This window comes from Opisthocomus hoazin, chromosome 1 (assembly GCF_030867145.1).
Source record: "Opisthocomus hoazin isolate bOpiHoa1 chromosome 1, bOpiHoa1.hap1, whole genome shotgun sequence".
In the NCBI taxonomy this organism is placed as follows: domain Eukaryota; kingdom Metazoa; phylum Chordata; class Aves; order Opisthocomiformes; family Opisthocomidae; genus Opisthocomus; species Opisthocomus hoazin.
Window position 1 is genome coordinate 101670497 of NC_134414.1, and position 68277 is coordinate 101738773.

Below are 68277 nucleotides of genomic sequence, written 5' to 3' on the forward strand. Positions count from 1 at the left end.
ATCATGCCTTCGTTTTTCTTTTCAGTGACCAACAAGATCGTTGTGTAGCCTGCCTGCGTAAAGGACAGCTATGTATTAACCTATTATATGTGCAGCTACCTTTTGACATGCAATTTATTAACTTGCATCACGTTAGGTTCTCAGGGCCTGGGTTATCCGTGCTTGCATTTCTCCAAAGCCAAATACCCCAAGGCAGCACGTAAGTACGTGACGGCCACCAGCAGCTGGTGGGAGGCAGGGGCTGCCCAGTTTGGTATCCAAAGTGCGTCTCTGCTGGCTGAGGACACAGGACCTCTGGAAGAGCTGCCGTCATTTGGAGCAGCAGCTGGAGGCCGGACGAGGTGCCCTCAGGTGTCAGAAAGGCACAAAGCTACTGTGCTGCGGCTCCCGAGCTGCTCCCTAGGTGGGTAAATATCACGCGCTCTTTGAATGTCTTTGCAGAACGAGTGAAACATGTGCATTAGATATGAGTTAATCCCGCGTATTTGAGACACATAACTGAGATATTAAAGTTAGAAACCCCAGCAATTTAGGTATCCTCCTATACAGAGAGTGAGGGAGAAGGACACGTCCACAGGACTCCTCCAGTCCTGTGCGGGCTGAATTACCAGGCGAGGAGCCCCTCTCTCCCCGCTCACCAGCCAGCCAAGAACTGTGGCTTGGCAGCCCTGTGGACAGAAGCACCTCAAATGAGTTGGCAAAAACTTGGGCCTTAATATATTGGTCTAAATTAAACAGAAAGCCTCCTCCTGTTTACAGTAGATACCAAACTGTATCTCAGTTCTGTACCATCTGAGGCCAGTTTTGCCTTTCATTCTTGGATGCTTTTTTTTCTGAGGCAACTCCACAGGTCCGAAGGGAATTTATCCCCCCTTGAGCCAGAAGGCAAAACTTCAGTGTCCCTCAAAGGTTTCGGAATTTGCTTCAATGAGTAGATTGGTGTATTTATACAAGCTGAGAATTAAAAACGATCCTCAGTTCTTATACTAGAAGTGAGTTTTGTATGATTTAGCCAAATAATTTGCAAAGACACATCCTGGTTTCAGCTGGGACAGAGTTAATCTTCCTCTCAGTAGCTGCTGTATTTTGGATTTAGTACCAGAAGAATGTTGATAACGTTAAGGTTCTTAGTTGTTGCTGGGAAATCAAGGGCCTCTTTCCAGTCTCTCACATTCAGCTGATAAGGAGGTGTGCAGGAGCTGGGAGGGAGCAGAGCCAGGCAGCCAGCCCAAGCTGGCCCGTGGAAATGTTCCATACCATGGATGCCATGCTCAATTTAGGAATGGGGTTGGCTGGGGGGAGAAAGCCATTGGCTTTTCAGTTTTCCCGGAGTTTGAATTTTTCTGGGAGTTTGGCCTTTTGGGGGAATTCCGTGAAATTTGCAAAAATCTGAGGGGTCTGTGTTCTCTGCCCAGGGACTGGCTGTGGATTGGGCAATGGGTGGTGAGAAAAATTGTATTCCATATAGTTTATTTTGCATACTCATAATAATTATCATTACTATTATTAGTAGTATTAGTAGTATTTCCTTTGTTGCCTTATTAAACTGTATTATCTCAACCCAGGAGTTTTCCCTTTTGTCCATGTCTCCTCCCCATCCCGCTGTGGGGGAAGGGGAGGGTGAGTGAGCAACTGCCTAGTGCCCAGTTGCCAGCTGCCAGGTTAAACTACGACAACACATCCCATCCTTTCGTAAACAACGAGTGGGATTTCCAATTGGTTTCTCAGGAAATCGTGTAAGTATCTGCTATACATGTTATACAAAACGCATTCTCCTGTATTAATCTGTCCAAATTAATTTTCTGTATGCTGGACTGCCGGAGATAATGAAGTGCCCCCTGGCTGACATCGTCTCTTTGACATGCGCTCTGAAAGCTTTGTAAGAAAGTAAGTAAATAAATAAAGAAAACAATAGCAACATTTCAGTGCCTCCTCTGGGATGCCACAGGGTATGTCTGAACACAGGGTTAAAGAGGTAGTCCACATCTGACCCAAGGCAGCAACGTTTAAGAGTCATAACCATTCGAGAGCTGCTTTGAGGGTTCCGATACGTTTCTTCGGGGATGGATTCTCTATAGAGCATGCAAAGGATTAGCTGAGGATATTTGCTTTTATGGTATTTGTGCTCCTTTATAACTTGTAAGTAATACTGAAAGTTAAGCCTATACAAAGAGCACATCATGCTTTTGACACGTTTTTCACATGTATGCCAGTATTCATAGACTTTTTTGTGAAACACAGGTCCCTTCCCAAGGCTGAATTTGTTCTTCAGTTACATTACCTCTCTTGCACTGACACACAGCAGATGGATGAAATTAAACCAGTGATTTTTGTCTTTACTTTCTTCCAGTTTGTTTTCTTTTTTATGTTTACACCACACAGTATTTGGTACAAGGTCTGTTTCTTCCCATGTTCAGTTACAACCACATACCACCTGCCCTTGACTCTTATGTGCAGCTATAAAACATGTTGCTGCCCATGCATGTTCTCATAAACAAGGTACTGCAAAAGAGAGATGTTCATGATTGGGACACTCCAAACCTACCTACAGCATAACAAACTAATTCTTCAGTATCAGACAGTTGGCCATCTATATGTTAGGAAGAACTATTATCAAATGTGGTTTGATTTTTTTGGTGTTTGTTTTTCTGGGGGGTTAGGGAAGGTTTTTCACTTTTTTGGAGTTTGCCTGGTTTTTTTATCCTTCTCTCCTTTCTTCTTTACAGAGCTTTCTTTACTGAGAAAAGCTGAAGATACCTCACTGGCTTCAGTATGAAATGAAAAATGTTGCATTACTAAGTAATACTCACCATCACAACCAAGTCAAAAGGGGCTTCCACAAAAGAAAAGCCTCAAACAGTAAATGTGACATGACAATATTTATTGATTCTAATTAAGGTTAAAAAAAGGTCACAGCTGTCAGATAAAAATATCTGCAGAGCCTATTGAAAAGGGAACTTAAGAAGGAAACCAAGGGAGACAGTCACCACAGAGGCACTTGAGAAAATGCTACAGTTATAAAAGGCACAAATTTATCACACACACAGCATATATATTCCTGCAACGTGAAGTCACTCTTTTTTTCCAAAACACAGAGGCAGGCACCACTGAACACTGATCTGTACATGGCCACAGGAGACACGCTAGAAGCAGCAGTCTATGACAACGCCTAAACGATTTGACTGTAGAGATACTTTGAAAGACTGCTTTGGCCACCCCGTTTTTATGTCTACTGAAGAACAGATTATAAGATCAAGGTGATCTTGCAGTGGTGGAGAGGGGAGAGGGAATGGTAGTCCATTTAAACACAGGTCAGGTGTATTTGTGAGCATTTGTAACCTGCGATTTAATGCAGTGGCAGATCTATTGTCATTCAACCCTGGCTCCCTTCTGCATCCAAATGCTTTTGGAGGACGTACAATTCCTTCTTCCTCAAAAATATTTCTTTCATGTCTCAAAAAAAAGAAAAAAAGGAATCTTAAAATTTCTGCACTTCTGTAAAGTCTACCTCAGTGAAACAATAGTCCCATTGAGGACACAGGAAGATTATTTTAAGAGAAGTCCCTAGCTTCTCCTCCAGGCCTTGGGTTCCAGTAATGGACCATGCTCAGACACATAGTTAATTATGATTCATGTCTTTGTTGTATTGACAGCAGATGTGCTATTTGGAATCAAGATCTGGACTGAGAAAAAAATGCACTAGTTAAAGACAAGGGGCTGCCTCAGATTGCACACTTACTTGTTATTGTCAAGTAGTTTATACAATTAGCTTTTAAGTACTTTGGTTAACACAGATTTTCATGCCGTGACCCAGCATCCTTTGTGATATACAGTTGCTACCAGAACAGTGTACAAGAAAGTGAACCTCTTTTTTTTTTTTTTCATACTCTTAAGAGCCTTACAAAATATGCATGGTAACACAAATCGAGTCATAAAAGACAAATACAATTATTTCCATGATTGTTCCTATTATACATTTTATGAAGCTGGTAAACTGCTGGAACTTTCATGATACCAGATTTCTCATCAAACGTGTTAATAAATTAAGAATACAGCACGACTGGTTACCCGTTAAGCCAGACTTCATTCCTCTCTTTGAAGGGTTGGCACAAAGGAACTCTTAAAATGTAAGCCAGAGCTAACAGTTCCCTCTAGCCATGGGGAGCAACTTGGGTCTCTACCTACACTTGTCAATTTTCCCGTCACACTGGCATCCACATACACAAAGTGCCACATATTCCTTTTATGTGGAAGATGTCAAGAAAACGGCAGCAAATCCTTCTTTTTAATCCCATAGTGGTGATAAACTCCTCAGCATAATCATAGCAAGACACGGCTGTAAAGACAAAGAGAGCATTCCTAATGCCTTGGCAGTCTGGGAGGAAGAAGACAGAGACTTTTGAGTGCTAATACAGATGTTGCAATTCAGATCTCCCAGCTCCATCAGATCTGGCTAGAAATCTCAGGGCATCCAAATTTAATTTGAGACCTTAAGTCGCAACTACTTTCAGTTGTGGCAGAATAACCTGAGAAATGCTTTGCGTGGGGTATTTTTTCTATTTTTGTTTCACTTTAAAACTAAGAATAAGAAAGGTTTATAACTACATATTTTTTTTTTAAATGACAAGTGTCACAAAAAGCTTTGGTTATGATTCCGTTCAGTTCTAACTATACCTAACTTCTGTTTTTCCTTGGATTTTCTGCTCCTGTGGCACACAACATTTTCTTGCTAGACTCGGTAAACCTCTGCCAGATTCAGGAGCAAAGAAGAGAGAGATACATTTTGGATGTGAATAAAACCAATTTATTCTCATTAGTCTCATGGATCTGCTCCTCTTTAGAGACCTGCAGAGTATTTCTACAACAGAAGCAGGACTTGAATTCCAAACAGTTTTGGCAGAGAACTCATCTGCAAATGCAGTAGTTCTTTCTATGTTAAGTATGTATTCGCCGTCTAGCACTTACAAATACCGGGCCAAGACTTCAAAAATGTCTTCCCAAATTTAGGTTCCTATGTTTATTTCCTGCTTGAGAATTGTTTGAGTCACTACAGCTCTGAAGTTACACAGTTCCCATTCATCTTCTGGCTCCTAATTCATTTAGTAAATAAATCACACAGAGAGTAAACCACATAGAAGCACTCCGTGGCAGGCAAATGTCCCAGCCAATTAGCGCTCTATGTGATAGAATGGGAAAGGCCATATGTGCACTGCTGCACTGTTCTTCTGACTTAAAGATCCTTATGTCTGAAAAGTTCCCCTATGCATTTTAAAAGGCTGTTATGAGGATATTCATTTGTGATAAAATCCAAGCTGCCGCTACAAGATTTTTAACTGGCACATGAAGTTAAAAAGAATGAAACCTAAGGGCCAGAAACTGATGCACTGTTCACAAATACTACAGCTTCATAGGTAGTTCAGTGAATTTCCACGGGACTATTTGGAGAATGAAGTACTACTCTGCACAAGCAATATCAGATGCTAGCCCAAAAAGACTGCCTGAAACTGGTGATACAGTTCCTCCACCGTCTGCTCACACTAGTTGCTGATATATTATTACACTTCCCACCATGGCTTTTTACTGCAATTTTTTTACATATAAATCGGCACTGGTTGAAGGGAGAAGTGCAAACAGGCTCAGAAAAATTCCAGACATCTCAAACTTCATGTGCACCAAACCCTGTTCTCAGTTATACCTGTCTCTTCCTGTTTTGTGTTGTGCAGATGTAAAACAGCAGAAATACCCAGAACAAGGTACCATCAGGTTGACACGTAGGCACCTAAGGTTTTGTGGGATTTTTGTTTCTTTTTTCTTCTTTTTTTCCTTTCTTTTTTTCACACTGTTTAAAAGGTACCAAGCTAGGGAGGGCAGAAGCCCTTGCATGTGACCATCCTATCCATGGTTCTCTTTGATCTCTCTATCATTTAGATCCTTGATTAGTTACCAGAAGTGCACAGCCAGTACAACACAGCACAGCAGGCAGACGTGGAAGTGCTAATCCCATCAATACAGCTGTTAGAAGAGACTGAGGCTCCAAATCAGCTAAGCTGTGTTCAGCATGATGCAAGTGCTGGGGGGCAGTTAAGCTGGGTTTGTTGGTTGGTTTTTTTGTTTGCCCTTTTTTTTTGGTTGGGGTTTTTTTTTTCCCTAATTCTAACACTACATTTCCAAGCCCACTGCGCTACCAGGCAAGAGACAGCCTCAAGATGTTCAGAGTATAAATTTAAAGTACATGAAAGAAAGCAAGGAGATAAGAAAAAAAATACATAAAAGGTTTTTATGGACGGCTTTGCAACTTCCTGGGGCAAGCAGAGATTAATTCATGCTCTTGCTACCTTGCAGCAACTCAGGGAGCTAAAAGAGGCAGAGAGATGTCAGACAGGGTGAAAAAAGGTTCGAAAGGCTGCGTCTGTGCATTAGCACAAGGTTCCCGGTTCACACTGGGGTCCACCAGCCTGGTCTGCCATACTGCTGTGCACATCAGCTATAGTCTGGGCCCTGCCAGTTTTCTGGGCAGAGGAGATGTGACCCGGCACAGGGACGGACTTGACTGGGACACACAAGCTCTGCCATTCCAGGTAGTGGGAACACAGCTAGGGAGGCTGAAATTCAGCCACACCGCCAAAGGCAGTAAAAACATTGTCCGTGAACTCACTGTAGGACAAATATGCCACTGGAAATGCCAGCAACCTATGGCCACACTTGCATAGCTTGGAAGGATAAATTTAGCCTGACTTGCCCCTTAAGTGCTGAGTAGGCTCTGGACATATGGGTGAAAAATAAAAACACTAAAAAGATCCTTACCAGAAATTTCCATTCACTAGTTAATTATTCTTTAACCTATGGATTTCTTTTCTCAGTCTACCACACAGGAAGGCACACGCAAATCTCTTTGTTTACAACTAGAGATGGAAGTGCCTGTGAAGACTTAGAGTTCAGGGTCTGGTTCAGATGTAAGTGTAAAAACAACTGGAAATCTCAGCAGAACAGGCTTTACAGAGGTATTTTGTTACTTCTGTTCTGAAATCTGGATAAAAACCTCCAGGTGATAGCACTTGGCAGAGTATTCTAGAAATTCAACAACCAAAAAGTTACTGCCAGAAGTAAGTTCGGATTCAAGGGATTCTTTTTCAATTTGGATCCCCTTCCTTTATCCCTCCCCTCCAACCTCTTCTCTCTACTGTTTTCTGCTCTTCTCCAGACCTGATCTGATTTTGGAGACAGGGAAGTATATGCCAAAAAAACCTCACGAAGAAAACTGCTCAAGTGTGAGGGTTTGCATTGGCACCTTTTTCAGTTTTGAACTAGAAGTCCCTTTTTGTAGGCAAATAACCCAGCCACAGCCACAGAGGTGAAGAACATGGAAAATCCGATCAGCTTTAGCAGTCCTGGCACAGATGGCAAGTTTCTCTCCCAGAAGGTTGTAGTGATGGGCAAAGCTGGAACATCCTGTGGGGAGAGCATCCATTATCAACATAACATCTCCACTGCAAGAGGCAGGATGAAAAATCGAGAGATTCTTGCGGCGGAAACAGAAGTGGGTTGAAGCAATTCATGTTATCAAGAAGTAGTGTATTAAAATTTTTTGCTCAGTTAAAGGGAAGCAGAGGCACATGGAAAGGATTCACAGCAGGGTTAAAAAGTGCAGTTCTCTCTGATCCTGCATTATAGAGTTGCCAGATAGGTGCCCCCTCTGAGTTTCTATCATGTTCCTGTTTAGGGAAGGGCAGTTTTGGTGAGTAAGGGGAAGTTTACTGTGGCTCTGATTAAAGTGAACTTAAATAAAAACAGCCAACAAAATTTTATCTCATCAGCAAAACCACAGGAAAAAAATAATCCATTTAATCTACAGAAAGACTTACAATTGATTCAGGTTCTGGCTTCCAAATTTCACTGTCTGGGATTTTCCTCATAGCAAACAGTATCTGAAAATAAATAACATTCTCTAGTAAGTACCATTCATTCTTTATAAGTGAAAAAGAGCTGGCTTCGATTTTTGTTTTAAAATGGCATTATAAAGATAACAATTGAGCATATAAATCTCTGTGTATTCAGATTTTAAAAGAAAATTCAACATTTGTAAAATCCATTTTTGGAGAGACCTGATACTTAAGAAGACACTCCTCCTAGTGGAAATTAGAAACAGTAACAGACGCTTTGTTAGTCCATGAGAGCTATTGGAACTCCACGAGTCCCATGGGAACAGGGTAATATGAATATGATTGAGAGTTAAACGTACACTAATGGCATAGTGAGGCATGCATAAACCAGCTACTGCATGGGCAAGCTATATACCCATGAGTAGCTTGCTTTGCTAATTTTACCATGATGTAGGAAGAGGAACAGAATCCTGTGAGTGATGAGAGACTACCACTTTCAGCCAGAGAAAAGCAAGATTAAAAAGAAAACCTTCACAATGGAAAAGTAACCATTCAAAGTACCAAAGATACCAGAGATCAGTAGGATGGCAAAGATTATCTGAAATGACAGTCATGAAAGACAGTATGATTAACTTCTACAGTAAAACAAAATGGAGGTAGTGATATTAATGTTTTTCCTATTCCAGGCACTTGTAGATTTAACAAGATTAGCTGTCTTTTATGACGAGCTTTTATTCTAGTCAAGATTCACAGACCCCATCAACTTTTCAATACAGGAGAGTGAGAAACACCCTTGCACTGTATTTTAAACATATTTTCCTTTCATAACTAAACGAGGAAAGGAAAACAACAAAATTTTTACCAAACTCACTTGCCTACGACTCTGCTGAGGCCTAGGAGGTCTGCTCTAATGCCCTTACATTAGGGAGGGCAGGAAGCACAACCTCTGGAGGTTTTCAGGAACAGGTTTGGTATAGCCTTCACATATGGGACAGCTGATCCCTGTCTTTTGGGTTGGTGGTATGGGCTAGATGAACTCTCCAGATCCCTTCCAGGCCCATTTCTCTTCTACGACTGTTGTTTTTAGCCACAAGGTTCCCTTCAGATCATAAAACAAAGATGAAATTTGTTTGCTGCTCCATAAACGGTAATATTCATGAAAATATTTGAGGAATTGGCATTTTCTCAAAAGCAAAATATTTAAGTCCTTGTTTGATGACTGTATGTAAGGCTGCCTCACTGATCTATCCGTGTGACAATGGTATTGTTGGAAACAGTTGGGGAAGGGACTGGCTTGGTCTGCAGAGCTGCAGAACTGAGCTGTTCCTCATGAGACTAGCAGTCATGATTTCTCAGTATGATGAATAGTAAAGTGCCCATTTGGAGGGAAAAGTGACTAGGTGAGAGTTTGGGATTTCTCTTCAACAAGAAACGATTTCATTTCTGGAAACAGAGAAGAGTTTGACGAAGTTGTCAGAGCCTTTCCCAAGCATTCCAAATCTAAGTGCAAAACCTTCATCCTTTTTGCAGTCTATCCCCTTCTCAGGGATTTGCACCAAGATTTCAAAATGCCTGAAGCTGTCAACGCTCAGTTCCCATTTCATCGCCAACCAAAACACCCTTCATTTTCCATAGGATATTTGACAGTGCTCCCTGTTTTGGTCTTGTGTCTGTACCTCTCTGGCTGCTCTTTCTCCAGCCTGCACAGCCCCCTCCATGTATCCGCTCCACTCTGTGGCTGTCTCTGTGCCAGCGAAATAGATCCTGCCAACGGGCTGCCGAATAATCCTGGAGGGGGACAGCAGTAAGTCACATCAGCCGTATCAGGAAGGATAACTGAAATCCTTGGGTTAATATTAGAATTAAAGTGCTTTAAATAACAGCGAGCACTTAAAAGGTAGTAACTTTGTGAGTTGAGCTGGAGGGAGAGCCTGCATTGCATTTCATTTTACAGTCAACACACCACTGTTCATATTTTCTAAATTATTTACACTGCTCGTAGGTGTTAAGGACAATTAGTTAGAGATGAGACTTCTTCTATGTCACTATTTTAGCCATGTAGTTAGATTATTAGTGTCATAAATACCAATGCTAGGCATTACTGGCACAGTGTAGCATTCTGAAGTACATCCCCATGATACCTAAAAGTAGCAAGTGAATTAAAAAAAAAAAAGATATTTTACTGTATTTTTCCCAGAATTTGCAATAATTATCACTAAAATTACTTCAAATACTATGGCCCCCATAAACACTTCATTACAACTGCTTTATTCCTCTCAGATATTTTTAGATTGTGAAAACTTATACTTCAAAAGCAGGGCTATGCTACTATATTAAAAACTATGTATCCGAATCCAATCACCGCTCTGACTAGTAAGCCTTTTCCTTTTTGGTAAATCTTCCTTTCATGCAAAAACTTATGTCAGAGAGGACTGTATACAATGGCACACTAATTACTATATTAAGCCTTGAGTGCTAAAAGGAAAGGAACAGTCCAAAGAAATAACTTTTTACTGTTAAAGTTGGCAAGCATTAACTCTTTGCCAGTATTTATAAAACACCAGCTAAAGATGCATCGGAAATAGTAACACCGATCTCATATACCCAAAGCCAGTTTTGTAAACAGATTGCGAAAGCTTCCCCACTCCCTTCCAAGAACCTACTCAGCTGTATTCACCAAATAACAAAAGTGAATAAAACCCCCTAATGATACTGTACTCATCCATCACAAAGCCCAACTGAGACAAGTGGAAGGTTCCAATATCTGTTCAAAATATTCCCCAGTGGTCTTAAAGGTATAAAGCAAAGAGTGACAGAGGATTTATGACCATTTCTGAGGATATTTATTAACTTGGTCTTATCTTACTACTCCAAAGCCCACTATAAATAGACACTGTACCTTCCATACTGAGTCATTATGCCCGGTGGGAAGTAGGCTGTGTAGCAGCCCCCAGAATACTGCTCTTCACACCAGTTCTTCTCTTCATAATGCACTGCCTGTAAAACACAGATTAATTCACTCAAGGAAAGGACAAAGTCCTGAGGAAGCTAATAAAAGAACTGAGGAGACAGCAGAGAAGAATAGCTTATGATTTGTTGCATGTCAATATCTGACAAGATGAGCACATTTAAAAAGTCTCTTAATGCAGCACGGATCCAACACAATAAACCTTAATTTTAGACACTGCTAGCTATTTTTAAAAAACCACCTAATCTGGCCACTGTAGAACATAATCCTCTTAATCTGTCAATGTAAATTTATGCTTTGAGCCATGTAAAGCAAAATTAACCTCTGGTGTACACAATGTACATATTACAATAGCTGTAATATGTACATTGGATACAAATACATACTGTTAAAAATGCAAAGTATGGCACTTGCACGGTTCTGTATACAATATCGTTCTGTTTAAAATTATGTAATCCCAAGCTTGGTGTCTATAACATTTAATTTGCATAAAATTGCCCTTAAAGGATAAACGGTGTTGATCACAAGCTAAGTGCGAGATCACACAAATCCTATCATTTACCATTACCGGGAAGAGAAGGCAAGGGAAAGGCAAAAAGCCCCAAGCACATGCAGCAACAGATCTTAGCAACTAGTAAGAGAGCAGAAACATCAAGCTCAACATAGACTGAGAGGGAAACGCAAGCCTGTCACATGTGAAAACAGCTGAGATGTATGGTGGTAAGCACTGTGAATGCCCCCATGAAGCTGGACAAGAACATATCTCCCTTTTAACTCTTTCATAAGCTCATTCTTCTCCTCACTGTCAAACACAACCCAAGACTTGCCACAACCTTTTCTCCATTCCTCTACAGATGGCAGCAAGTGCTCCCGTAATGGGAACCTTTTCCAAATTGCTACACAGCGCTGCAGCAGAGCACTGCTGCATTCCGGTTTCATTCTGCCCTTCTCCAGCTCACAAAGTCTCACAAGAGATGCCATGGTTTACATTTTGTGCTTACATGTAAAGCTTCCTCTGATCCCAGAACCTTTGCATAGAGCTCACACAGCCTCGTCTTCCTGCAAGAGAAAAGCAACAGAAGACTTCTGTTTAAGGAAAGAGAAAACAAACCACCTCTCATCTATCCTGCTTTCAAGAGAACAAGTGTTAATATCTCCTTCAACTTGAGGTTCCAGCTCTTGGGGATCTATCCTAATTGCTAAGCCTCTGGATCACTAGAAATAACTCACTCCAGCTCCTGTGATGCGTAAGTGCTGGTATTACCAGCAGTTATGCAAGCTGTTCCCTTAGGACACCTCTAGCAGCCCACATTCATATATTATCCAAAGGTTCTCTGGACTGTCAGAAAAAGACAGTAGTAAGGCATTGCACCTTTTTGTCTTGGCATACAGTCTGACTTATGGATTGTTCCTACAAAGACACAGGTACTGATAGCCTGAGGCTCTCAGGGAATCAGCACTTTATTTCTGTATCTACAAAATCTCCTCCTGTTTTAGTTTATGAGTATATAAATCCATGAATACACTTCATTCTGTAGGAAACCCCGAAGTGCAATTAAGTTTGTTCCTACAAGCTTTTGGGTATTACTCTTTACCGTTAGCCGCACTGCACCAATTCCCAAACACAAGAAGATCAAGATGAAATAATGGTTAACAATTATGAAAACCAAACACAACACTGGAAAGACGTTTACTTCTGGAATAAAATCCTGTGCTCCACAGAATGCTGTGCTGGGCACAGAAACACAGCAGTCCCAGCTCTCTAATTGCATGGGCGACACTTGCAGATATATCAGCATAAGGAAGCCACATCTATACTGCTGTATGAAGCAACGCAGCCATACCCACAAGCAGCTGAACTCAAGGAATGCTATAGAAAGGGAATGAAGAGAGAAAAAAAAGAAAACAGGAAGACCTGAAAGGCCCTGAAGAAGGTGTCCTCCTGCGCAGGTTGGGGTTTACTACAGCTCAGGGAGAGCTGTGGCCCTGGGGCCATCTTGCTGCTGGCAGGGGGGAACGAAGAAGCCCCGTCCCTGTGCCCTGGGCCTGAGGACAAGGGTCAGCCTGCTTCAGAAACAGGAATGCATGGTGGTGCAGTGACTGGCCAGGAGGGCTCAGAGAGCTGCAGGATCTATACATGAATAAAGCCATTTAACAGCAGTCCAGCAAAGCCTCTGCTGAGGTCTGCCCGCTGCCCCTCACAAATGCCCACCGGCTCCTGCTTGCAGGGCACGTCAGTAACATCACGGGGCTGCATGGGAAAGCGAGTACCACCTTGGGACCCATCTGCTTCTGCCCCTCCCAGCGCCACGACAGGGGTGAGAAGCACCCCTCTAGATCTGCCCGTGCCCTGCCCTTTTTCCATGCGTGACTTGCAGACCCTCCCAGGAGCCTGGAAATGGCATACCAGGGGCTGGTAGGGATCCGCATGTACAGCCAGCTGCAGGGCTCCAAGAAGGTGCAAGTTCACTGCTGTTTGCTAACTACATTGCAAATACAGATAAAGTTAAAGATAGCCATGCAAAACAAAATATTAAGCTCCAGGTCAAGGGCATCCTCAGATTCTTAAGAAATTTCGACCTTGGAAGGAATTATCCATCAATAATAAGGTATTATTTGACTCAAAAAAAATGCCACAGAAAAGTAGTTTTCTAAAGGATTGAATTGTACCAACAGTAATCTATCACCAAGGACATTCCCTCTAATAAGAGCAATCCTTGCAGATGCGCTGGTCTTTCTCCAACATCTGCACTTTTTGTCCTACAACAGTTTAAATAAATACTTATTCATGAATTTACGGTTAATGCTAGCACGGAACATATGGAATATGCAGTGAGTAAAATCCTTTTTTCTTGGCTTTGGACTTGGCTGTGAAATTGCCACCAGCACTAAGTAAGAGGAATGTTATGCCTGCAACTACCTAGGCAGGGTCTTGCTGAGAGTTGCACCATGCCCAGTGTGGAAGAAGTGCACATGCAGAGACTCAGCTCTTATCCCTGATCTCTTATTCCACGGCAGTGTGTGATGCCATCACCTTTGCTGCAAAGCTGTGAAAGGTAGGGTACAACCTCACCACTGTAATTACTCATTGGCACCTGGCCTGGGAAGACCAGCTGGAAGGCAGCAGTGAGCTTTACTCCCTTCATTCTGGCTTAGGCTGTAAAACGGTTTCCATCCCCTCCCACAGCTGCTGTTCTCAGACATGATTTAGGATAGCTGCCATGGACTCTACATCCTGCTCTTCTCCATCCTCTGCAGCATGCCACAAGAAGCCTCTCCTCCGAAGTGATCCCTCCCTGCAAACACAAACTGTTTGTGCCCTGAGTGTACACTGGGAGAAGGTCCGGGTTCACACTCTGCCTTCTCCCAGGCCCCAATTTCCACTGGAAGGAGCCTTGTGCTCACGTTCACGAGAGGAGCTGCAGCCCAGCCCAGCATGTCCCTGCCTTGGCTGGCTGCGCCAGGACTGCAGGAACCAGAGGGGTACCCCCGCACCAGGCGACATCTCTCAGGTACCCACCCAAGCATATTTCACAACCATTCTTTACCAAAGCAAAGTCCTTCCTAGTCTAAGGTTTAGCCCTCAAAAGACAAGAGTTCAAAAATCCTTTTATTTAAAACCTGGCCATAGGCAGCAGCAGAGTCAGAACACTGTGCTAATGCTTTTAACGCGGTGCCTTGCAAACAGCCAGCACAGCCCTCCATTCCACAGAAACTCTTCTCAAATAGTGCAAATGCTCAGTTGTATCTAGTGTATTGACACACAGCATAAGACACCATTTGGTGTTTACGATGGCTTAAAATGCTGGGCACACTGGATTTCAGAATACCTATGCTACCTTTATCGCCAGTCACCTGCTGTGGGTCTGTCTCAAAGCCTGAGTGCAGAGGAAAAGGCTGCCTTGTCCATTCCTGCCAAAATTAAAAGTACTCTGTGGTACCAGGCTGTCATTTGAAAAGGCTGGGACATTAACAGCCCCATTTAGACCCATTATTCACAGACTGCTAGAATACCTGCAAAGCTAATCTGAGATGACTACATTTTCTCTAGTTAGACTAGCTATTACTGCAAAAATGTTTACTTGGACACAGTATTCCTTGTGGCATGCTTCAAAAACAAATGTGTTTTCTCCACATCAAAATAAGGCTCTCTTTATGTCCACACTCTCTACTTGTAGCTTTAATTTGATCAGATACCACGAATCAGTGCGATGGAAAAAAACTCACTACTTCATAAATTCTACTTTAGAAATAAACCTAAGAGCACTATTGTACATAGAAATTTGTTTCAAGAAGACAGTAAAAAAGACCTTCATCTGTGACTGAAGGGCACTTTTTTCCCCCCATAACTGAGGGTAGAGAGGTGGAAGCAGCTTTTTGACCCTTTCACGATGCTGAGGCCTCGTTCATGGCAACTATAGCTGCCTCAAGGTTGCACTACGTTACAGAAAGGAAAGTACCCTCCACAGTGATCAGAAAAGTCGTCAAGCAGAGTGGCCAAACCTGTCCCTTCTGACAAGCTTTCAAAGAGCTCAGCGCACTTGCAGGAACACGGCGGAGGGGGATGAGGCTGGCCCTGGACCCTTTCCAGCAACAGCAGCAGAATATTTACATTACTCTCATATTCAGCAACTTAGAGCAGTTCTTACACTAGAGTCACATAAGCAGAGCAGCCCTGCTGGAAAATGAGAACAAGGATCAGAGATTTTCCAAAGGGCAGGGACTGGCTACCACATCTGCTCTGGTTTGTGGGAGTTCTGCAGGGCCTTCATCCAAAACCAAGTAAGGTATCTTCTTCCTACTGTCACAAGGTTACAGACAACTTCCTTCAAATCAGGGCATTTTTTCCTGCTCTGGTCATTTATAACAACATTTTTACTCAGATTCCACGCAGATCTCCAGTCTTTGTACTTACCTTTCTTCTTTTGTGAGACCTGTCAGTCTTCTACACTTCCGAGCAAGGATGAAGCTGTAGGAAGACCACAAGCAATTTACTTCCATTATGTTACTACATCTCCTGCATTATTTAAAATGCCAATACCTTACGATGGGATGCTGTGAATCACAGTATTAGCTTTTGGGTCTCTACCCAAAATATCCATTTCACCTCTCTGTGTAATGCTATACGCTCCACTTGCTACCTGCAGGACTCACTGTGGAAGGAACAACTCTAAGATTCAGATTAGACTATTTGTATGATACAAATGACCCAATGACCGTAACTTTATACAGCAGTGGGTGTAAGCATACAGCAACAAGAGGTGAAGCCTGGGATTGCACTGGAAATTGTTGTTTAATAAACTTTCTAAGACTGATCATGCTCTCTGGCTGTTTAAAGAAAAAAAAACAGAAAAAACCAAAATATAATTCTAGAAAACAGATTTTCATTTAAATAACTGGAAGATTTGGGGGAGACAAAACATTTGGAGAAAACTTTACATTTCTGCAATCATCCCCTTCTTTCTTCTTCTTCCTTTCCTCTACTGCAATTTTGTACTTTGCCATTCAAAAAGGCAAAGACAACAGTGAGAAAAGAAGAAAAAAATGTAATTTTTTTTAAAAATGGCAATTAAATCAGAGAACATTTTTTGCAAGAAAGAGATCATAGAATGTATTCACCACACACTGAGGAACTCAACCCTTTAAATATTTCGAAGTATTTCCCTTCAAAAGTAGCAGGTTTTCCATTTTGATTGTTGCCTCTAAAAATAAAAAGGCATTAACTAGACACTTTCTTTGCCTCTTACCCTATTATGGCAGGAAAACTGCCATCAGGCTTAGTATCATCAAGTGTTAAACCAATTGCAGCATCCTCATCTTCAATGATCATGGTACCGCAATACCCTGTTAAGCACAAGGTGGAGAAGAACTTAGAATCCATGTTTCCAAATGCAAGAACAAGCTTCCAAGAAGTTATGAAACACTCAAAACTTCACTGGAAAGAGCTCTAAACAACCTGCTCTAAATTCACCCTGTTTGAGCAAGGCATAGACTAGACCACATCAGAGGTCCCTCCCAATCTCTATTATTCTCTTTTTCTATGATTCTAACACAGGGAGATACAAAAAGCAAAAGAAAAAGAGAACAAAAAAAATCAAAACAAACCACAAGTGACCCCATCAAGTGACAGATTAGCACACAGCTCCCTTGCTGATCTGCAAGGCAGTGTAGCATTGCCTTGAGTTAGAGAAGCGCTAGATACTCTCTAGAAGAGAAAGTTTAGATCTGAGATGTGCTGACAATTACCAATCCTTTTCAAACACCTTTAAAACAGAAAGTCCATGAAGTAACCATTCCTATGGTTGAATTCATGACAGAAAAATACATTATTCTGCAACCCGGTTAGCAAGGTAATTATTAATTGCACTGCAACAGATTGCTCTCAGATACTGAAGATGTCCAAGTGTCTCCACTGCAGTCGTTTCCATATTACAACATTTATGTCAGACATAGAAGGAGATACTCATACCTTGCTTTGAAAACACAATTGTTCTTAAAAGCAGCTTTGGAAGAAAGTAAGTTCTTAAAAGAACAATGGTGTTAGCAATGCACAGTACACAAATCATGAGTTCTATTAGGAAATGGGAGTCACCTCTTGCCAATCTACCACAAACTGAATAGACAGATTATGCCAGGATCCAGAACTCCTAAAATCATTCACAAAGATGAAGGGTGGATGACATTTGTAGACAAACACAGGCGTGGACTCATTATAACCAGTGATGAGAAATGGGTGCTATTACATTAGAGCTTGTCTTAGATTCTGTAAGTTCTAAAAGAGAGCTGAGGAATCATGATGGAAGTGTTCAGCATGTAAAGGGAGTCCAGAATGACTAGCCCAGCTGGGTACGTCTATGTGAAGACACCTTCAATTAATCCTGCCCAATGCATTCAGACGGCAGAATTTTTGCACACTGATAACTGATGGGATAAATCCTCTTTCCATCACTCATCACTTGTACAGTAACATACAAGTGGGAGAGACTCATCTCATACCCAGGTGCCACTGAAGGAAAAGGCGAGGGCAACAAAGAACAATCAAGGCAATAAGAAACAGGCATGAGTTCTCCCTTCATGCCTAGCTCCTTTTTATTCCCCTCATCCACCCTCTCTTCCCAACTGACCTCTCAAGTTTCTCAAACAGGGGAAGGCAAAAATGGCATAGAAACGTATGACGTTTCCTCACAAGGTCCAGCATCTACTAAACACAGTGTCTACTCCGTTACCAAGTACCCTCTTCCCTCTCTGTCACAACTATTCCTTTCAATTAAAACGTAATACCCTTCTTCCTCCAGAAAGTTTCCTTATAGTACACAATGCACTTGATGACTGAGCCCATGGGGATTCGATTGATGAGCTGGTTTCTCATTGGGGGTAATGGTGGGTTGAAATGAATCTTCAAACCAAGAGCCGGGGGAATGGCACTGATCACGTATTTGCCCTGGAAAAGAAATTATACATAAGCCAAACAACTTCTCAGAATCACAGAATCACAGAATGGTAGGGGTTGGAAGGGACCTCTGTGGGTCATCTAGTCCAACCCCCCTGCCGAAGCTGGGTCACCTACAGCAGGCTGTAGAGGACCTTGTCCAGGCGGGTCTTGAATATCTCCAGAGAAGGAGACTCCACAACCTCCCTGGGCAGCCTGTTCCAGTGCTCCATCACCCTCAGAGGGAAGAAATTCTTCCTCACATTCAGACAGAACTTCCTGTGCTTCAGTTTGTGCCCATTGCCCCTTGTCCTGTTGCTGGGCACCACTGAAAAGAGCTTGGCCCCATCTTCCTGACACCCACCCTGCAGATATTTGTAAGCATTTATTAGGTCCCCTCGCAGCCTTCTCTTCTTCAGGCTGAACAAGCCCAGCTCCCTCAGCCTCTCCTCATAGGAGATGCTCCAGTCCCCTCATCATCCTTGTAGCCCTCCGCTGGACTCTCTCCAGTAGCTCCTCATCTTTCTTGAACTGGGGAGCCCAGAAATGGACACAGTACTCCAGGTGAGGCCTCACCAGGGCAGTGTAGAGGGGAAGGAGAACCTCCCTCGACCTGCTGGCCACACTCCTCTTAATGCACCCCAGAATGCCACTGGCCTTCTTGGCAGCCAGGGCACACTGCTGGCTCATGGTTAACCTGTCATCCACCAGGACACCCAGGTCCCTCTCTGCAGAGCTGCTCTCCAGCAGGTCCGCCCCAAGCCTGTACTGATGCATGATCCACTACTTCATCCTATGTATATTGCTCTAATGATTTTGGCAGACATCTGGGGAGGCTGTAGGGTGTATCTTCTGAAGCAATTTTGGCATTTAGCGTAAGAATTGCAAAACCAAACCCTCACAAAATCCTGGCTGTTAAACAACAAACAAGCATTATATAAACAGCCATCTGTTCCAATGATAGGCAGCTGGTCTTTCCCCAGCACTTGAAAAAAAAGCCAGTGGAAAAATATTCTGTGCTACAAGAGTCCCTTGGCCTCCCTTCTATCTGGGCTCCTCCAGTTACAACTTGGAATCAAAGCCTGAAATGTTTTTCCACAGAAAGTTTATTACTAAGCTACATTTTTGTGTTTATCTTACAACTATCCTTCAGTTTGGAAGGTAACTGAATACTAGAAGAGCTGCTAGTGAAGGAAGAATTCGAATACACATTTTACTTTTCAGGCATTGCTTTAAAGCTCTATCATTGCTATTACTTGGGGACAATGAGAAAGTGTGACTTTCTGTTATAGTCACTTTAATCTCTGCTACTCTTTTGTATAGGATTTTGGAGAAGTCAAAAAGGAAAAGCTAAAAGTTTTCTAGCCATCCTGGCACAAACACTTGTTTAAATGTTAAGAGGTTTCATTACCTCATATAATTCATGATCTAAGGTTTCCACTATGACACTTTCACCCGACTGGTCAACGCGGACAACTGGCTTCCTCAGCTTCACCCGGCTTCCCAGGCGCTCCATTATCTTTTCACTGATTTGGCCAGAGCCCCCAACAAACTTCCTCTCCTGAAACACAGAAAACGACAACTCAGCAAAGCAGATGCAGCAGCGATGCACGTGAAGCAGGTACCATGACAAACATAGTGCTTAGCATTCAAAACAAATCCCGTTCTTCTGTTGTTATTGGTTGTGGTTTAACCCGTCAGCCAGGAGCAGACAGCCGCTCGCCCACTCCCCACCTCCAGCAGTGGGATAGGAAAGAGAATGGACAAAAAGTAAAACTTGTGGGTTCAGATAAAAACACTTTAATAAGACAATAAAGGAAGGAAGAATAATAATAAATAATATGCAAAACAAGCAATACACAGTACAGTTTTTCTCACTGCCCGATGACCAATCGTGCAGCCCATCTCCGAGCAGCTATTGCAGAACTCGTGGATTTTGCAGAACTCGGGGAGTTCCCGCTGCCTGGCCAACCCCCCTTTATAAACTGAGCATGGTGTCTATGGTATGGAACATCTCCACTGGCAGAGCCTGGCTATCTGCGTGGCTCTGCTCCCTCCCAGCTCCTGCACACCTGCTCATTAGCCAAACACGGGAAACTGAAAAGTCCTCGATTTCTTAGCAACAACTGAAAACCATCAGTGTATTATCAACGTTCTTCTCATTACTAAATCCAAAATACAGCAGCTACCAGGAAGAAACTTAACTCTATCTCAGCTGAAACCAGGACAGTACCAAACCTTTTTAGGAATGTTCAGCAGTGTCTCTTGGTAAATATATTCACGTTCCTTTCTCTTTCAGTGAACTCCTCAAATACTTTCCATATTTGACCACCAGCCAAAACTGCAAGAATCAGTAACCTCATGAGGAAATCCCTTCTCATGCGGTCTCCAAATGGATTCCACAGACCTATGTGAATCAGCAAGACTTCTGAAAAGCACTTAAATTTTTAAACTTTTCTCTGAGTTCACTCTCATCCCTGCAGAGGTCTGTGCATCAGAAGTAAGAACCCTGATCCTTGTAATAAATAAGAAGGCATAAGAAGTGACATAGCTCACACCAAAAATGTATCCTGCAGTATGTAATCTAACCTAAGTTAAATTCAAATCACCTCTAACATAACACAGCACTGAAATAATATTTCATGCAATGTATATACCTTTAAATTATCCATAATTAATGCTTATCTATGCATATTTATGCATTTTAACATGTTTTAATGTATTCTTTGTAATTTTAGTTATTTATTTATTATTAAATAATTTTCATTTCTAAAATACAATTACTTCTAGTATAATTAGTAAAATCTTCATTTCTCAAGTGGAAAACCATCAACAGAAGCTTTATTGTCTTGAAATACAGAAGCAGCAATAATATACCAGATTTCAAACATTTCAGAGCAATACCATATTTAAACAGTGGTGTTCATTTTCTTCAGAACAATTTAAAAATCTTAATGGTTTTAATCCTGGGAGCTAGCGTCTTTCGGAACCCAGTTCTGGGCTACATTTTCAGTATTAACTTGGAGCACCGTACACACACCCTCCTGCAGCTAGCATTGCCATCCCCATTAAGTGCTTTTGAAGTGGTAAGGCTTGCTTCAGCCTCATGACACAAAGAAGAATAAGTAATACTTTAAACAGAGAAAGTGGAAAAGCAAAGTACGTTGTTCCAACCAGAGCCCAACAGGAAGCCAGAGGCAGGAACTGACAGAAATCTCCTGGTCCCTTGGCCAACACCTTTGGCACAGGAATAGCCTTCAACATTAGTTTTGCAAGATCCATATTAATGGGTAAATGAATAGAACTACTTATCAATGTGCTACTGGTTTAAAATCATGGACGTCTCAGTTGGCCCTCTGAACTAAAATAAACAAGCAAAACAATGAAGTTCAAACAGGGTCTGTCATGAGCCGCAGAAGGTGATGCCTGACAGTACCTGCCCTCCATTGCTTGTTGCGAATATTCTCGTTGTCCCTCCACACTGCTTCACGTACCACAAAAACCACAGGGCAGAGACCTCGTGGGGTTCAGAAGTGACATCCACATTCACAAAGAGAGTTGCGAAACTCTTGGCAGCACTGCAGCAAAGACAAGAGAGTTAATTTAAAAACAGAGGAAGGGTGACACTCTCGTTCTTTAGAAGGGCAGAAACTGTCTTTGGCAACCTTTTCTTTCACCGAGGGCAAAGGATTCCTTAATTTCAGTTGAAATATGAAATAATATCCACTCCTTTTATGCAATATTTTTCAAGTAACCCTGCAAAAAAATGTTAATCAAGCACTGCTTATTCCAGCAAAATTAGGGCTCCAGGAGGCACCAGACACAATGAAAGTGCACCTCACTTTATGCTACTAATACAAAGTTAGCTTGTCACCCTAGACTCAGGATTAAGAAAACCCTCCTGTCTTCACTGGACTCCAAAACCACCATGTCCTCCCATGATTCCTGGGTTACGTCCAAGAGCTGCAGCCCTGTCTGCACTTGCTGAATGCCTGTCCCTGCAGCAAACAGCATAGAGGTTATTCAACACTTGTCATACAAAAGTTAGAGGTCTTGTCCAAGCTAATTATCTAAACTCTCTGGATTGGTCAGCATCCCCTCACTGCCCACTCCTCTGCTGTGCTCAGGGAGGTGCTGCAGCTGGAACACAACAATGAAAGAAAGCTAAGTAGTAAGCCATAAGTGAAGAGACAGCATATACAGATTCATGCAAAAGTCTAGCAAGAAAAGGGAAAGGGTAATCTTGGTTGCTCAACTAAGTATTTTAAATGGTGGTCTGGTGGCCAGGGCTGATGTACAAAGAAGTGGAAAAGTGGCCTGTATCTGAAGGAGGATCACTGCTTTATGTCCTCTAGTTGGTGCTTTTGTAATAGCTCTACTGGAAGTTACTGTATAAACCTGTACAAGATTTTGGGGTACACTAAGACAGAGTTAATTAAGGCTCAGGGAAACATTCGTCCTGTTACAGGTAAAGGCTTCCTCTGCCCTCCCTCTAAGAAGGAGTTTAAAGGGACATGGACAGGACTAGGAGATGCTCAGCTTAACTGCATTGTGAGTGACAGGGACTGAGTTTCTATAGGTATTTCATATGCCAGGCATCAGGCAATGAATAACTTACATAGCCAATACAGAATCTACTTTTAGTTGCTTCTTCTTTTTACAGTGTTCAAACTTAAAAAAAAAAGCATAACTCAACCACACTATTTCAAACTCAGTTATAAATCTACATAGAAAAAAGGCATCTTCTGACCCTTCTAAAAATGCAAAGTCCTGCTGAAATAAAAGGCTGATCCGTTTTATGAAACATGGGTGCATTCTGGCTTCCTTCTTGACACCAAAAATAATACAGAAAATACTTATCAATTTTTGTCTCCGTAAACACATACTGTAAAATATGGTCAACTCTGAAAGATATTTTGTCTACTGGAAGAATTAGTATATGAATTTATTAATATTTCATAAGCAGAAGGTATTAGAAAGTGGTTAAATTCTCCCAGTTTCTGCTGTCTTCTCTTATTGCTTTTCAGCACTTCAGTTCCCTAGTTCTCCTCATGTTTCACCTGGGAATGGCAGTATGATTTTAACCAAGAGCACTCAGTGTATTTCCAACTTGCAATTCTAGCCAAAAGCAAACCTGTACACTCTGTTAGATGAGAGGAAATAGTAGAAGATTACCCTTCTGGATCATTACCTTCCAGGGTGGGAAGTTTCTACAGCATGTTACCTAAATCTTGAACAAACTGGGCAAATCAAGCTGAGATGCACATATAAAATCTGAAAAGCATCTTGGAATTCAGGGAGCCTGACAGTTAGGCCAATACTCAGGTAAAATGTCAAGTCTTATTACATCAGAGTTTGAAAAAACATGACTGTAGTCACATGAGCTATTGGATATTGAATGACTGCCGATGAGTGGCGTTCTGCTACCTTGTCTGGTTCCTTATCAAATCAGAGGTTCAGATGGCCAGCAGAACTGTCAGCATACATTTCTATTTGGCTTTACTGAACACCGATAGTGATACAAACGAGAAAGGCTTTCTATATGCTTTTGCACATTTATCACTCTTGTTCAAGCAGAACAACCAGAAGATTAAAAGTTTTCGGACAAGAGCCTACTGTCCATTAACAACAATCCTGTTGCTCTATAGAGGCCGGCTGAAGCCATAAAAGCGCCCATTGATGACAGCGTCAGCTTGAGTCGGTGCTAAGCAAGCTTCTGCACCAAGCTCGTGCAGGCTCCCTGCAGCCATGCGTTGGGTGCTGAGTGATTCTGAAGAGGTTCCTGCGGAAATCAATCTGCTTTACAGCAAGGCAGAATTAATGTTTTCTTTTTTCCTTCAGTGCCAAGAAAACCAATCAAACTGTTGTTGAATGGCAAATAAAGAAAAATTGCTTTGATGTACACATGAAAACAGGAAGCATTTTCAGTTTCCCTGGGTGGTATATAGTGCAGCAGTTAAACAATAGAATGATGGGTGTTAAAGTGATTTAGTGCTATTTCAAGACAAATGTTATTTTTATAGTGCTTTGGTAAAATCAGCTGGCCCAGCACTGAATAAAAGTGTGTTGTTCCATCAAAAGTTTGATTCAAAAACCTGCAGAGGCCAGAACATTTTTCTCTTAGAAGTTAAACACACAGTAACAAGAGAAAAAGTGCATATAACAGATGAAGGTACTACCTATGTCTTCAAAAGTAACCCTCCCCAAATACGTTTTCCTTTTATCTTTATTTTAGTCCAAAAAGTTATGGAAATTTAACAGAATCTACTGTGTGTACTGACAGGTGTTGTGGTCCATTATTACAAGATTTTCTCACTCCATTTCTTCAAAAAGGCTGTATTCTAGCGGTAGTTATATCTGTAAAGCAGTAACACCTATTTGGAGCTCTAAGGTATATAAACATAAGCATTATAATTTGTACTAAAGAGTTCCTTACTTGGTCCAGCAAATTTTATCTATGAAATCTTGCATAGTCATTTTGTCCCATTCTTCTGCATGTGGAGCCTTCCATGGGGCTTCACTAGGAATCTAAGGAGACATAAAAAAGCATTCATCAGCAAATGAATGAGTGGCATAAGAGACAACAAACACAAGCACAAACAATCTCATCTTTACACAGTAATTCAGCCTGCAAATTCCTGGCAGGTAATACAGTGAACTTAACAGAGGATGCTTTGAGTTTTTTGCTGTTTAAGATTTTTTTCTTTTTTTAGATTTAAGAATAGAGAATAATTTTAGAGTTAAGAACTTTACCTAGAAAGGCAAAGTACAGTGCTGGGGAATGTCTCTGAGTTAGACCATATCTCTCCCATTCAACTATGCAAGCAACAGCAACCTCTTCTCCAAATCTTGTAGCTCAGTCAACGGAAAACCTACGCCACTGGTAACAAACTAAAACAGTTGAGCTGAATTTGAGGGTGGAGAAGGGTGTACATTTGAGGTCTACAAGCCTCTTAAAATATTACTTGCCCAATCATCAGGTAAAGTACTAAAAATCACACACATAAACCCTAATATTCATATATTCAGAAAAACAAAGGTGTGACTGCAGACAGCCTCCACAGCATGACGTTCAGAAAAGCTTGCCAGGATGCTACTTAGAACATGTGCTCTGAACATCAGTGCAACCAAAATGCAAGGGCACAACGCTGCTCTTGTCAGCACCAGGTTTGTTCAAGCTTGAGCAGCCTGGCTATCTTCGTCCTCATCCCGTCTTCACTCTGCCCCTCATGGAGGTAATGCTGAGCTGAGACAGTCAGCTGCAATTCTTCATGCCATACCTCCTTTCCCATTTCATCCATGGTCCTCCATAGGTTGTTGTAGTCCAGGTAGGCCAATGGATTCCACATAGGAGGGAACGGACCTTTAAAGGGGTAAGACTTACCCTAAAAGATGAAAACCAAACAAAAACACCATAAAAACTACATACAGACATAATGTTGGCTTCTATATGTGGGAAGCTGCATTGAAAGGTTAAGTGTTCACTGGAAGAAAGCGGAAGAAATGTAATCACTACATGTAACAGCTTCCGACAGATCATGTCTGTGTGTGCACGTAGAAAAAACAGCAATGGGCACTAAATAAAACACGGAAGCTTCCCTGTGAATGTAAGGGAACACTTTTTCACTGTGAGGGTGACCAAGCCTTGGCACAGGTTGCCCAGAGAGGCTGTGGAGTCTCCGTCCTTGGAGATATTCAAAAGCCACCTGGACATGGTCCTGGGCAACCAGCTCGAGGCAGCCCTGCTTGAGCAGGAGGGTTGAACAAGATGGCCTCCACCAGTCTTGCCCATCTTCAACCATTCTGTGATCTTGTTATTCTACATGTACAACTTAAGTGTGATACACAGTTGAATTACGTCAGTTGTGTGCAGAACTGACACTGTTTTGTATCTTTAAAGCTTTATACTGAGCACTTCTGGGCAACAAAACTAATACCCTGCAGTAGAATCACTAAGAACAGACCAAAAAAAAATGAGATGGAACAACACTGCTCAACTGAGACAAAAAATTGACTGTTTGTCACTGAAAAAGAGAAACATGTTACATTTTTTTCTCCTAAATGTTCATGAAAAGACTAAACTCTTAATTGTATTTAGTAGGGTTTTTTTTCTTTCAAAATCGGACAAAAGCAGCTGTGATGAGCTTTATTATGCACTAAAATCATAGCTCAGAGACCTTCCTGGAAAAAAAATGGTACCAGCTAACCTAAAAATCCCCAGACCTACAGAAAAAGTAACATTTACTAGCAATGACTTCTTCTTCCAATCGTCTGGCTGTAAATTCCAGAGAACGATAGTGTGGCCAACAGGAATGTCCTAATTACATCATTACACATTTAATAGTTAGATTTTATATATCTGTATGTCCACTACTAGATATTCAGACAGCCTAGCTGAATTAAGAGTGGAAGAAGACAGGTGATTTGTAGAGCTATTTTATTTACATGAGAATTTCCCTGACTGACTACATGAATGTCAGCACAACAGCACAACAGCTTTAAAAATTCAAAAAGAAATGCTCATTAGCATTATGTGGCTACTCATTTTTTCACAATGCATTCTGGACTCCATAAAACAGATAAACAATAAAGGCCACACTGCATGCCATGGCTGATTTTTCAAAGCCTGTATTAAATTATGTATTTAAGTGAGCACTGCACCAGCATGAATGTCAATTGGTAGAAGTACTAGCTTTTAACCGATATTTGATGCAGTGCCACACCAACCCATCACTACTAAAAATACCTACACTGGATTCAAAAGAAATACTGCATGAAGATTTAATATTTAGAACCAGGTTACAATAACACCACTGTGTCTTGTTGAAGTATCCAAAGACCACTTACTCGAAGAAGTTTCAGGCTTGACTTGATTTAGCCTCTTGATTAATAGTGTGAAAGAAGGGACAGAGCACATTATTCAAATCTGCAGGTGTTTGCAAGCACCACAAGAGAAGTACAAGGGCACAAATGGATCCTGAAAGACTCAAAAGTTTGGTCCATAAATAACAAAATGAGACATAATCTTGAAAAGAGGACTTCTAATTCAAAGCAAGAGATAGTTAGAAAGCAGTAAGGCTAAAAATTAAACCTAAGGATAAGAGAGAATCAGTTTACAAAAAAACCCCAAAAGGTTAGAGAAAGTGTAGAAGAACCTGTCTTTTCACCTAGTCTTTGTACAGACGCAGAACTAACAGAATCCTTGTCAGTAATACTAAGGTAACGAAAGTTAGCAAGAAAGTAAAGTGTGGGAGGAAAGGAATTAAATCTTTGGTACACAGACATATGAACAAGTAGCTGCAAAACAACAATTTCATTTTGCAGTGCTTTTGAGGAGAGCTTATGGTTTGTAAAATGCCAGAATATCAAATTTTAAAAAGTTTTCAATCAGAAGTTTTGTAATAGCCAGAGCAGATCTCCAGTCAGTTCACCAGCCAGAGATTTCAAGGTTGAAAACTTCGCATTTTCAATTTAAGAAAGGACATTACAGCAGATGTTCACAAATACTCCAGAAAATGGAGGGGTTTTTTTCTGGTTTTGGGGTGTTTGGTTTTTGGGTTTGATTTCCACGCCCCCCATTCAGCATGGAACCGAAGAGCATTTCTACAGCTCTTGCACTCAAATACATTAAATTGGAATCAGGAAAACATATCTTGGTAGATAGAGATGAACTCAGTAAGTTTGTTTCTTCAGAAGCATCTGTTTCTGACATGGACTTTTGGGTATTATTATGGAATCTCTTAACATGAAATTAATTTGAACTGGGACACACCTTCACACTCTGCTGCCAAAGGGTTACGAAAGAACAGCAAAAGCTCTCAGACTAAGCCCCTTTCTGCCCCAGCCAGTAACATCTGAACCATGGTGATAATTACCTTTAAGACTTTTTGGACATATTACAATTCCATAACTAACTCCTATGGCAGCAAGAAGTCAGTTTTATCGTGCCTTCTTCTGAACACTGGAGCCACCCTTCACTAGTGTAAACACCGTGTAGCTATTCCAAAGACAGAGCATATCAGTTTGGTTTTAAGTACCCAGCATTTCCCAGATTTAGATTTATGAAACATGTATACTGCTGTGCTCAAGAAAACCAGAACATCACCAAAATGGGTTATTCCAATTATTGATTTTGTTCTGAGCTACCTGCTCTGCCAGAGGCAATCCTAACTGAGTTATCCCCTCTGAGTTAACTCAAGTCTTATGAATTCCCTGTGGTGCTTCCTCATGAGCGCACGGCTAAGAGACACATAAAACATATCTTTGTTTTAGTATTCTTCTATTTCACTGCATTTGAACTGCTGAAAGGGAAATCTTGGATATGTCTCTTGTGCAGAAACCTGGGGTGACAAGTCTCATAAAGCACAAGAACAAGCTTCAACCTGGAAAAATACAATCAATCATAGAAGTGAGGGAGTCTCCTGCAAAAGTTAGTTTCAAGAGCTCCTAAGACATTACCTAAGACCTAATCCTTTTTTTTTGCACAGACAAAGTTCCAGAAGCTGTCAATCATAATTTTGTTTGAGAATAAACTGCAAGACTAGTCTCTACAGAGAAACAAAAATTGCAGCACCAAAGCAGACTACCCATAACTCTGAGTAGTTTCCAACTAACTGAAACATTCTAGCTCTACTTCTAACGAATTTGCACTTTTGCAAAAACAACCACCTTATTGATATTTAGGCTAAACTTGCCTATTTCTATCATATTGCTGGGAATAGCATTCTCCATACCTCCTGGTGCTCTATAATCTCTAAAGTAAAACAAGACAGATGAAAAATACGCCCCAAGATGCACAAAACATTTCCTCTTCAAATATTTTTTTATACCTAAATCAGAGCAGTATAAAACCAGCAACAATAACCAGCCCTTCTGATCATCTGACATATTTCAACACCAGTACTACAATGCTCCAACGTATTTCTTACCTTTTTTTTTTTTTAGGGCTTAGTGGTATTTAATACAGGCACATATATATTTTTATAAATGGTTTCACGATGCCACTTGCAACGCTTCCAAAAACAGAACACCAACATCAGCAGCTGGAGGTCTACCTGGTGTTGTATGGGTCACCTGCTGCTTACACAGGCTGTTGCTGCAGCATGGGCTAAAGCATACTAAAGCAGATGAAACTATAGGGAGGAAATTCATGCAACCCAGCTGTCTCAGGAATAAACAAACAGGAAAATAAGAAATCCAGTGTTTGTCACAAATATTACAATTCCCAATAGATTTTCTCATCCATCTGTTTCACGTCAGCCAATGTTTGGCTTAGTTACACTGGACCCATGTAATATAAGTAGTATAGAAACAAACTTTCTGCATACATCAGCTCTGTTTCAGGTCGAATAGCTGACCTAAGAAGGGGGTTATTTCAGAGAAGAAAAAAAAAAACACAGCATGGCAACTGAATACCAGCAGCCCCTTGAATATCAGCCCCAGCAGCTGGGAGGTCACAGGGACCAGATCTTTCTCCTGGGAAGGTGGAAGTGAGTGAATGGTTGGCTAAGAAACTACACGGTCTGCCAGGAATTATCATCAGTATCTCAGTGCAGAGTGGGATCTCAGGAGAAAGTCTGCTTTTGCAGGCACAGGACAACTTCATGCTCCCCTAAGCATTATGTACCCAGGTAACGCTCAGGTGGGATGCACTATTGTGAATTGACGCACCTGGTGCCAATGATCCATGCATTTTTTTATAGCACGGTATAAGCATCTTAAAAATGTAGTCAGCTTTCACTGGAAGGAATGAGATGGTGTGGTGCATTCTCTGCATCACTGAATGAACACAGATATTCCCTCAGCTAAACCATCTAAAGCTTGGAGTAACTGATGCTAACTTCACCAAGCTGTCACTCTGCATGTTAATTCACAGTCACATAGGTTTATAGGCACGCAGTGCCCTCTGCTGATTCACAGCACTGGTACTTCATACACACCTTGTTCTCTCAACTTAAAAACCTAGTAATGCCAATCATATGAGGTACAGAAACGGTAAGATGCAAAATTGTGACGAGAAAAATGAGAAACAGAAAAGCATCACTTCAGGCTGTAACTCTGTATCTGTCTCAGATATTCAGTTTCTCATCTGCTGCCCTGTGGAAAACTACCCTTTTGGTTTGGTTTGTGGGGGGTGGGTTTTGGTTGGTTTTTGTTTTGTTTTTGTTTGTTTGTTAGTTTTTTGTTTGCCTTTTTTTTAATCCATAGAATCTAGCAATATGTGTCTTTTGGACTAAGCCTCTTGTGTAGTCATAATTCTCAAGAAAACATGGCAACTAGCTGGACCAAGCTGAGAGGGGTATACAGGCCTACTTACAAAACGGTAAGTGTTGAGCTCCAGTGAAGTTCCCTTGTTTGAGAGACTGTTCAGGAGCTCATACGCTCAGCTGTTTACCATACTAACAGATATCCTAAAGGTAAAAAGATATATAGGTTAGAACACATCAATGCAGCACAAGAAAATCTGAATAACTAATGGTGCAAAGCTACAATATCACCAAAATACCCTCCAAATATCTTTCAATATCTAATTTGAGATCGTCAGCTGTGGATGCCAGAGTGTTTTGTGAAATTTGGTGAGCAAAAGCAACTCCATTTTAAGTGTAACATAGCCAGACACATTGGCTTGTAACATGCATCCTGAGAAGGAAAGGAGCTAATTTTGAACAATTTGTTTCTGCCATATTATAGAAATCAAGTCCATCTTCGCTTTGCCACAACATCAGTCATGCAATCGCTGGAATACTTTCTCTGCAAATAATGAGAAAAACAACAACACTGAAGTGATTTAGAAAGAGAAATTGAGGTTCTACTCTGAATTTAAAAGTGAATACAACTTCTTGCTCCAATCAGTGGATAAAAGAATTAAATAAGTCTCCTTCCAACTAGAATGGGATTTTTTGTTTTTGGACACTAAAAAACACCTTTACAAAAAGCATCCAGGTGTCTTATGCAGCACAGATTTATACGGACTGTGGTTCTAACTACCCTTTGACACCAGGCCTGCATGTCACTTTCAACACCTGAATTAAACCTGCCAACAAAGTGGATAAAATCAATAGAAAATTTTTCAGTACCTCTAGACTTAGTCTTAAAAAAAACCAACCCGAACCTCCTTGCCCTCCAAAAAGCAGATAAAAGGGCAAAAACAAATGAAAACAGGAGAAAAGAGGAGTTTCATTTGGGAGAAAGCCACCAAATGGGCTCTAACATAACTAAGCACACAGGGCACACACACTCTCTCACAACTATAACACTGTCTTTAACGTAGAAGTTAACATCGGGCTCACTAGTTCTGTTTCTGAGATACTCCAGGTCATTAAATCTCTTATCTAAAAAAAATGAAGCCTTACATAAGATTTTACAGATGTGTGAAACCTAGTACACTCCGCCAGCTGTTTCTGTATGAAATACACATTTATCTAATTACGCTTTTCTGTAGACCTCAATCAGCTTCTCAAGGGAAACAAAAATCAGCTCTAACCATCAGATGCAATTTAAGCTTTTCTCCCAGAAGCCTGAATTAAATAAGCTAGGTGGGAACACAGCTCCTTTTGCTTATCTACTACGGAACAGACTCCCAACTCCGGGACGAATAAGACTGAGGAAGTTTCTTTCCAGTCGGATTTCATTAAGAAATGCATACTTTATTTCCAGTGCATTTTTCTTACTACTTTCATCCCCGTGCTACCATTAGGTCACAGCTGCCAGTCTTCCAGTCAATCTTCTTGATCAATACACATCCCCTGCAAGACCCTGCTTTACAGTCCCCTTTGACAGAGACCACCTTGCAGATTTGCTGTACATAATTTTGCTTTTTTTAGGCTGCTGTAATACAAATATTATCTATCTTTTAATTAAACTGGCCTAATTACGAACTTCCTTCTTGCACTTACTGCCAGGTGGCTGGCACAAAAAAGGGAAGACGCCCCTTTATTTACAGGGCAGGTCCAACGAGACCAAAACAAGACCAGCCTTTCCTATACTTCTGCCAATGACTGCTCTTCATTCACAGTGTGGAGGACATCCCTTGTGGGAGTCTGGAAGATGCTTGCACCAACCTCAGCCTATTCAATCCTCAGACTAGCTTTTGAGGCTATCAGCGAGTGTGATTAATGACACAGTGTCTTGTGACAGGAATGCCTGCATCCTCGTATGGAGTAAAGAGTTAAAATAACACAGATCTGCATTCCAATAATGACACGTGAAACTAACAAGGCCCTGTAGTAATTTAAGCAGTTTTGAATTTACTTGAGTTCCTTTTCAAGACACCAGATGCCCAGCGTATAAAAGATGCAGATGTATTCTTCTTGGTTCCCCAAGTTCTTGCTTACAAATTGTCAGCAAAAAGGGGAAAAGACAAAAGACGTGATGATGTTTTGCCGGGTTTAAATTGATGGCAACCGAGAGCCTCAAAGACTTCTCATTCTCTGACTGCACTGTAATTAAGATAGACAAAGAAAAATGAAAGCGCTTGTATCAAGCTGTTCAAAAATTCATTTAAGCTGTTATATTCTATACTATAGACTATGCCAGGAGACACTGCCCTTAGATTTGCAGAGAAGCAGGTCAAAAGCTTAGATAAATCATATTACTTGGCTTCAGTGCATACATCACTGATATCACAGAAGAAACACCACTAAATGCTATAACTTTAGATACAGCAGTCACTTATCCAGCTGCTAATTAAATCCCAATACAACATGACCACCACATTTTTTATTCATGAATAAGACCACAGCAAACTGCATTTTAATAAGCACAATAGTGCTGAAAATTAATGACACTCCAGGGGACGGTAAAATCTTTTTCTGCACATCTGTTGTAGATGACTATGTAACCCGGTAACATTAGTGCAGATTTGTGGTTCTAGTTAAAAATACTGCATGTATGAGACTAAATATCCACCTTCAGTGATGTGCTGCACACAGGGTTCACATTAGCATTCTCTCCAGAGATGCTGATTGTATGTACCTGTATGAAAGTGGTGCCAAACTTGAAGACAGCATGACATGCATACAGACAGCTAGACCTGCCTAGTGACTAGGGAGGGGATGCTTCATGTTTCACCTAGCACTTTAACCTGAAAGACCCCCCTGGATGAGCGCAATGCCAAGCATGCCTTTTGGTGCCAAGGAAACAACTAGCAGAACTTACCTCAATTATAACCACGTGAGGAATGCTTCAGATTCAACACACTGTCAAAACAGCCAGCTACCTAAGCCAGCTGTTAGCACTATCCACAGTCTGCACTGAGATTAAAAGGAGTAAGTGTTACTACCACTTTCTAGCAATGACGCTATAATCTGGAGAAATTCCAGGAAGGATCATGGCATTATCCTACAGAAAGTTCTGGTATAAAAAACATCTGGAACAAAAATGGCAAGGAGCATCAATGGCAGTGGAGGGACCTACCAAAGGCTAATGACTGTATTTTGAGAAACAAGCTTTGTTGGTCTAATGCAGCCAGTAAGGACTCTTGTTGCCAGTCTGTGTTGCCAGGTTTTCATGCAAGGTCTCCATCACTGAAAATGGGATCACAGGATGTTCAGCTGGCACCACAGCAGGCCAAATTGTAGATCATCCTTACTTTAGACGAAGGAATCAAGTTCTAAAAACACTAATTTGGCAAAGCAGTCACACAAAGAAATGTTTCTTTACACAGATTTAGGGTAGCAGAGTAAATCAGTTCCACCGTTATCAAAGGAACCTGTGTTATATTTAGTATTTTGTATTTTATGTTTTAGATTTGATAATTTGTTTGTTTTAAATGCAGGAAGTTTGCATGGCTATTGGGACTGCACAAAAGTAAAGTGAAATTTGAATTAGCAAAGACAACATGTTTATAATTAAACCCTCACAATAATTGATATGTTTTCATTTTTCAACAGTTCTTTCCAGGGACTGTTACATGGCAAAGGTAAAAATTAACTGGACTATATACATTTTGGTTTGTTTTTCTAAGACAAAAGAGGTCATTTTGGTGAGGAAAATAACCACCACCAGTCAAAAGTTCCAAGTCTACCTATCTAAGGTAGGGCCCTGAATCCTCTCTTGGGCAGCTAAGGAAAACTTATTTTAAGAAGTGTTTTACATCCGCCTACCAGTCCAATGGGAGGACTATTAGGAGATGACAACTTCTCAGATAGTTCTGTTTTTGCTTCTTAAATCTAGATTTATGAACCTAACTTCAGTTACGCTGTTGAAAAGCAATGGTGTTCAGGCAGCAATTTGTCTATCAAATACTACTTGCAGAGCTATACTAATTTTCTCACTAAGGCTGATGAACTAGTATTTACACAAATGAATAGAACACACTAATTTCCTTTCAAAGAACATGAAAAAGTCTGCTTAACAAGTGGAGGGAAAGAAAAAAAATGTAGGGCAAGAAATATAAATTTGAGTTTCTGTGAAGATATCACACACAATATAAGCGAGACCAAAAATAATCTCACAATAGAACCTGACACCAAAAAAGACTGAAGGGGGAAAAAAAACCACACAACCCAATCAAGCTGGTAAAGCCTAATTAGCAGAGACCCACCCAGAGATCAACAAAATGCATTCTTTTCATTTTGTAGTACAAAGAAGCTGCATATATTACTTGTATTAAAAAGCCTCTAAAATGAATTTAACTATGAAAGGCTTGATTTTGCCTTTGGGTATATGTAAAAAAAGCAGCTGATTTTACAAGATGCACTATGATGCCTGATAGTGTAGCGAGAGGAATTAAAACCTTTAAGTTTTGTTGCCTCTCTAGGTTCAGAGAATTTTGCGGTCCAGAATTTAATTATACTTGGCCACAGTCACAAAGCTTGGGTCAGCATGTGAATCCAAATTCACACAGGGGTGACAGACCTTTGTATATTTTGGAACCTGGTTTGCAAGCTATGACTTCACAGTACTGCTTAGATTTCAGGGAGCACACGAGAGCATTGTCCATTACAGGCAAAGCATGGGCAAGCCACATGGCTGAAAGCGAGAGAACTGTAAGGAATGTATTACAGATACATGAAACACAAAGGCTGAAGATTATTACACCGATTTGGCCATACAGCAATGCATCTGTCTACTCTCTAGCGCTCACATTCCAATTATTTAACTGCGAGTAATTCTTCAACTATGTTAATACTTTTTCACTGTTGTATAAAAACACAGAAACAAGAAGGAAATAAAAGATTTTAAATGAATGAAATCAGGAGATTTAAATAAGGTGCTACTGACTGTGGAGTGTTTCCTCTCTTTACCTCCTGCTTGGCTATCAGGGAGTGCTCGCACACACTCCTCTCCCTCCTCTCCTCAGGAGTTCTCCTATAGGCAGCCACACTGGGAGCCTGAGCCTACAAACTCTGTCTAAACCTAGCCTTCAGGCTCTTAGCATGCCTTGGGAGCACCTCATCCAGCAGCTGTGATCTCTCTCCTTGGAGACATTCAACACTTGACTGGGAACGGCTCCCAGGCAACCTGACCTAACTACGGGGCAGACACTGCTTCAAGCCCAAGGTGGAGTAGGAACCTCCAAGAGTCCCTTCCAGGGCAGCTTTTTTCCATGGCTCTGTGCAAGCTGCAGTGCCAATCTCACACATGTGTGCCAGCACTCAGGCTGAGTCCTTCGCCTGCATCAAATTGCCATGGATGCTCCATCCCCCTGGCGTATGTAAGGGCGTAACCTGTCACCTGTGAGCATCTCTCAGTAGGTCTTAGCAGAAGCACATGATTGCTGGAGCAAGCCCGGGCCCTCAGCCTTCCTCACAGGTCCCCCAGGATCTGTTTGCACAGATGCAGGCATTAACCAACGTAGCAAGCACCCGACATCTCCAGGCTTGGATGGCTTGAATGCCTCCAGCAGCAGACTGGCTTCCCCTGCCTCTGCATTTCTGGATACAAGTCATACTACTGTATAGATTCCCTGGACTTGTGTCCTAATGCCTTAGGGTTCCAATTCATGCCCCTTTCTGCACCCAACATACAGACAAAGCCAAGGCATGTCCCTCTCTGCCAGCCTGGGATATGTCCCTGAAAGCCAGCAAGTCCTACCAGTGCTGGGCAGGGAGGAAAGCTGAGAGCCTTGACTCGCACCAGCCCTCACCACCCCGGGCTAAAAGGTACCCACAGGTGACGGTAAAAGGCTATGCGCAGCCTCTGGCAACTCATGCGATATGACACTTGTGGTTAAGGGAAAGACAGACTGTCCTTGGCAAGAGCCCAAACTTCTACATTTGTGCCATTCTGTTTTCCTCGCTCTAAAAGCCCGCTGGAAAACAAAAGGCTCTTTCAACCAGCATAGTAGTACTAAATATCCCCCCCACAAGCTGGTTCCTAGAGATCCTAAAAGAAAATGGCGTCTGGCTTACCAAACAAGCAGCCATGTTTCACTGGCTGCTGACCATAAACCAGGCCCACATGGTAGCTTCAGCTTTGGCTTCAGTGACTTCTGGCGACATTTTGGAATGCCCCCATGCTAGGGCAGCAAGGTTGTCCTGAGAGCTGGTCATCCTGACTGGTCATGTCAATTGTCTTCTACCATTAAGGTTTCCCCTCATGGCATGACCTCCTATTCCTGTTGAGGAGACTGAAGGCTAAATAGTGTGAATAAGCAGAAAACTTGGCTTTGAGGATGATGCCAGAAGCACACAAAACAGAAAAGTGTGCACGTACCCATCAGCTCTATCACAGCAGAAGTAACTGTGGACAGTCACCACAGCAAATCACTTTGAGAATACACTTCTTTTTTATAACAATTGAGTGGAAAAAATATTGGAAAACACATGACAAAACACCTTTGCGCTATTGCTTTTTTTAAATCTGTCAATGTTTTCTTTAACCTTTGATCAAACACCAACTACTATCTGACAAATATTTTGCCAGTCACTGCACAATGGCTTTTCATAAGCATACAATGAAACTCACTGTTAATTTCCTCAGGACTAACACAGAAATTTTCCCTTCTGTGGGAGTGCAACACTGCTCTAATAAAGAAAGGAGAAAGGATGCACTTTTGGAGAAAGCATAGTACAAATACCAAGAACACGTGGGCTTTTTACCAGCTTCACCATAGCTGTCTTGTTTCAGATCGTGAACAAATCATTTAGCTTTGCCTCCACAAGAATGTGTGACTCCCAGAGCCTCTTGCAATTACTATTACAATGCCTTTTGCTCCTCTGCAGGTTAGTTTCCCCATCAGTAAAACCAGACTTAACCTCTTGTGTTTCTTTCAGTCAGGATAATAACTGTCACTGGTTTAGGAAGCTCATCCTGAGAAACTTTCAGCCTGAGTACCTGAAGGGGGCCTATAGGAAAGATTCGGAAAATCTTTTTAGCAAGGCTTGTTGCGATATGACAAGGAGTAATGGCTTTAAACTAAGGAAGGATAGATTTAGACTAGATATAAGGAAGGAATTTTTTACAGTGAGCGTGGTGAAACACTGGAATGGGTTGCCCAGAGAGGTAGTGGAGGCCCCATCCTTGGAAGCATTCAAGGCCAGGTTGGAAGGGGCTCTGAGCAACCTGGTCTAGCTGGAGATGTTCCTGCTCACTGCATGGGGGTTGGACTAGATGGCCTCTAACGGTCCCTTCCACGCCAAAGCATTCTATGACTTCTGAAAGGGACTTTCAGACACCTTGGGCAGTGTATATGAGAGCTGGCCTGTACAGAAGAGTCACAATTGTACTGTTCATAAACATGGGGCTTTTAATTAAGAGCCCAGACCTGAACCAAAGCATCAGCTAACAGCTAACAGGATGTGTCTGCAGGGCACACATGAAGATATGCATGCATATAGTAATGTGTATGAGTTTTTCATTACCAACATACTTATTTTTCTCCAAGAAACTCAGATGATGTGTACTAAAACCGGCATATTCCACTGTAGCATGGATGGAAAACAATGAGAAAGGAGATCACTACAACTTACCTGTCTACAGCAGCACACTTGAAAGTATCTTACCTTGACATGGTGTATCAGGTGCTCAACTTCATTCACTTTATAAGTCTCTATTCCTAACTCTTTAGATAACCGCAGGAGACGATTTTGTGTTGGCCCCACGTAAGCTCCTCCAAGGTCCACATATTTAACTTGCTTATTCTAATTTATCACACACAACACAGAAAAGGAGAAAAAAAAAAGAGATTAAAAAAGATAAGCCCTTTGTAAATAGCATACAAGACAAAAGCACAATCCAGAGGAATTCTTTATATGAGACACTCCCAGAGCATTTTGGCCAAGACTCATCTCCCCACGGAAAACTTCAACTCTTTGGTAGAGTTCTGGTGTGGTGATTACCGAGAATCTCATATAAGGAATTCACAACACGCTTAGCTGGCCTGTTGTCACATTACAGCCTTAACAAACATGAGAAGAAAGAGACTGACAGGCAGAGAGAGAAGGACAGAGTCAGAGACATCTGTGTGGTTCTGGCTCAGCCAGGCATCTTGCCAACAACCAGTTCAAAACAGACTATACTAGGACGTAGCACAGGTAAGATTTTCTAATGAGCATAGCGGCAGGGGGTCTCCCAGGTCAAAACAGGGCAGAAGGGAAAGAAGCAAAGGGAGACATGACAATTCGAGTTCCCATCCACCCCTGCCATTCCTCTAGCCTACGTCGCTCCTCACAGGGCTTGTTAAGGTTCAGTTTGAGGCTCTTCACAGTATAAGTGGCCTTACAGGTGTTTCTTCATAGAGATTTCTCCAGTCTCTCCCCCCAAAGAAATGATTTTGAATCTTAGTTAATCATGTTCTCTTTCCCAGAGGAAAGGACTGATGACTGCAGAGCCTGCAGATCACACAGAAATATTCTGTCCCCACCACCATGCCGGTCTTTCCCTACTCTTGCTGGTACAGCATCAAGAAATTTCCCACCTGCTAATGCTCTAGAAATTTTCCCTCAAGTAGGTCCTTCAGCACAAAGTAACTACATTTCTGTACACTATTCATATAGTATATATATACTATACATATATATACACACATACAGCATATATGTGTATAATTATACACATGTATAGTATATACTGTATGTATGCATATGCAGTATAAATGGGTTCGGAGATAATTACCCTTATGGTGTATGTTCTTCCACCAACCCTGTCATTGGCTTCCAACACCACCACATTCAAGCCTGACTCAGTCAGCAGTTTGGCTGCTGAGAGACCTAAAAGATAAAAAGAAAAACAATTAAAGAATACATCTGTATATGCACTTCATGGCTTTTGTGACTTGACATATCAAGTCACAAGCTAACCATCCAAATCCTGCATTTTTCATTCAAATGCTTTGCTGGTGCGTGAGGTGGAATTAAAACAACCCCAGTAATTGTGAAATGGAACGGAAGCCATGTATTAAAGCAGTTTGTGGTCAAATTTTACATGTGCTGAGCACCTTTTGCACCACATGCTCAGCTCTTCTGATGCAGAAGCAAGCACTTGTTATGATAGTCATCCAGGCAGAGAACTTGGGGAGGACCGCTTTCTGTATTCTAATATCAGCACGTCATCTTTTATAAGCCAAACAAAAAAATGGAAGAAGTGAAGTTTTATTAGGACTGTCCTAAATTTCAAGAGTTTTCCTGAAACTTGTTGTATGTGTCTGCTTTCCACATCTGAGTATTTTAAAGTACATTAGCAAAGTTCCCATGCAGTCAGGTCACAGCTTTCTTGTCCTGAAGAACACATAGTCTGACACAAAACAGACAGAATGTGCACTTGTGTGTGGCAACAAGATGAAAAAAATTTGGGTAAGTCTACCCAAAAAAATTGTTTCATTCCTCTTCCATTTTCTTTCTACACTTTTTGTTCCATCTCATAATTCTTGAAGCTGAGACACCAAGCAAGGGAACAATGGGAATACAGGAGGGAACATCTCATTTTAGTTCTGATGAATAATTCATCGTAATTATCATAGAATCATAGAATGGTAAGGGTTGGAAAGGACCTTAAACACCATCTGGTTCCAACCCCCCTGTAATGAGCAGGGACACCTTCCACTAGACCAGGACGCTCAGAGCTCCATCCAACCTGGCCTTGAACACGTCCAGGGAGGGGGTATACTAGCATCAGGTCCTGCAGCAAGTGTGTCAAGTAGGTATGGGAACAAAAGGAACTAGACAGGGTGCACACCACGGCGAGAACACAGCCCACAACGTATTAACTTCTTAAGATTATCACTGCCTTTTACTTCAGCACACAAAATGAGATCTGTACAAACTGAGGTTCTTGCTTTGGCCATGTGTGAGTGAATTTATAGCAGGATGACAAGAGTTATATTCTAGAGGGTTGCGTCATCCTCGTGAACCAACAGGATGTAACAAAGAAAGTTAAGCACAGGCCAGGCTAGAAGCCACACTTGCACATCATAATTTACCTATCCTTTCTGTCTCTCGCCACCATCAGAAGGCAACCAGTTTCCTTTCTGTGTCCTAGTACATGTAGTTTTTGAGAAGCAGTCGTTCAAGCAGATTGTTCCAAGCATAAGGCAGCCACGGAAATAATGGCAAAAGTGCTGGCAGGAAAACCAGATGGCCAAAGCTAGCATGGCAGGACTGAATGAAATGATAACGACAAAAATATAGCAGCCCTGGATAGAGAAAGAATATTAATGAGAGCTACTAAAGGCGCTACAGAACATCCTGGTCATCAGCTGGTGGCTTGGAAGCAGAAGTCCTGTTCCCAGCACTGCAGTCAACCTGTTGCAGTGTGCCAGTTAAATCACTTAAGCTCTTTATTTACCCATCTGTAAAAAAACAAAAAAAAAAAAATAGAGACAATGGTGTACAACTATCTATCTAAAGGATTTGACATTTTCTGAAGAAAAGCAGCAGATGTTTCCATTAAACCATTACACTGTCCTGCTTTTATTTCTAGCTTCATGGGTTTATTTATCTTGGATTTTCACAGAAGTGTTAGTGAAAAAAACAGTAGCGACACTGATAAAGATATTTCCATAATTCCTTAGTGAGGAAATTATACTGCAGAAACATCTGGCTGGATCAGTTGCTTTGACTACGCTCACAAATATTTGAAGATACCACGGAAGAACAAAATACAGAAAACAGTCATGGTATGCAAACACGGACCACACCTTCAATCAACATGCAAAAAGAGATTGGCTCCTGAAAAAAAACAGGCAAAAACTACCTAAATAAATATAGCTTACCCGTTAAAGAAAAAAAAAAGTTGCTTTTCAAAAAAGACAAATATTTCATCAGTTGGAGATCAATAGTAGTTATTAATAATTTACAGATTGAATACATAAGCTGAAGGCTGTTGTCACTGCAGGTTTCTGCTGGCTTATCACACTAACAGGTATTGACTAATCAATTAAATAATATTCAGTTACCAACACTGATTAAGGAACATGAGATTTGACTTTCTTTCTTAAAATCTAATGAATAAACATTTCAGTACAGCTGGGAACAAAGGCAGTTTATTCCCAAGAGCTCAACAGACAGAGAAGCTTGTGAAAGGATAGCTCTCTAGACTCCACTGAAACACAGCCAATTCATGGTGGTCAGCCCAGATACCACCTCCTTGTTTCGTTATGCACCTTTCATCCACCCCATCAAATTCACCTACTATTTACCCCCTACTGTTTGTTTTGGGGCAGGTGCCAACTTTTTTCTCCCCCATACATTCACAGATGTACCTGTTAGAGACGGGTAACAGTTTACTCTTTCCTGATGCAAATACAAAAAACCAAACCAGTGCTGAGTGGGGAGGATTGGGCTCACTAATATCTCGCTGCCCCATGCCCATCCTCCAGCAGATCAGATCTCTGTAGGTGGAGAGATGTGTCCTTGGGGCTTGACTCTATAATGGAAGTTGCAGTCTACAGGGTTCCAAAACAAAGCACCACCTGACCACTTCTTTTCAAGGGCTGGTGGCCCACCTCCTTCTCTCACCTACATGACAGCTCTGTTCTGGTCCAAAGTTTGCTGAAGAAATTATGCAGATAATTGCTGAGAAAGGCATGGAACACAGCCAACCTCTAGCTCCTCCTCACAAACGTGTAACTGGGGAAAAAGGTGGAAGAAGGGAAGGCAGAGGCTCAGGAGGGTCAGACGGCACAGTGAAGGACCAGATTAGGTCTCATAGCGCGCGCGGCACAGGATAAGGCAAGACTGCTGTCACAGATACCACATCACAATGCAATACTGACAGGCAGGAATGTTGCTGGTTTTGGTATCACACACTTGGAATCATAGTACTGCCGTATCACCCCTACCCGTTCCCTGGAGCTGGACCCAAGGCCCCAGACGGGCTCTTGGACTCTTCCTACAACAGCGAGAGGACTGGATGCTGCAGAGGGAGAGCTCCAAGTCAAAGTGATACAAGGACAGATAAGGCACCAGGAACAGCAACAAAAACATATTAAAATTGAAGTGAATACTAGCACACGAACACTGAGGCATGAGGTTGAGGTTTGCTTTTCAGAAACTACAGACTGCTGCAGGAAACCCCTACAAACCACAACCTCTATTCTGGGCAAGAGTCAGAGCGGCCTCTCTTGTGCTTAATACTCCAATTGCCACAAACAGAGCGTGCTCGCAGCCTGTGAAGCAAAGCCTGGAAAAATCTGTCATACATGATGCAAGATCTTCTCTTGGGAAGCTTAACCCTTCACAAGTTTCACATTTCAGCTCTGTCTCTGGCTGACCTCTCACTCTCTTGCACATCACTAACAAAAGGCAGATCTTTAACATCGCCTCCATTCCTCACAAGTGAGGCAAACAGCCACATTCAAATGTAAACTTCATCCAAAACCGTGACTGATGTTGTTATTACTCCTGTTTCGCGCACAACATTTTGTCACCCAGTGGCATCCTCCCCTCCTCCCCAGGAGCATTTCAACAGAATGAGATCTGAACGGCAATATAAGGGCTCAGCCACTTCACAGAGAACAGTAACTGGGTCCAGTTCCCACTGCAGGTCAGCTTTCTTCAAGGGGCAACAGAAAGCTGTATATATATGGCTGAAAACATACGGTTAAGCAGCCTCACCTGCGGCATTGCTCAGAGAATCGACAGGCAGATAATTAACGCAAACAACAAAGCAGCCAAGATGATAGGTCTCATTTGAAGCCCCAGACTGAAAATACCATTGTGCTTAGAGGGTGTTCAACCGGGCAAGCCTTCATCCGTTACCACAGCAACCCGGTAATCAACTGCAGCCACTCGGGAGATACTCGTGAGAGATTGCCTCCCCCAGAATTTTATAACACAAGTTCAAGCCACGAAAATCGGTTCTCCATCGTACAGCACTCTGCATTCACACAGATCTTACTCAAATGTAATAATCACAGCAATTATTTCATCTTCAGTTCCAAATTATTTCTTTCCTCTTTGACATCTCTGTACCTGCAAAACATCTTAAATTGGACCGTTTGACTAAACAGCTTCATTACGATCTCATTTTCTAACATTAGCAGCTTTCTTGTATTAAGAGAACAACTAATTAGGAATTTATTTATTTATTTTTAAAGATAAAATCTTGAATTTCTGTGCTAGGGCAGAATTCAAACTCACATGTGGATTGACAAATGTGAGAAGAGTCACATTTTTCATCTGACTCCCATGTATTACGGGCTACAATGAAGCCCTAGAATCAAACATATCTGATGAATTAAAAAAAACTTTTTAAAGTAATTTTTTTAAAAACTAATCAGAATTTTGTAACACCAATCTGATTCTGCCTAGAATCAGCAAATTTACTGAAATACCCTCTTAAGCTCAGCATTTGCACAAAAAAAATCACTAGAAAGGACATGATTGGAAGTTGCATCTCTGACACAACTCTACATGATACTTGTGACTTCTTCCATTTAGTTTCTTTTTTTTTTGCAGAGGATACTTCTATCATACTCTGGATGGCTAGACAACAAATATACTACAGCAAGTCCACAAGCCAGATTTTATTTCTCCCTCAGGCTACACCCAATTCCCTTGCAGGGTATGAGGCACAGGGTGGGTAACTTGGAGAGGGACAGATTATAAAGCTGTAAATAGTTTATTTCCAAAAGCATCCCCACAGTTCCTGATGTACCTTCACTGTATTACTCACTATGTTATCATGTTCTCCCATGTTTATCTCCCTTCCAAAACAAATAAACAAAAAATCTCTTTTCTCTCATGTATGTAATTATGAAAAAAGAAAAAAATATACAAATTCTAAATTTTAATTGATGTAGGGGGCAAAGTAAGAGCCTCCATTCCACTGGTATTCATTTAATAGCTTCGAAGTTGGCTTTCAAAAATCTGTTCACTTTACAACCTTAAAAATTTCTCTCTCCAACTAAAATTGTAAGTTGAGCATGAAGAAAGGCTGCCATCATACTTGTACTTATTTGCAGATCTTACTACAGAACTTACATGTCTCATACCTGGATTTCCTCAGATTCATGGAATCTGCTGATATTTATCTCTCCTTCTCTTTGTTTATTTATATTGACACCAAAGACATGTTTACAGAGTATTTCCCAGGAGAGTTTTAACCTTTGTAACAGATGCCAGACACTTGGGCTCTGCATACAAACACTAGCTGTACATGTGGATTAGAAACATCCAGCACTTAAGAGGCAAGGAGACGATTTTACTTTTGTTGTCCCTTCACAACGTGTGTGAACAAGCTCTACAGTGGCTCAGCTAACTGCTGACAGCGTCCCCCTTGACACGACATGTTTGAGCAGGGGCTGACACCTGGCTTTCCCAGTGTACTTGCAGCTACCACACGCCATCCTCCAGGAACCAGCTGAAAGCTCAAGCATGTCTGCATGAGAAGTGGCTGCCACAACACAAAATAAAAGCCAAATAATGCCCAAATTGACAAGTTTCTTCAGGACTTTTGCCTTGCTCTCAACCTGTTCGGCCACATCTAACTCCCTGTCTCCAGAGGCTCCAAGTAACAGATGCTCCTGTACCCAGAGCCAGCAGGCAGGGCAGCCCACAGCACTGGAGCCTGAGCACCTCGATGAGGTCCAGAGCAGCAAACAAACACAGCATGAGTCGCAACAGGAGGGCCTGTCACAAAATGCACCTTGGAAAGGGCATAAGGACTCCGCCTGCTGAACAAGCAGACTCCTCTGCCCTGGGGCGAATGGAGAAATGGTGGGATGTAAAAATGTTTCCCAAGACTGACAGAAAGGAGACATACCATAATTGATTACATATAAGCAAATAAGAATTAAGGGTCAAAGGTAAATGAACTCAAGTATTTCTTTGCATAAGCATTAAAAAATACTAGTCAGACCACCTTTGTCCATGGACATTTAACATCTTGAAGCTGTTATTTTAGAAATCTAGAGATTTGTATTCTTCTTCTCAATCTTGAGTCTAAGTCTCATTTTGACCAGAGGGGCCATGAATTTAGTTTCTTTTCTTCATGCAAGTGACGAGTCTCACAAAAATCACAAAGCCTGAAGTAGATGAAGTGTCAAGAAAAAACAGCAAATCTGTCAAAATCTACAAAAAGTTATAGAAGATGGGTGCTGTGGGATTACACGGTAAACACAAGTTCCCTCACTATGAAATGTCTTCATACAGTAACCCTTACCTACGATCTCTGATGCTCAGAAATACATACAAAATGCATACAGCAAATAAATGAGCTTGGCCAAAACTGCTGCACTGTACCCAGTGAAACAACATCCACCTGTCTTCACAGTGCAGAAGAATTCGTGAGGAGAACCCTTTTGTTAGCGGTCAACACAGCTGCAGTGTTTGACCCAAGGCAAAAGGAAGAAATACAGAGGAATATGCCCCGAGCAGTTGAGGTAAATTGCGAGCGTCGCAGAAAAACACTCCTTGGACCAGGAATACCCTCTGGGTGAGTTTGTAGCATCTAAAAATTAGATCAGTTAATGGAAGAATGCTGTTTGCTGTTGCTTAGACCTAATTACTTAAATTCAGATAAAACCCCTCTTGTTTATACACAGGGTTCTCTGACCTCCTTTTAAGAGATGTCCCGAAAACACCCTGTCAGTTCAGTGCCATTAGCGTAATGCAGTTTGCATGCTGCTGCGATACTGAAGAGATGGAGGGCAGAACCAGAGAAAAGGTATGTTCTTATCTGCAGCTAAGCAGCCGTTTTGCACCAGTGGGTTTTCTCCTTCAAGTCTTGGACAGTTTCTTTATTGCATTACTGTGTTAGAAACTGCAGTTTAATAGCATTGGTTTTGTTTGTGTTGACCGCTCTAATGAACACAATCCGATTACTGCTCTGCCACTGAGAGATTGAACCTGGCGTTGGTCACCTTTACCTCTGTCACTCATCATTAGCCAGCCAAAACGTTTTAACTGAAATAATGGCTTGAGACAACAATGTCTGTAAGGCATTGTAGATAAGGATTGTAAGCACAATAAAAAACAAAACAACAACAACAAAAAAGCAAAACCAACATTGGCCCAGGGTCTGCATGAGTCAAGGTGATACAGGCATTTTTTGTAACTTTGCTCACATTATGAAAAAGTCAAGGGATTTTGCTCTTGTGAAGAATACTATCCCTTTATGAATTCAACGGACATGCTCAGAATTGTAACACGAGCACTACAACAGAGATAGCTAAGTGCACACCGCCTGGAACTCAGTTCACATCAGGCTGGCACACTGCTATCAAAAATGGCGATCACAAACAATACTCAGTTTTCCTACTTCGCTGTTTTCTCAGTCCTCTGCAAGACAAGGTACACAGCATCCAGATTGCTCCAAGAGAAGAGTTGTCTAGGTGACAATTTTTCTGAAAAGCAAAGGGCTACAAGGACAGCAAGATACTGCAACCTGACAATACCTTTTATTAACTCAGCCCCTCACCTACATCCATGTGCTTTCAGGGTGAAGGTAACCCTTTAATTTCTCTAATTTTGGCCACCTCTACAAAGGTACTTTAGATATCTCACTCAATCTCATGAAGAAAGATACAAAAATTATAGTTCAGAATCTAAAAACATGGTAGAGCTGGGTCTCTGTAAACTGTCTCTCTTTGTTATTCTCAATGCCTTACGTTCATGTGCTGAACAGTACAGTGAAAGGTACCAAAACAACTCATTTTTGATGCAAGTATTTTGACCAGGGGGGAGATATTTTCTCTTTCCAAGCTGTATCACTGTGCAGCAATGAATGCCATTAAAATTAGTATCACTCATCTACAACATTAGACAACTTAAAGAATGATGAAATAATAAACTCACAGTTTCGGAAACCCCAAGGAGCAAAAAAAGACATTATCAATCAGCCTATCTGCTTAAAATGTACATGTACTTAACATATTTGTACAAACAACATAACATTTCTGCCTAGGATATGGCACTCTATAAGCCTATATAATGTATTTCTGTTAGCATTTCATTGTGTAGCCGAGGGAATGAGTTTTTCTGGCTGAGCACTGGTTCTGTAACCTTATCACTGAGGTCAGTATGAGCATCTCCATGAGTTAATACGACTTCACGTGAGCATAAACTCCAGTCCCAGCTTTCTGTGATCTCTTCTGCCTGACAGTGCTCCTACATGATTCATCCACAGTGCAGGGAGCGGTATTTATTAAGCAGAGTTCTTACAACCAACATTAAAAATCTTCAGTCTATGTCTGTCCCAGGCACTGCATGCGGTTAAGTGATACAGTCTGGCCAGTTATGAGTGAAAAGAGCAAAGTGGTGGTGCCTTAAGCTCAAGCCCTGCCAAGCATGGCATGCAGCCAGTTTATTGCATCTGGGTGGAAACCCAATGCCGTCAGCACAATGGTGCCCAGGCTCAAGCACCGAAGCCATGGCTGTTCTGCCCTTGCCCAGGGCTTCCCTTTGGTTCCCACTGCATTTTCACATTTGAAGTTTCCAATGAAACTTTAGACTGACAAAAATTGGCACTCCAACATTTGAGAAGGATGACTATTTCTACTGTCAACCATTTACTCAGTATTCCATTTGTTTCGTTGTCGTGTCTCACCCACGGAGCGGTACAGCCCTTCAACGCCCACCTCACACGTCAAAAGAAAGAGTCTGAAGGCTGCTTCCAGGCTCCAGTCGGGGGGGTCAGAAAGATGAACACATTCTGCATGTCCTTTGTTATGGGCCCAAGATACACTGAAAAGTTAAAGTCAATTGCATTATTATCACCTGTACTGCAGTATTCTCTCACACTTTCAATCCCAAGGCCTCCTTTGGCTTAGGTCATCCCTTTCTGCTAGTTTACAACCTAGGCTGCCTCAAAACACAAGAGGGAAGAAACAAAGGAGATAAAGAGAACTGCGAGAAAAGGTAGCACTACAACAAACGTACAGCAGCACTGGAACAAAGCTTAGCACAATGCACTGGCTGAGGCACTACAGGAGTAGTTTACTAAAACCACCCTTTTAGGCATTACTATTATGAGAAGATACACCAGCAAATAAAATGCCAGCCAGATTTACACTGAAGAAGAGTTTTGCCTTCCATACACAGCAATGTGGGGGGGGGGGGGGGGGGGGGGAAGACTAAGCTATGTCTGGAAATCTTGCAAAATTATGCAGCAGTTGCCTCGGACCAGAAATGTTTGTCTGTTTTGCTGAGTCTTGCATGTTCTCAAGCAAAGAATTCTTTTTTTTTGTTTAGTGCCCTGAGAAAAGTAAACGCCCAAATACATGATCAAATAGAAGATGTGATAAAGATGTGATGTAAAAAATAAACACAGTATCATTCTCATGTCTTGACATTAAAGAGTAACATGTAATTTCACAGATTTCTCAGTATCTGGTGAGTCCCAGGCATCCATCTCGAGAAGGTCACTTCTCATTGCAGCTAGCAAAGCCCTCAGCAGAGCCACCATGCCCTCATCCCATAGCTATCCATTTTGTTTCATGTCTTCCTTGATCTTCAGCTGTTTTCAGCCAGCTGCACCTAATAACTATGGATTTATACTGAGCATATCTCTGTGTGAAGAAAGCACAGAGGAAAAGAGAAGTATCCAAGGTGTAAAATAAAAGAATTTACACTCCTTTGTTTCCTCCTCTGTGCTCACTATTTAGAATAACTCCTTGATTCAGCCTCTGACCAAGCTAGCCTCATAAAAAATTAACTCATATTGGAACAAAAGAGATGCCTTGCTCCAATATTTAATGCATTAAAACATAGATCTATCACTCAAGCAAACAGGATGCAAGCTTCTATGTAAGCTATCCAGGTAATCACGATGCATAGTATGAACCGGCTGTTTGATCAGCTGTTACCATGTGCATTCAGCTAAGCAGACTGCATTCAATGTTTTATATAGGATTTATACCATGAAGACAAAGACCAGCTGGCTGGGAGGCAGGAGGCTACAAATGCATCTTTCCTCCCCAACCCCCTCACTCCCAGCTGAGTTATACAGTGGAAACTGAAAAATGCAAAGAAGTTGAATAGTACAAAGTAATATTTGTAAGATGAACAGGTTTCAAATGAATTAAAACTTCATGGACTATTTAACCCCCCCAAACATGAAATGCCAAACAGTGGTCACCACCATAACCTAATCCTCCCAACTGCAAGATCCCAGTGGCTCTAGTGAACCACAGCCAGACTCTTCAGTGTTAAGCCACTGTTAAAAATTAGCACATCTATGATGTATTTTGCCATACACACCAGCTACCAGCAGTAGCTCACGAGGTCTCAGACTTTCTAGACCAGTCTACCCTTTCTTCTGGGGATGGTCTGCATTTTGCATTCCCCCATCCTGTCCCCTGCCCTCCCTTCTTCGACATAAACACACACAAAAAACACCTACAAAGATCCTGATGCCCGTCAATTCCTTGAGCAGCTCCCTGCTCTCCATCCACAGCTGCTGCTCTTCCTGATGCCATCAAGAGCCCAGCCCTCCTTACGCCAAGTCCATGCAGCCGAGTCCGAGGGCTGCAGGCAGTGTGGGGACAGCAGACCTACATACTTGATAGGGAGGTGGGAACATCTGTCCGGCAATGGGGACAGCACAAAGGAGGACAGGGGAGAGAAGAAGAGATGGGGGAGCATAAAGAGATAGGTTGAATTCCCTTGGGCAGCTTTGTCCCTGAAAATATTTTACTCTCTCTTTGGAAGCCTGCTCTTGCCTTAAATAGTATCACTGTTTCTTGACTAAGTCAATACAACTCCTCTGTGGCTTGACATGCACTTTCCAGCATCTTTTTGCTAACTTATCCAGAACTCAGGGTCTCCACAACTGAGATACTGATGCTCGTTCTTCTTTTCGTTCCCTTACAGCACTCCAGCCCCAAATACTGGTCATAATAACGGTCTGTGGCGCAAACACAGTTTCTAAGGGACTTCAGACTAACATTACTTTTAAGCAAGCTGTTGGAACAGAAAACTGATAGGACAGAAAGTGTTGTGCAAAATACAATGGCGTGGGTGGGTTATTTAAAAAAATATTAGACATTCATGGTTTGAATACCAACGTGCTGTAGTGCACTCTCATTGACCGCTGAAATCAGAAAAAAAAACCAACTTTACAAAAGGATCATACAATATTATAAAATCACGAACCTTAGACACAAATCAGTCCGTAAAGAAATAAAGCCAGTCAATTAGATGAATTATTACATTTTCGAAAATCATCTCACAAGGCAGCAAGAACCTTAATATCTGACAAAAGTTTACAAGGATGAAATAGGTTATCAGCCCAGAAGGAAAATCATGTTAAGTTCAAAAACGACTATACAAAAATTAAACAATTGAATCTGTAATGAGATGAAAGGAATTTCCTCCAGAAATTGAAGCCCGGCTGAATGATGACTGATTTCAGAAACATAACTGAGAGCTTTGTTAGCGCATCAAGGGACATTCTCGATAAAAGAAAGCCAAAGGAAGGTCTTCAATCCACTATGACACTGCTCATCCAACTTCTACAACCATGGTAAAACTTCACCATTGCACCAGTGCACTCTGTGAAGTAGCTGCTACAGAACTGACACGAAATACGAAGGCAAGCAACTCCTGTTCTGGGAAGGGGTAGCGCGACAAATGGCTTTTTATCTTTAAATAACAGAGCTACTTAACTACAGCTGTCAGTTGTGCTATACAGAAGGAAACTGTGCCATTGGGAAACATGCCAAAATCATCCAGATTGCTTACATACAGAATAGTAACTTCTGAACAAGAAAAGCCTTCTCAATTGACTAAATTATGCATAAGACCTAATTCATTGTCATTAGCTGCTGTGTAAGATATGTAAATATAGAGGAAACTCTCTGCAGGTTTATGATACTACAACCAGCGCTGGAAGTTCACCTCTGGGACCATCAGGGCTGTGTAAGCCTGCACTGCTCAGGCTGCCTACCTCGGCAGTACAAACATGCCTACTTAGCTTTTTGCCACAGTTCTCCACCTTTTGATAAGATGACCTCCACTCACTCCCTAGCTGTCCTTCAGTCCCTGCATAATCCCAAGACACCCTCAGACAGCCTGACCACACCCAGCATGGAGCCAGAGCAGAGGGCTGCTCCTCACAGCTTCTGCGACTGCGGGCAACAGCGTTTGACCTGGACGCGTATCACTGTGGTGATGAACATCTTGCTATTTGCTGGAGACCGACACTACGGTCACTCACTGCGTGGGAGGAAGCATGCTGAATCACGCTTCTTTAAAATTACCCCTGTCCTTGATGGTGCCAAGGAGCAAAACGAGCAAATCAAAATTCAGAAGTACACAGAATATGATCTTGTGGCAATCTCTTGATGCTATAAGAAAATTAAAGAAAGACAAAAAAGCAGTCAAGGAGAAGACATAGAGGATGCAGACAGAGGATGCAGGTGCACATCTGTTGTCAAGATGACCAAGTAAATTATATGTAACTGTGTCTTTGTGGAAGAAGCGTACAAAATTGAAATGCTTACTCTTTCCATGTTACTAGCTTTGATCTGCAACAAGAAAGGTATCCCAAGACAGCAAGTTTGCGGTGTCTGTGTTAGCAAACAGTGCAGAACAGCAGCAGATCTGCAGAGTAAAACAGCTGTATCGTGAATACCCAGTATCCATCCTATATGCATGAAAGGGGCTTCATTTCAGACTAGCTCTTGTATGGTCTTACACACTAAACACCTCATTAGGGGCTGGAGCTCAAAAGGTGAGCTCCTAGAGCACGTCTTCCCATTCGGTGTCGTGCAAAATGGAATCTGACGCTTATGCTCCGAGCCTGCTCTGTGGTGCACACCATAGAGAAATAAGTAGGGTCATTTGGGTTTGCTCAAGGTATACACTTGATCCGAACCAATACACTAAGGCAGATGAACACCCACCACCACCTGCAGCGTGATTAGGTTTTAGCTGAGTGCTAGGCTAGACTCTGACAAATCCAACGAACCAAAAGCACCACTGCAGGTGGCCGTCCAAGTAAACAACACACTGAACTTTCTTACAAAGACCTTTAGCCTCTACTGTGTCTCATCTTGTTTGTCAAAAAAATATGCAGTTCAGTGGTACAGCTAAGAAAATGGTTTGGACTTTGCAGCCTGTAACCCTAACGCCAACTGCTACCCACAAACTTGGGTTCTCCATCAGTTCATTTCATAACAGCTACCAAGAAATCCCTTGCCCAAAGTTTTGCCATCCTAACTTACCTTTTTTTTCCCCTTCCAGGGTGGTTCTCACATTTTGCTGAACAGACTGAATGAACTTTCCCTAATACTACCCTTTCATGATGGTTAAATTAGCTAATGGAACAGCCTTCCTTAACGATGCACTGCTCTGAGCCTTGGGAGATAAGATGGCTCCTGCAGGTAGACTGGAAAGCTTCTTATCAGATCAACTTTCAGACCAATTAGGAGGTATCAGTCAGTGAATTACAAGTGCTGTCCCTGCTGCCTAGGCTACCAAACTATTTCACAACATCATGCAGCTGCTTTCTCTCTTGTTTACTCTGTATTGCCAAGATTTTTGTGAAAAATCTGGAAGTCAAATGGCAGGCTTGACCTAACTGCCTCATACTCCTTTGCAGGAGCTGTAAGAGTAGTTGAACACAAAAGAAAGAACACCCTGACGGCAGATATAGAGACGGATGACTGAACGAAGAAGCTTCATCATGTCAACTGATAAGGAAACATGCTGGATCCCCTTTGCCTGAGCGCATCCTGGAGAGGGTGGTATCACGGTCCTCGCACGGATGGATCCATTCCGTTCCATCATGCACAGCTATTTCATCCATGACCACATTTTGTTTTTGGTCTGGGGTTTTTTCCTCTCCAATGGGCATCTAGTACAGGACTGCTAGACTAGTAATGTTCTCCAAAAACAGTCTTGTTCAGCAAACTATCTTTTCAAAGGAGAAGTATTATGACACTGTAAATTACTACCAGAGAGCAAAAAGAAACAAGTAACAAGTGGAGGTTATGCAACCCATATACTTTTCTTACAACACGTCCCAGTTTTGTTTTGAAAAACAATTTTGCCCTCTCTTTCAGTCTATTTTAAAACCGATTGAATATCTTCAGAAAATAGCCCCCAAAACACCTGATCTGTTTTTGTTTTTTTTGTTTTGTTTTTAAAATGATTTGAAACTGGCTCACAGATGCAGTGAGAGCTACTGTAATCATAACATGTATTAGATAGTCATACAAATAGCAAGCAAGGCTTAAGAAGAAGAGTACAGAGCACAGTGGTATCTCAATAATGCAAGACAGGTATCTAAATATTTTTAAAACCTAATGTTTCAATAGAAATATTTTATCTTACAGTAGGTTTTGGTTCTAAACTTACAGGAACATGACAGGTCACTTGTGAACAGGAAAACACTAAGCATGTTTCAAATAACATTCACCATAATTAAGAAAAGGCTTCACCTTTCTGGGGAAAAAAAAAATCAATTAACCTCACTTCGATTGTAAAATCTGTGCACCAGAAATTTAAGAGAAGCACGTTCTTAAGTAGGACTGGCATAACATTAAGATAAAAATCTGCTAACCTCTTTAAAAACAAAAAACCAAAAGAGGTCCCCATGGCAAAAGCAGGGACAGGAAGGCAATTCTGTAAACATGTGGAGGAAGATTTTAAACGAAACCTCTGAACAGATTCCAAGATATGATTTTCAGAAATCTCTGTTATCCGTGTCTCAATTAATAAGATAAGCAAGTTTGATGACACATCCTCATAGTCTTCTCAGAATCGTTTCCAGCCTCATGCTTGAGGAGCCCTTCAAAGAAAAAGAGATGGCTCTGAGCAAACAGAATAACCCGCCATGACACAAATTCCAGCTCTATGAGAACCTTGTATGTTTCTGATCTAAATATTCTTTAGTACCAGGCACATCACGTACAGCGTGTGGCTAAGCATTTTCATATATACATTTTTAAATTGGGAAATTTTCTTTTAATATAGTTGTTTTTAATCTGCACCATTCACAAAAATTTCAAAGACTTCAGCAGAAGTTTTACCCATAAAACAGAATTTGCCCCTTAGTAAATCCTCCTGTTCCTCAAAGGTCTTCACTGTCATCAACTGTACTGAGATGATCTGAAATCTTCAGAGAAGCCACAGACCGTTTTTATTTAGACTGGAAAGAAATCAGTGAAGGCTAATTTTGAGTAGGTTTTCATTACACAACACTTAAATTAGCCAGTTGTTTAGTTTTATTCTTTGCTTTTCAACAAATGTGCAATAAAGGACACTGAAAATGATTCAGCAAAGGAAGTGGTATCTTCAGGTAAACCATCAGCCCCTTCAGAGGAGAACAGTGTCAGGGTTGTGAACACCTCTGCACTGCTTTTCCATTATCAGATTTTTTACTCTTTAAATTTTAGACCCTAGTAATTAAATCTGGACAAAAAGACAGGCAGAACTGCTGCCAAAGAGGGTCAGAGCACTGCAAATGGACAGCTTGCATTAACCTAAATAGAAAGACAGCTGGGTGGCATCTCTGCAACATGTTTGTTCGCATCCTCACATCGGCATGCAACTCTGTTTCTTCTGCAATTACCTGCTTTGCTTATGGCTGTAGCAGCTAACTCAAGCCCACCTGAAGGTTACGAGAGCTTCCCACTGTTCCGCAGCCATGCACCAACTGATGCCTTCCTCACCTAACAGCAGTCACAGTAGAGTCTGTCGGCTGCACCTCGGGCACCTCAAACACAGCGGCTTTCTCAAGGAACACACATCAAATCTGGAGCAACAGCAAACCTGGTCTCCAAGAAGCAACCCATTTTAAAAATCATCTACTTCATTCTCCAGCGGACAGACAGAAGCTATCTATCTCTGTAGAAGCTGGACACATTAGCAGGAGTTTTCAATCAGAGCAAGGAGATACAAGACCATAGTTTCACGACTCAGCTGCAGGGACAATGATTTACAGAGACGTGTGTGGACAGGAGACAGAGGCAAATCACGAGTGGTAGGAACACAGCAGCTAAAGGAAGGTGACTGAAGAGAGGTGCTTAGTCATTAGTAATGTGTGTGTGTGTGTATTTTTCCAGCCTCTGTGTGAGGACAGGAGAAAGTTGCTACAGCATGAAACTAGAGTATTTTGCTGAAGATTTGGTGTAAAAGGCAGTAAACAGAAAACTGGCTCCTGACACCCCCCCTGCCACTTGCTGCTGTCTGCAGGCAGCAGAGAGCAAAGCCCACCATTTAATACGGCGCAGCACTGCTGCTCTGTTCTGACTGCTCCTTCAGAAAAACATATGTGGGCTGTGCAGGCCTGCCATGAAAATATTCCCATGGCAACCATGAATAACAAGGGTATATTATAAAAGCCACTACACTCACTCACTCCAACTCAACCCAGCAGAAGGAACCTGTAGCACTACTGCTGTTCGCAAACACGCCACCGAAAATGTTTGTGTTTAGAAGGCATGACTAGTCACCATGGGTTAATTTTCTGTAATCAACTTTCACTGCAAAACACAGTGCAAGTTAAAAATTAGCCACAACACTGTGTCCAGAATCAACTGTGCTTCATAGAAAAGTGATGGTTAATTTTTGCTATTGCATAAACCTACCTGAAACATTAAATAATTACTCAGCAGTTTGTTATCGGAGAACCATCCTTAGGAAATAATGCCAATGATTTTGTTCACTGCGTTTTGTCTATCATGCAAATCGCACTCTGCATGCCTTAACACAATGGTTAAACAGACATCTAGAACTACATATGAATAAACAGTGGAAATCAAGAGCCATGTAAAAAAAAGGATGAGTAAAATCATGTTTTGTAACGCATCTCGAGGAATTGGTTTGCAGCTTGGCAAGAGGTGCTGCTTGGATGTGCGGACGTACGCATACTCATTACGCACCGGGAAGACCAACATACGGCACAGGAGCGATCACACTGCACACCTCCCAGCGCTAACAGGCCAGCAAGCACCCGTGCGATGCGTCGAAGGCATGGGGAAAAAAAATGAAAAAATAAAAATCTACTGCACACACCCCATTTATTTGGCACGTGTTATCTCCGAACAAAAAGCACGAGAGAGAGATGGACTCTGGGCAGGCACAGAGGGGTCTGCTAGCCGGGATTAGGATAAAACCAGCAGACTGCCACTGGGTGCAAGGCGGCTTCCAGGCCTGCCGCCCGCATCTGCCGGGCTGCTCGCGCCCTCACATCCCTACCTGTGCTGAAAGAGGAGCCACAGACCCACCGAACGACCCCGCTGATGTCGGGCGTCTTTCCTTCCACCTGCTCTAAGCAGAAGGCACCCCGAGATCTAAATCAGCCACGCGCCACCAAGGGCCTCAGCGCAGCAACCCTGGACTCAGAGCAGAGGGTGCCAAGTGCGTGCAGCCTCACCCACCCAAAAACTTCCAGGGGCTCCAGTAAGAATTATGCAGGCTCAGGGGATGCTGGGGCCGGACAGTGTCAGAACCAGAAAAACAGCAGAATAAAGCCCAGAAGAATAAAGCCCAGCAGAATAAAGACCAGCAGAATAAAGACCAGCAGAATAAAGACCAGCAGCACAGGGCCCGCACCGCGGGGCGCCCGGGGCTCCCCGCAGTAGCCCCGCTCAGGCCGAGGAGGTGGCGAGCTCCAGCGCAGCCTCTCCCCACCGGCTGCCGCCGCGATGCCCCGCCGGGCCGGCCCCGCCGCCCGGTCCCCGTCCGGCGACGGGCGCCCAAGGCGGGTGCGCTCCAGCCCGGCGGCTCCGGGGCTGACAGGTCCCCCCACCCCCCGGACCCACCTGAGATGCCGCCCCCGACCACGACCACGTCGCATCTCTCGGCCATGGCGCTGCCCCGCACCGGCCGCTCGCTCCCTCAGCGGCTCCAGCCCGGCTCCGCCGTCCCGAGGGCGGACCCCGCCGCGCCCCGCCCCGCCGCCAGGCACCGCCTCCCGCCGCGCCCCCGGCACTGAGGGACCCGCTGGCCCCGGGGTGACGGCCCCCCACCGCGGCGGCCCCGCTCACCCCTGGCGAGGGCCGGGCGTGTTGCTGTGACCCCTCCCGCCGCCCAGCAGGGTTTCGGCTTTGCCGTGAGGTTGGCTCCAGGAGAACTGGCTTTGGGGGTGGCCAGAGCGTACGAGCGCGTCAGTCACACCCGACCTTCCAGCCAGACGACGGAAGGAACAGAGCGTAAGAGTCCGGACAGGGTTCCCTGTCCCTCTTCCATAGTACCTCAAGTGATGGTTCGTGGAGCGTGGAGACAGGGGCACCAGTGGTGGTGACGGAGCTGCACGCGACGTACAGGGGATGGATCAAGAATAAGCATGGAAACACAAGAGATCTGAGCAGGCCAGGCTGGAAATAGTTGTTGTGTGCACGAGTGGATGGAAGGGTCGTGCTGGAGAACCGCCGGGAGCACCTGGATGGGTGGTTGTGGCTGAAGGCAGTCATGGGGGATGATCGTGTGCGAAAGCTGACGCTCTCTCATTAGGGAGTGTGAGAAAGGAGGGAATCGTCCTGTTTGGCCTCATAGCTCAGACTTGTATCTGTGGATGTAAATTACGTTCTTGACTGTTTTGCAAGGTCGCTCGCTTGTTCATTCGTTACCTCGCTTGCTTGCTTGGCTTCGGAACAAAGGAAACTTGCCTTGAGGAGAGAGAAAGCCCGACTGATTTCTTCACCACGTTTGGTGATTTCAGTCGCCGCATTGGGCTGACTTCTTCGCTGCATGGTGGGAGTCACAAATACTGACTACAGGAGGTGCAGTCCTGCCTTGTTAGGGAGAATGGGAGGGGAGAAAACGTAGGAGCCAGGAAGCAGAATGAAAATAGGTCTAGATCGACGGTCTAGCAAAGCTAGTGATCGCTCACGGGCCCATCCTCTCTTTTGCTGCCAGGAGCCGTTCCTGCCCCGTGCTGTTCCCTGCATCCTGCCCGGGTGTTGCGTGGCACGGTGCTAGCTCGGTGGGCCAAGCAGCGCCAGGAGGTGTGCTGGCGATTAGACGGTGGGACGGCCACGGGGCGCTGCCCCAGCCTGCGTCCTGGGCGTGCTTCGCTTGCTAGGAGACCTGTGTCCTGTGTCTCACGCACGGTGGGTAACACTTTGTTCGTGGGCACTAAGTTTAATGTCCAGTGCTAAGGCTCTCGCACCTTCGTGACATCCCAGGATGAAATACCCTTCATCTTACAAGTACGCTGTCTGACAAGCATTCTCTGTTCCCTTGTATTTTTCATGCAATTACCGGAATGGCTTAGGTTGAAAGGGACCTTTGAAGATCATCTAGTTTACCCCCCTGCCATGGGCAGGGACATTTTTCACTAGACCAGGTTGCTCAAAGCCTCATCCAGCCTGGCCTCAAACGCTTCCAATGATGGGGCATCCACAGCTTCTCTGGGCAACCTGTTCCAGTGCCTCACTGCCCCCATCATAAAATATCTCTTCCGTGAAAAAAAATTTCCGTATGCTTCCACCTTACTTTCCTCCCCTTCTCTGTTTCATCTCTCATTCCCTAAAGAAGTGCTCTCCATACTTCTCCTGCCCTTTTTTTAATCCCTTTTCCAGCCCTCTTCACCTGGATACCTCCTCTGCTTGTATCTTACCCGCTCTTTCTCCAAGCCATGTGCCAACTGACAGATGAAGTTCAGCCTTTAGGATGAAAGCCTCCCCAAACCTGAAGAACTAGTGACCTAAACCCCATGATTTCAGCATAAGGGGAAGTTTGGGTTAAAGGAAAGATTAAAAAAAAAAAATCTAGAGAAAGAGCAGTGTCTAGCTGAAACTAGTTTAGCACAGTTCTCAAGATCTGAAATATGAAATTTTCATTTGATTTACCTGATATCTTTATTACCTTGTGACTATCAGATTAATAATTGCAGTGGTGATACCCAGAAAACACATGGAACATTCATCTGTCATGGGAATGCGATTCCTCCATGATCATGAGTATTTTCTGGTTTGGCTGGGAGTAGGCGTGCCAGAGGGGCAAGGGATATCAGGGTGCTAGGGATTGACCCATCGTCTGGAGGGCCAGGTCACCTTTTGGAATAGCCAGGGGAATTCATTACAAGGCAAGGGGCGTATGGTACTGTTTGTTTTTTTATGCTTAGCAGAATGCTACATTTATAATTCTGAAGTTAAGTCTGGTTGCTGGTAAGAGGAGAGATCAGGGCAGATAAGGGGAGACAAAAAAGGAGTAAAAGAGGAAGAGAGGACAGTGGCCCTAATTTATTTGCCTTTTGTCTGTGCATGTTTTTTTCACTCACTTTTCATTTTCTGAATGTGAGAAATGAACCAATACAGTTCAGAACTTCAATGAGATTTCTTTCTGAGGATGCTAGTCCTAAGAAGTAGTTAGCTAGTACCTGTATTCCATTTGATGGGGTCAGCAATAAGCTGCGTTGCCATACCTGATATGTTTGATGTCTAAGATATTTTATTGTATCAGAGATTTGGGTCTCATTTCATCACTGTACTTACGAATATCGTAACTGCACTTAAGTGCTGTATCTGGAACTGCAATTCCAGACAGTTTCAGACATTCGATTCCATTTTGTGCTGGTGGAGTCTGCTTTGATCAAAATGATCTTTTGCTTTAAAAAAATTATGAAAATTTGTGGAAAAAAAAACCCCTATTGCTCCTTACCCATTTTTCTCTATTGCTCTCATTCCTTATCCAAGGTCTGCTAGATCTTTGCCTAGCTGCTTGCTTACCCTTTTTGTGTACTTTTAGATGTGATCTCTTCCTGCTTAAGGTCATATATGTATCAACTTCTTGCAAAAGAAAGCAGTCGAATGAGAGCATCCACATTTTTACTTTTATTATTGTATTTCTACCTAGAAGATATGTGAAGACAAGAACCTTTGCCTCATAGAATGTGTCATAAATATCTTCCTCTCAAAACATTTTTTTCTGAGTGATACTTGCCCCGGTTGGAGCAATGCTACATGATTGATCATTGACAGGGAGAAATTCCTTATCTTTGAGAGGAGTGGTTAGTAGAGAAGAGACAAAGAGGTCTCTCCAAACAACCTGAATAAAACATTGTTGGGAGACTGACGAGGCTGAATTAATAGAAGATGCCATTTTTTTAGTTGCTGCTACTCTGAACAAAATAATTTGTCTGATTCGAGGATGGTTAGATCAATCTCCAAGACTTCTTCATACCAAAAGACACACAATTATCAAGTGGCTGTCAGAAAGAATAGTTGTAGAGATGTTTTCAAACCCCACATGAGACATTGAATGGTAGGGGAGGCTATTCCAAAAGCAGAAGTGGGTAATTTTATTTGGGCTATTGGCAAGGGTAACTATGGTTTTATCTATGTACTTAGTGTCAAGTGCCACAGATTCCCAATGTCCACAATATGTAATGCTTACTCCTGGGATTCCTCTGGTCCCTGTCTTCCTTCTGTGGCTCTAAGGAATAGTAATTAATTTTATTTTTTTTTTTAATGTGAGTGTTTGGAACAGAGGGCTGTATTGCCTGCAGTTGAGGGTATGTGGTGCATGCCCTAGAGTCAAGTGAAGGTCCATGGGAGTACTTGAGGGCACAACGTCCTCCAAGGGCTGCCGTTGAGATACAACAGAGCAATGACCTCTGTCATTAAGTCTGTTTTTCTGTCATCATGGACACATTATTTAATCCTTTTAATCCTGCTAATGAATAAATCCAGCTCTGTCTAGAGCAGGCCAAACCTTCCCCAAAGCCAGGGTGGCAGTTTTTCTCTCCTCTTTCCCACAAGAAGTCTGTTTCAGAGATTAATATTTTTCATCTCAGTAGCTTCTGCTTCCAAAATATTTACAAACATGATGCATTTAAACAGATACCGTATTCCGCTTTCTGCTTTTCTGTGCGCAATGTTGATGCTTGTTGTCAAGCACTTTCGTATTCTGACATACTGGGATACACATTTGCTGATCTTAATAGCTCTTTTATATGCCTGTCTCAGTCCAAAAGTCTCTGTCTTCAGCAGATATGGCCAGAATGGTGTACGTAATTCTAATAAAGCCTCTTTGATGGCATAAAGATTTTGTCTGGAATCCTCTCTTCTAATCAAATTAGGATTCTTTTTCTGTTTTTTATGGCCCCACTACTTCTCTCATCCCATGTGGCTCTAACTAATTAAACAGATACAGAGTCTTCTGCCTGGATTTTGGTGCATTATACTTTGAATGCGTAATGTTAAAAGCAAAACAAATTTTCTAAGAAAACAGAGCAACTGAGAGCTTCCAGATTTTCTCACCTTGGAAGAGAACTCATCTGAGACAAAGTGTATTGTTTTCATAAGTTTTGTTAGGCACTTAAATGCTGTGGCAATGAGATAGCATAAATAGCTATACTGTCTGGTAGAAAATGTACTGACAGCCCTGGACTAAATTTTGAGAAATTAGTGGAAAGTTGATGGAGTAGAGGTCAAAGCCAAAGACCTCCAAATTTACAAAGACCAGGAATTAGAATTTAGGCACATGATTCATGACTGTCTGGTCAGTGGCTGGTAAAAAAACAGTGCAGCGTTTTAAATTACACATCCTGTCAGCTGCTGCTCCTTAAATAGCAGTGCATTTAATAAGCCAGCTTTTCGTTGTTTGTTGAGTGTTACAGTCGCTCTTCATCATATTCAGCAGAAAAGTCTCCACTTCAGGAGAAACCAGTTTTCACTGCTGAAATTTCCTGCTGGCAGGTAATACATGTTGACATCACCTTTAATCAAAGCATCAGAATGGATTCCTCTGTTACCTGCAAGCTATATTAGCACCTGCATCGCTAGGGTGCTTCAGCAACAGCGGTATGGTCAGAGCCAGGAATTCTCCTAAATTCCTGGGTCTGATTGCAAATTCACATTGCGCTAGGTCCATGTCAGCGAGCCCTGGGCGTTCGTCCTGCCTCCCACCCTTCCGCGCCCTTGCCACCGTCCCCCACCGCCCAGGGAGGAAGCCCAGGCACACAGGCTAGGTGGACACCATGGCATACCACAGTGAATCCCAGGCTTTTGTAACTGGGATCAGGGCACAAGGATGTGACGGGTTTTAGGCTGTTTGATGGTGAGTGGTTCAGGCTCAGGAGCACAGGTAAGTCTAGGCACAACCTTAGGGCATCGTCGTCACATAGAGAGAAGCTGCAAAGAGAAAGATAACAAATAGGTTGGTTGTGAAGAGCAAGTTTGTATCTTCCATCACCCGCGGGCATACACTGAGACTTGATGCTTTCAGGCACCTAGTGAATTTGGTGCTTGTACTTCATTACTGGTTTGTGGTGGAGAATCGCTTGAAGGTAAGGTGAACATGGCTTGCTGCCTCTCTGGTCTGCAACCAGGTCATGCTCTTCTTCTGGCTAGTACCTTTGTGTCTGCTGAATACTGATGTTACAGGAGACAGGCAGGTTTAAATAAATTTTTAAGCATATGTTTTACAAAATTCAAATTTCTATAAAGCAACCAGTGCAGAAATTGTGAAAAGACATGTCAGTGCTTTTGAAATACTGTACAGTTAAATGAGCATGAGCTCCAATGCCAGGCTTTCCAATAAAGGAAAACCGCTGCAAGGTGTCTCCGGAGGTTGTCTAGTCTGTCCCTTCGCCCTGCGGCGGCATCAGCCATGACCGAAATGTATCTTGATTAGCAGTGAATGTTAACTGGAGAGGCTAAATGTTAATAGCCAGGACTTTTAATCCAACATACAACAGTCTGACATTAATCTAGGTCTAATAAGCAAAAATTGAATATTTTGTCAGTCAAATTCCTTTCAAAGTAGGACTGATCGTTAAATGTAAAACCTACAACATTAAACCCGTTAGTAAAAGCAATGAGTGAATGTAAACATATTACTCCTGAGCACACACAGCCGTAGCGCAAGAACAGAACAAGGGTCCGAGTGCCATGGCGCAGCCAGGCCAGCAGCTGCCCAAAGCCGAGGGCCGGGATCTTGGGGCCTCCCCATGGGAGGGTGGCAGGGCAGGCCCTGGTAGCCCGGGCCCATCCCACCTGCAGCCCGGAGCAGCCAGCGGCACCGGGACAGCCCTGGGCATCGGGTATCTCCCTGGGGATGGGGATGGGCTGAGGTCTCGGCTCAGCAGGGCCCGTGGCTGGGCAGGGCAGGGCTGTGGTGAGCTGGAGACCAGCCCTGCTGTGGGGGCTGATGCCTCCGGGGGACTGACATGGCGTCCTGGGCTGCAGGCAATGGGGGGAGCCCCAGCGGGCTACTGAGGGGCAGTCAGGGCTGGTGATGCCTTCAGAGCCCTGAAGCTGAGTGAAAACTGCTTTATGCATTTTCAGGTTAGTCAGAAAGACCAGCAAAATTAGGTCCCTACTGATACCATAGCCATTAAATACAAGTGCACAAGTTTCTAGACTGCAGCATTATAACATCAAATGATTTTAGTTTTCTTCTTATCAGCTCTTTGTCTATTTAGACTTAGGGATCCTCCTGGCCAGAAGCATCTGTAATGGATATAGAGGCAGCCTCCAGTTCAGTGGAGGGAGGCCATGCAGGCTCTTAACCCAAGGAGGAGTCATTCACATGTCCCCTCATTAGATCTCACAGAGAACCCATTCATCAAGACTGCTTGTGTAATGAAACCCCAAGAAGGAGTGGAGGAAAGTTGATGTGATGTCTCAAACCGCTCCAGCTAGTCCTACTTCATAATGTCTAGCTTCCTTTCCCTTTTCTTTGTCCTAATAAGCCTACTTTTACAAATCTCTGACTGATGTAACCACCGTTCTGATGCATAACAATAATAATAATCATGGTAATTATACAAGTATATACATACTTACTAATATAGCCAACAAAGAAAAAGCAGGAAAAACCCTCAAACTAGCATAAATTATTCTCCCACCATCAAGCTCATCCTTGCACTACGCTAATCTCTTCCTGACCATTAGCTACAGTTTAGGCTGGTCCAATTTCCTATTACTTTTCTCTTTTGCAAAATTTCCCTCCAAAAGAAATCCACCACCAAGTTTGAGGTGATATTTGCTGTTGGTATTAGCACGTGTATCTGGAAGAGGTGCCTGACACTGCCATGGCATCTGTGACATGGACTTCTGGCAGTTTCAAAAGACGCTTTGCATTCATTCACAGGCAATGCCAGTTCCCACCATACAGAACTCCTAGCAGACAGGTCCACAGGTGACCCATACAAACAAGGATAACGACAGAATGGAAAGCAATGTTTCAAATACATGTAAAGGAGTTAGAAAAATTGAAGTCTCTTAGAAGGTAACAAAAATGGAAAAGAAAAAAAATCTCAACATCAGCAGCTAAACTGAATTCCGTATGTGCATCATGGCGAGGTGGAGCAGCGGTTCCCCTGTTGTCCATGTGGGAGAACTAGCCTGAATGCTGTGCTTCCAAGCCCTCCAGTTCACCTCTAGCCTGAATGCTACAAAGAAGACCACCAGGCAGGGCATGACCTGGAATGGCAGAGCATAGTCCAAATGCTTATCTTACTGCTTCAGACAGAGCCAGACTTCAGTTTGCAATTGGAGGGTATTGTTCCAGAATAATCAGTGTTTTGTAAGCAGTGACCAGAATACATATGTTTTGAACCGAAAATCAACAGTTGTTTCTATGTAATGCCTATTTTGTTTTCTGACCCTTGTTTAGAGTCTGTTTGAGCTCAATTGTTTGTTCTAGAACTAGATGAGCGAAGGCTAAAGCTGCAAATCAGATGAAAGCAGTGAAATTCCTTCTCATACCTCTAAACACACAGTGCCCTGTGTAATGTGCATTGGCGTACCTCAGAACACATGAGTAAAATAAAACACTTTCATCCTTTTAACAAAAATGACTCCCGTGTCCTTCGACAATAACCTAATCTGAAGAGACAGGTTATGCCTCTCACTTGTGTCAAATGTTTTCTTAGTGAATAATGGCAGATGACTTTTTGTTTTTTCTTAATCATGCTGGTCCTGCTGCTTCGCATCTATCGAAGTCACAGCACACTGTTTCCGTCTGTCAGTTGAAAAATAGTTCCCTTTCAGCCTCGCCGCTGCCAGCCTTCATTAATTCACTGCTAACCTATTTCACCTGAACTGGAGTCAAAAGGAGTTCCTAGGTTTGCATTCCTCTGGTTCCTTGTTCTCTAATTATGTCTTTCCCCCAGTGTTTCTTCTGATGCCTCATTCCCTAATTGTTAGCTGTGGTGGAATAGACCAGCATCAGTAGCAAAACTCATGTTCCTCTGCAGGAAAAAGCGTACAGGAAGATACTCTGGAAGCTCCTACAGTGCACACTTAGAAAAGAATTGAAATAATGAGCAACAGGCTATCATATATTGATATGGAGGTCATTATCAATGAGGAGGCTATTATGTATGTATTATGTATTACTATGTATGTATATGGTAATACCACTGTGACTACTAAGGAGATGTTGTTTAAACTTCTGTACACACTTCCATAGTCCAAGATGGCCCTGTGTAAGATGAAGCGGCTTCAATGAAGAACCCTGAAAATAATTAACAGATTGGGAAATATGCTTGCTAGTGAAAAATCTAAATTTAAAGAGGAGAAGGTTAAGAAGTTATAGTTTTTACAGGTGGGATTAATTTCATCTTATGTTGACCATCTGCACTGGCCAACAAGCTCACTTCTCTGGGCAATGGAAGAGAGAGGTAGGTCTGGAGACTGATTCATTCTATAGTAGGATAGTTAATCAAGAGAGGTGGGACATGTTTCCTCCTGGGATGCCTGGCTGTCTCCAAAGAACTGAACTAATTGACTGAGACTAGAGAAACTAGAATCACTAGAGAAAACCAGAATCAAGTTTTTATCTTCTAATTGCCCTTTGCATTCTGTGTTTTCTAAACATTTCAGAATCCTGGCATTGCAAAGTGCTGAGTTTAATCCAAATCTTTCTGTGCTAAATCCTCTGGGGTCAGGACTTGATCCTGTTCTTTCAGTCTTGGGGTAGGTTTTCCATACTCCTGTTATTTTTCGTTTCTGTTGTATACACAGTTTTCATTCTTTTCAGGCCTAAACTTTCTCCAAAATCTTTAATTACCCTATAAATTCCGAAGTCCAGCTCCTCGTCAGTTTTTCCTTGTATGCTTCCTTTAACTCATTTCCATAAAACATAAACCTCCCCCAGCAAATTAAGAAAATACATATGTATCCACTTACTGGATATATGATAGTTTAAAATCTGTAGAATCTTGATCTAACAGTAAGCAGAGCTTTTCATATTGTCATCATGCTGTTTTTTGTCTCTCTAAGTATTTAGGTCTGTCTTCACTGATTGTTTTCCGTTTTATAGCCTGCTTCTTTTGAAACACTTGGTTATTTTAACAAGCCTATCTTGTAAAGGTGTTTTGTTTGTATTAACACATCTCTACAGTGCAGCTAGGATCAGTCATAAGTCTCTTTGTTTTCTGCAAAATGAGCCTGGTACATTCACTTGAAGTGTACAGATCTCCTACAGAAGCAAATATTCTAGTTTCAATGAAAATTACTTTGAGTTTAGGTACATCAGAATTTTAACTACTCTCACATACAGACACTGAACTACTGTCACATACAGACACTCTTTTCAGATAAAAATGTTATTTGATCTCCTCTCACATTTCTCACAATCAGTATTTTGGTTTCATGAGGTAGCCAGCACATAGTTACTGTTACTGTGGGTTGTATTTCACAAAAGGTAGCTTTTAGAGGAGCTCAGCACTAGACAGGATATTGTAAAATGCTGTTACTTTACAGAGATGAGCAACCAGCTGGACAGCCCCGAAGGACCTTGTCTCTGTCCCATTCCTCAGCTAAAGGAGCTCTAGTTTCTCGTTACTGGTGACTGCACTGAATGGAATTGTCAGGGCTGAGAGCAACTTTAACTATTTTACCTAAAAACCTCAGCTGGTCCTGGCTCTATCTTCATGAACTAGATTCTCGAATCAGAATGTCATCTAGAATCTAGAATATCATCAACTATTGGGGTTGCAGTGTGAAAACAGAAGCTTGTGATGTTCGAATACCTGACCCTACTGTCATGGTAGAAAAACTGCAGAGATCCTTCATCTTCTGGCAATTACCATTTCACAGCAGATGGCAGAAAAAAATCAAGGTGACTCTTCTGCATTTTCTCTGTTGCAATGAAAATCTTGGTCCTGAGCCATAGCGTGTGTTTGACTGATTGCCTCCTCTCTGTATGCAGTGGCCATTGCTTTCTCTCATGCCCTTCTGGGGAATGGTTGATACCTGATGATGATGTAGCAGACATTTGTAACTCATTGTACGCAGCAGGCACTTGCAGTAGAGTACTTGGCAAGGCGATTTCCATCTGTTTTGCTTGTTCAGACAAGCATTCTTTTATATTAAATGTTCTATTAGAACTCCAAATGATGACTTGGAATCAGACCATACACTGATTTGAGTGTGTACTCTTTTTGAAGTCTTGCCTGCTTCCCTAGCATCTTTTTGGTCTCTGTTGTTGTGCATTATTTTCTTCTGTTTCCCCATTGTTGGCATTCCCTACTGTTGCTGAGTGAGCCTGAACATCCTCAGTCTTTATTCCCATTACCTGCATGTATCTACAGTATAAGCATAGTGGCCATGGAAACTGCTATGACATCTTTCTGAATACAGTAGCAGTGCTTAGTGTTCTTGTTTATATTGTGCATATGGATAGTTCAGCTATGGGTTCATTCATCTGCTATGTCTCTCCACCAGTTGGGAGACAGGTCACAAAAAAAGTCTCATTGTTTGGATTTTTTTTGTA

The 68277-nt window shown here is 42.3% G+C and overlaps 1 protein-coding gene across 2 annotated transcripts; it reads right to left on the reverse strand.

Annotated features, from left to right (window-relative positions):
• Positions 1-2860: 2860 nt before the first annotated feature.
• On the reverse strand, positions 2861-57477 carry LOC104327733 (amine oxidase [flavin-containing] B). Of its 2 annotated transcripts, XM_075430887.1 has the most exons (16): positions 57369-57477; positions 39335-39429; positions 38224-38361; positions 25558-25662; positions 24714-24805; positions 21714-21855; positions 19689-19838; positions 18130-18289; positions 16596-16692; positions 15764-15817; positions 11850-11907; positions 10780-10877; positions 9557-9668; positions 7863-7925; positions 7289-7449; positions 2861-4336 (listed from the first exon to the last, which is right to left on the reverse strand). In XM_075430887.1, the coding sequence occupies exons 1-15, from the start codon at positions 57412-57414 to the stop codon at positions 7294-7296; spliced, it is 1566 nt and encodes a 521-aa protein (XP_075287002.1). In that variant the 5' UTR covers positions 57415-57477; the 3' UTR covers positions 2861-4336; positions 7289-7293. The 2 variants fall into 2 exon arrangements, with proteins under 2 accessions (XP_075287002.1, XP_075286993.1); XM_075430878.1 differs by having other exon boundaries at positions 2861-7449.
• Between the last annotated feature and the right edge of the window lie 10800 nt (positions 57478-68277).

Excerpts from the sequence above, each read along its gene's own strand:
- LOC104327733 (XM_075430887.1), bottom strand. The coding sequence starts at position 57,414 with ATGGCCGAGAGATGCGACGTGGTCGTGGTCGGGGGCGGCATCTCAG. Across the intron at positions 38,362-39,334 it reads GAAGAACATACACCATAAGG|AATAAGCAAGTTAAATATGT; the intron begins GTAATTATCTCC and ends GTGATAAATTAG. Across the intron at positions 18,290-19,688 it reads TAGATCATGAATTATATGAG|GGCAAATACGTGATCAGTGC; the intron begins GTAATGAAACCT and ends TTTCTTTTCCAG.